Source organism: Cyprinus carpio, chromosome B14 (assembly GCF_018340385.1).
Source record: "Cyprinus carpio isolate SPL01 chromosome B14, ASM1834038v1, whole genome shotgun sequence".
Lineage (NCBI taxonomy): Eukaryota > Metazoa > Chordata > Actinopteri > Cypriniformes > Cyprinidae > Cyprinus > Cyprinus carpio.
In genome coordinates, this window is record NC_056610.1 from 74,119 (window position 1) to 145,170 (window position 71,052).

Sequence of the window (71,052 nt, forward strand, 5' to 3'; positions counted from 1 at the left end):
AAAAGGAAACAAGGAGGAGGGGCTAAAGGAGCACATGGCCGAGAAAACAATCAACAAGGCCATGTGCTGACACAAAACATAGACACAAGAAACAAAACAAAACAAACAGTGTCAGTGCAAAACCCTGACAAATAAGTAAAATTGCAATTAAATAAAGAACAAAATCAATAAATAAAACAATAGTGGCTAAGTGTATAACCAAAATAGGAAGAAAAGCTGTAAAACGCAATAAAATAATGACTAAGTATAAGTCTGAATAGAATTTATTGATGGGGTAATAAAATCACTTAAGAACTTTCAAAGTTCAAGGCTTATTTTTACCTAAAATGATTAGGCCCAAAAGAGAATACTGGAAGTAATGATCATATGAAATGATCTGAGGGGGAAATATGAATGTTTTAATGTTCAATTTAAATTTGAATTTGGCACGATTAATAATTGTGTGTTAAAAATGCACATAAAGTGGTAAGAAGTGAGAAAACGTGATAAATAAGAAAGAAAAGGAGACCAACGGGTGCATTAGTTAATGTGTTCAAAGGGTTAAATCATTTTTGTGTTGCCCAAACAGACACTGCATTCAACCAGTGGATGTTAATGCTAACCGTTAACCTTTGAGGCTAATGGCTTTAGCATTGACTTCAATGTAAACACAACCTTTTCATTAGCTTAGCAACACCGTGGAGTTTGTTTACAATAGCGTCGATGTGCTGCGCGTGCACAGTTCAGAATTGATCTGGAAGTAGGTTAAGACTTCCGTGTTACAATCATAACTATGGCAACCAAAACAAACTCTAGTGGACTAGCATGTGAATCGTTGCATTGCAAGTACAGTTAAGCATGTTACATGAAATGTTGGCATATTTCAACACTGTACAAATAACAACACCGCTTTTGGTTGGTTTTGCAATGTGGCGCTTAAACTCTTAAATCGTTCAGAGTTGGATTAAACTTTATTCAAAATAACAGCTTCGTGCTGCAGTTGGGGGAAACAGTGATAGCGATCTCAGCGGATCTGAAATCTCTGGGCACGTAAACACAACAGGTTTTCTTCGCTGTTGGTACAAAGTTAAAATGTACTTGATCAAGCTTTTAAAACACTCCTATTCAAATCACTCTCGGACACACGCAGTGTTAATTGAGATTGCATTCACTTTGTGAACAGACACAAACAGGCAAGCATTATTCTCTAATGTTTAACCCAGGGAGTCAAAGTTGATTTGGCAATGGGACACGCATTGAAATCAAACTATGAATAATGAGGCTTTGATAAATAGATTGAGGAACCCGCTCAAAACTATTCTTTTATTCACCGATCCACCTTTTCATTACTGCAGTTTTGCTCTGTTCAGCTAACGGTGACTGAGATTCCCTATCGGGAGTATAGCTATTGAATGACACTGGAAAGCGCAATGACATAAATTCAGCTATAAACAAGGCATTACAGAAAATGAGGAACACACTCAATTTCGACCTTATTGTACGATCTCAGATGTTAACTTTAAGTTTACTTACTGCAGTTTAAAGTACAGTCGAGTTACAGCCTTTTCTGCATTCATTCAGTTCATTCATTCAAGCGGTCGTGCGCTGATTACGTCACACACACTAGTCTCGACTCAGAAGGTTCTAATCTTTCATCCGCAGCAATAGAAAAGATGAAATAACTTGGTTTATTCTCACAATTTAGATTAAACTGCCCCCGCATTCTCTCCACCAATATATGTAAAGGAAACAGGTCAGTTTAGCTCAAAGGGAATCATTTAAGATTTTATAGGGAATTTGGAAAGAATCACTGTTTCACGGCTGATCACTGAGACAGCCAGCGATTCATTGAACGAGCCGTATAACATCAAATCTGCAATGGATATTAATATCCAAAGTATAGTGAAAACACTATTAATTAGCACAGTAACAAGAGCGGCAGTTCAAGAAATTAACTTGTAAGCACAAAACACAAGATACTTCTCTTTACAATATAAATAAGGCTTTATTAGATAAATCTAAGACATATTAACTAATCTAACACATAAGCACACGCACTCACACATTCACACAAGTTGCAGGAAGAGAGAAAGTGAGGAAAGAATGAGTTTAACGATAGCAAAAAGCATGGCTGATGAAAAAGAAAAAAAAAGAACTGGCAAAAAAGCAAAAGCTAAAAAGCATAATTTGATGGTGTCCTGAGTATTTAAACTGGGTTGTTGGACACGTCCCAAATGTTGTCTTGACCAATTAGATATTGTCTTTGCTTATGGTGTGGCAATGTTTCTCCTCCCAATACATAAATCAAATATTATCTTATCAGCCACATGGTCCGAATTTTCCCACTCTTGCAGAGTATAATTTTGGATATAATTTCTATAACAAGAATATGATACATTTGACAAAGTATTGATTGATGGAAACGTTTAAAGCATGAATTTTCAAACTCATACATAGCCAACATGAATATAATCCTATAAACTATTAAATAGTTATTCAACATACACAGTAAGTGATTAGAACATGATAGTCGAATGTGTGGGTTACATACATAATATGGAATAATGCATAGAAATTATTAGTTGCTCATGAGTCCTTTTAGCGTCATTTAAGAGCATATATACATGGAAAGGCAGTTTCTGTGCCATTCTGTGGACTTAAGGACATGTTCTGTGAAGACCATAGAGGTTAAAAGGTCTTCTAAGGAATCTCAGTCTGGTCTTTGTCTTCTAGGTGGGGGAAACCACCCAACGCAGTTTCTACTAATGATTTTGCTCATGTGATGGTCATGATATGCTGTGTCTTGGACCATTAATCTTGGTTACTTGCCCCAAATTTGACAATCTCCTTTCTGAGTTGGAATTGTCAATAAGTGAGAATTCTGATTTATGAACATCCTATGTCTTTTCTGTGGAATTTGGCTCTTTGGGTTGTTCAACAATGTTCTTAAAAGAATCTTAAATTGTCTGATTCGAGGTCTGATACCCTACATATATATTATATAAATATTAATAATAATAAATGTGAAATCATACTTTGCTTTTTATAAAGATGAAATGAAATCTTGCTGTAACATTTTTAAACATGCCTTATTGTGTAAAAACAGAAATCCACAAGAATTGTATGGCATGTAAATAATTTTATTAATCGAAGCTCTGTAAAATACACTCACAATTTTCATTGCATCATCAATGTCATAGATAGACTCGTGGCAGTCATAGATAGACTGTTGTACTATCATTAAAAGTGAAAACATGGGAGTGTAGTAGTAAAAGATGTTGTTGCATATACTGACATATGGGATTATAATGTGTATGTTAATGAATTCTCATCTAAAATTTAATATTTGTTTGGTGGTCATAGCAACATTGACCAAACAGATTGACGAGATATTACACCTGAATCTAATGACTGCATTTTGGTGGCAAATGTTAGGCATTCTTATTATACAGGACACACAGGTCATGAAACATGGAACAAGCATTTGTTGCTGCAATTCTTCTGGGGGTCTTTTTTATATTAAATGAAACAGAAAGAGAACAAAGAAGGAGGAGACGTTCACGGAACAGATGGGCATTGGCACATGCAGCTGGATTTCATCAAGTAATATTTCAGTATCTTCAAAAATTAATCAGAAAAATAGTTAGAAAAATGCCATCATTTTAAACTTACATGTACACTAACAGTACATTTGTTATTTTAATAGGACAGTACAGATATGCTCAGATCAACAGAACTGTACCTGTTACACGTGCTTTCTTTGATGTGGAAAATGACACAAAAAGACATTCCCCTCTTAGGAGACAGTCCCTCAATGCACTGCTCCAGCTGCTGCATGAAGACAGGCATCATGGCTGAGGAAGGACTATAGAAATTCTAATATTTCTGTTCTGGCTAGTGAGTGGGGCATCTTATAGGGTTGTGCCCTGTGCCTTTGGAGTGCCAAAAACCACAAGTTTATAGAGCTGTGAAACTCACTTGCCATCATCTGCTCCAGCATTTGCAAAAATACATTAATTTACCAAGGGCCACTGTGTTAGATGATATCTCAGAAGGGTTCCAAAGGCTTGGGCAACATGCAGCAATGGGAAAAGCTGCTGGAGCAATAGATGGGTGCCATATCCGAATAAAAGCACCAGGAAAGGGGTTGGCACCATGCTATTACAATCGGAAGTTGTACCCATCTATAATACTACAAGCGATCTGTGATCACACTGGAAGGTTTCTGAATGTTTTTGTGGGTTACCCCGGTTCTGTCCATGACTCCAGGGTATTAAAAAATTGCGATGTGTATAGAAGAGCCCTTTACCCACCACCAACGCATTTTCTTCTTGGGGATGGAGGCTATCCATGCACCCTAGAACCCATTTCCATCTTAACACCTTACAAAGAGCCAGTGAGAAATCCTGTTGAGGCAAGATTTTTAATAGCACCATACCAGGGCACACTGCATCACTGAAAGGGCATTTGGCATGGCTAAAGACCAGATGGAGATCAGTTTTCCTGCAACCACTTCCAGTGGATCACAGATTTGGACCCAAGGTTGTGGCTGCATGCACCATGTTGCATAATCTCTGCATGGGTGTAGAAGACAGTTACTCCACATGAGGAACCCGAAGAAGCCCCACAAGGTTGTGTGCTGATCAGCAGAAGACTACTGCCATGAGACTCCATGATGCACTTGCTGCCCAGATGTCTGTACCTGTACATATCCCCACACATTTAGAAGTATGTGATTATTTTTAATTTAAAGGGTTAGTTCACCTAAAAATTCTGTCATTAATTACTCACCCTCATGTTGTTTCAAACCCGTAAGACCTTTGTTTATCTTCGGAACACAAATTAAGATATTTTTGGAATGTGAATATTTATAGAATAAGAATAATTTATAGAACAATTAGATTACTTTTTGTGCGCAAAGAAAACAAAAATAATGACTTTATTCATGCCGACTTTATTTACGCTTATTACATTCATGCGCGCTCCCCCCCACACACCCAACCACTCACCCAGATGTAAACAATGCTGAAAATGTTGATTATGTTCTTGGGTACTCTCCAAAATGACGGAAGACGTAACTCGGGGGAGAAGAATTGTTAAATAAATTATGTTATTTTTGTTTTCTTTGTGGTGCACAAAATGTATTCTTATAGCTTTGCAAAATTGAAGTGGAACTCCTGATGTCACATGGACTATTTTACCGATGTCCTTGCTACATTTCTGTGCGTTGATCTTGTAAGGACCCTTGCTGTCTATGGCAGGTCAGAGAGCTCTCAAATTTCATCAAAAATATCTTAATCTATGTTCCAAAGGGTCTTAGGGTTTGAACGACATGAGGGTGAGTAATTAATGACAGAATTTACGTTTTGGGGTGAACTAACCCTTTAATACTTTTCTCTAATTTCAAACCATCACAAACATAAATACAGTACATGTTTCTCCTGGTTCAGCATGAAACTTTCATTTAGCTTTAACTCTTTATACTTTAAAAAAATACCTACATTTCACTGCTTGCTTGCATGAAAAAGTCTTATTTTTTACAAAAATAAATTGTCGGTAATCCATCAAAACTGCTGTGTTATTAGAATTATCAATGTTCTTGTTGGTTTATATTGTAATTTACTTTCTGGCTGGTTTTATGTATGTGTTTACACAAAAACTTACTGCCTACTGAAATTGGCATACCTCACAGAGATAATAAAACATACATAAAAAGTACAAATTAGTACATACAAAAAAAAGTATATATTAGTACATATAGGCTTCACATACAAGACTTAGCTTAAGCCAGGACTATGCTTTAGTTTAAATTAGGATATTTAAGGCACTTTTTTATAAGAATGCATTAGAAAAACATTATAATAATATGTACCTGCTGCAGCATTTTATAAGTATTTTCTGTATAGGTTTTTTTTCTCCATTCTGTCACCGATGGAGATTTTGGTTCCTTGCCGCTGTCGCCTCTGGCTTGCTTTAGTTTGGGGACACTTCATTTACAGCAATATCGTTGACTTGATTGCAAATGATTGGCACAGATACCATTTAAACTGAACTGAGCTGCATGATGACATCACTGAATTCAAATGATGAACTGCCTTTAACTGTCATTTTGCATTATTGACACACTGTTTTTCCTAATTAATGTTTGTTCAGTTGCTTTGACAAAATCTGTTTTGTATAAAGCGCTATATAAATAAAGGTGCCTTGCCTTGCCCTTGCCTTGCCTGTAAAACTCAATTTAAAACAATCCAACCAAAGACACACAGTACTTTAGATTTATATTAGATGAGCAAAACTTGTCTGAGAGCACAGCAGATTTTTTTTACTGAGGCAGGAATGTCAGTAACAGATTTAAAGTGGGGATTAGCTTCGGATGGCTAATACGAAACTGACATTTCGACACGGCGTCGAGATCCTGAAGTGCAGATGTTCAAAACACAGCTCCGAAGTGTGATTCGAAAACACCCATGTCACGTGGACTAAGGCGAATCAAAAAAAAAGCATCGGGGCATTTCACAAGTGTTTCAAGACCCGAATCTGCTTTTGATCAGCAGGGTCGGGAACAAACCACACAAACTCCCGCAAAGTATAAAAGTGTTAATGCAGCAGAACAATTAATATATTTAAATAATAACTTTATATGTAAAGAATGCCAGGTGTTGTGGCTTGATGACTTTTATTAATGTCAAATTTTTTTATGACCAAAATGAACATATTCAAGAGTTCATTCAGTTATCAGAGAGATGTTACAACACATTACAAGAACAGAACAATAAAAACACAACTTTCAAATATACATACCTCTCCCGGGATTTGAGCCTAAAGTGACAGATTCTGACAGCATGCCAGTGGTGCACACTAACCACTCCTCCAACCGACATGATAGACTGACGGGCGCACAAACATATATGTTATAATTCGTCAATTCACTGAACTGATTCATTGTAAATGCTGTTTCAGAGCAATACTTGAAAATGACTACTAGGTGTCACCGTAGAGATGGGTGTCGAATATTTTCGAAGCCTCTGCACATTTGCTTCGACTGTTTCAGTGTTTTACGAAACCTTGCTCTGCCCACCACTAGGATTAGCAAGTGTCAGCTACCAATTTAACAAAAAACAGAACATTTTAGAGATTTCTGTAATGCACAGGCATGTGTTCAGCTAGAGCAGGGCAATAGTGATGTTACGTTCTGTGCCGAGGCTTCGGAGCGTGTGTCGAGAAATCCCGGCAGCTTTCAGTGAAGCGCGTATCGAGGCTTGTATCGCTTTACTGTGCGTTCACCACCAGACGCGACTTGCGCGAATAAATCGGTCGATTTTGTGTTTCGTCGATTTTGGAGACGATCAGCTCCACGCGATCAGGCGGGAGCTCAGTTCTCATGTTACTGACGAGAGCACTCTCAACTCGGCTAGTCCTTCTGAACATTTGCCGCTGGCTCTGCTGTGTCAGTGGTTAAACATAAAATATAATTAGTTTTAGGTAAATCTAAGGTAATCTTTTGGTCTTTATTCAATTAATCTATTAATATGTTAAAATGAAAATAAAAACAATAAAAAGATGGGCAATACTGTTTTGATATAATATTTGATATAATGTTTAAATGAAAACTAAAGGAGGCAGTACTGTTTTTTGTTCAAGTTTAGATTGTTATAGTTTTCAAATGATAAATGGAGCCACTGTTTCTATAAAAGTATGAAGATGTATCGTACAGCTCCGGGTATCCACATACAGGGACGATGATTTTGTCCCCCATTGTTGTTTCGGATTTCTGCCTGCTTGCTACGTCATAATCATGTCACTACTAGAGCAAGCTCCTGATTAACACGGCCGCGAATTTTCGCCAAAGTTCAGATTTTTTCAACTCGCCCGAAACGCTTAATTCGCGTCTTTCGCGCCGCCTCATTCGTGCGAATCGCACCGCAGGATGTCTACTTCGCGTCTTTGCATTGACTTAACATGTAAATCACTCGCGCTGAACGCTTCATTCACGTCTGGTGTGAACGCACCATTATGCTGCGTTCACACCAAACGTGAATAGAGCGTCAAATTCGCGTCTACCGCGTCTAGTTTGCCGCTTAAAACATTTTGAATGCATTCGCCTCTTCTAGAGCGAAATAGATGCGCATAAAAAGCAAGCGTTTGAAGTAAAATTGACGTGCGTCCGAGGCGAAATCCGCTTCTTGTGGGAGGGGCAAGTGCTAGGCGGTTATCTGTTTGCAAGATGGCTGATGTTGATCGAGCATTCATCATATTAGGGGGAAAATAGTTGTAAAAAATGGCTGGAAGGCCGCGGGTCGATAAAATGTGTACATGACTCAAAAGTGAAATGTGTATTTACAACTAACCAGGTTGCCCAATCTCCTCACCGACACTCTTCCAAGCGAGGTCCTTTTTATTCCTGTCTCTATAGAAATATGAACTTGTGTCATATAGCTCCGGGTGACTGCTCACTGGCAATATCAGCGTAACGCGCGTATCGTGCCAGACGCTCAATTCGCGTCATTCGCGCGAATGAGGCGAATTTGCGTCTACCGCGCCGCGCGCTAAACGCCTCATTCGCGCCCCGAGACCTCCAGACGCGCGTAAACGCGTCTTTACATTGACTTAACATTGAAATCATTCGCGCCAGACGCTCTAAATTCGCGTTTGGTGTGAACGCAGCATTAAGAGCAGTGACATCTTTGATGACGTCCGAAGCCTCGCTTGTCCATAGTGGTTCAGGAAGGGGTCCGAATTTTGTAAATTCACAGTCCTCTGGCCTTTTAAACTCAGCAACTTTCCAGTTTTACACTATAATATTGCCCCTCCTGCCCCTATTATGAGCAAAGTCTTGATTTACATACAACATTTGATAGCCCCATTAATTTCAAGCCAATACGTTTATTACACAATTATGTTGTATTGTGTTATACAATCATTATAAAATACACATTATATTCATATAAATAGATTAGTCTATGTGGAAATTGATTTTTTTCTTCACCATAATTTCTAAGCCTTAACTGGCGCAAACCAGTGTATCATAGATCACACCAGGTCATCTGTAATGGTATCTGCTTGTTTTTAACACTTTTTGACCACCCAGGTGGTATTATGAGCAAATGAAGCCTAAAAAAATGAACCCTTTTGTGACATCACTTGGGATGGAAGGCTTCAAATGTTTTTTACTTCATAAGCTTCAGTTTTCACCGCCATCACTATGCACAACCCTGTTGCTGCAGATCTACCTTCCTGCAGAGTTCAGTTCCAACCCCTGGGATCAAACACACCTGTCTGTAATTATCAGTGCTCCTATCAGATCCTAATTAGTTGGTTCAGTTGTTGTTTGATCAGGGTTGGAGCCAGAACTTTGTAGGAAGGTAGGATCTCCAGGAACAGGGTTTGGCACCCCCTGAGCTAGAGACACATTTAAAAGAATGTTATATTGTAATTTTACATACATTATTGTTCTGTAAAAATAAAAAAAAAGGACCATTTAATAATCAGGATAATAATATATATTTGACATAAGTATCACTTCTCCTCATCAATGCTGGCAATTCATTTGATCAAAATACAGTAAAAACAGCAATATTGTGAAATACATTATTACAAATTTAAAAAAAAAGTCATGTAGAGTCATTCAGGTTCCTGGGCAACGATCATATATATTTGATATATTGGTGTTTTGGTATTTCACACTATTTGAAGTTAATATTTGTCAATACTGGCATGGATCAGCTCTGCAACAGTTAAAAAACGAAGCAGTTTTTCTTTCCTATTGAGAATAGTTATTGTTGTCAGCCACTTTAAACATTGTAAAGACATCAGTTTTGAACATTAACACTGCACTGTGCTTACATACAACTTACAATAAAAAACTTGAATGAATGATTAACTCAAAATGTGTTTGTACCTAAAAATTAAATATCAAAGCTGTGCTGTACTATATATATATATATAATATATAATATATATTAGTATATATATATATATCTATATTATATCTATATGAGTATATAACCTTTACCGCTCAAATAAAGATTAATTGACAATGTATTGTGTTTTTAACATTTAATAGATTTATATTTACTTTAGTGATTCCTCTGCTTACCACTCGAGGGAGCCTGAAGTAACCCACCCTTTGAGAACCACTGGTTCCACACAAATTAACGCGACCGGTTCTCACTTGGTTTTTGCCTTGGGACACCCACATTTATGACTAGTGAAAAGATACTGCGCGAAACTTGACGCTCCTTTCTGACTCGTAAAGGAATCACTTAATAGATTCCACTGCGTCGGCGTCAACAATCTGTACTACAGAAGATACATAAACCTAGACACATTTACTAAAAAAAACATCACTAAAAATTTAGATAATATCTTACTCAAATTAATTCAAAAAGTTTTAACTGGGCCAACTGGCTGTTAATACAAACGAATCAAACGATTTCCCAAAGGAAACGTAAGCCTAATCTTGCCTTACAAACAAAGATCATTCGGTTTTACGGGAATTATACTTGCATTACAGCACTTTTCCTTAAGTTGTATTTAAATAGTTTTGTATGATTAAGGCCTAAAAAAATAACGCTGGCGCAGAATTGCTTACCACGTATGTTTTTGATTAAACCTGTTTTAACAATCCCGGCTTTTCAAAAAAACGTTTTCCGCATGGAGGTTTCAGACGCTCCCTTAAGGGGGTCAAACAACAATGATTAAAGGACAATCCTCCTTGGTCTGTAATTATCTGTGGTTTCGTATTTGACGTGTTTTTCATTAGTTAGCTATATTATTTGTTTTATCAGGTTTAGGAACCGTGAAGTGTAATGCAGGGAGCACCGTGACTAGTCACCGGGTTCAGCACGCAGAATCAGAGGATTCATTGCGCAATGTTAAATAAAAAACAGTGAACGTTTTATCATTTGTACTTCAAATCGATTTTTAAAACAGCACAAGAAGAGTGCACAAGAGCCAACAGAACAGAACAAAGACACAGTTTTAAGATTAGCCAAGACATAGATTAAATCAATATTACTTTATACAGTGAACAACCTCAGAAGAATTGTAGAAACTGATGATGAGTTTCAACATCTTCTGGAAAAAGAGCTCTTGGAAATTGAGAAGCATCCGGGCAGCAATGTTAAAAAACAAACAAAACACTCTTCAAAAACATTTCCTCACTAAAGCCTCTCATCTTTGCCAAAGGCCCTCTTTTATTTAATTATTTTTTATTGGAATTTATGACTGAACATGGCTTGTTTAGAGTACAGGAAGCGCATGAGCTAATTGAACAGAATATCTTTGTCACTGTACAATTACAATAAGATTTATGTTGCAACTGCCCAAATGGCATAGGTACATCTTAGAATACAAATGATTTTTTTAACGTGACAATCTAACATTATCCACTTATAAATAGTTTGCAGCAGTATTACAATAGTGGCATAGAGCTCAGATTTGTCCATGCAGCAGTAACAAACTAAAACGTACAATACAGAAAGCATACTGTAATAAAAGGGTTAGAGGTGCATTTATTATTCCATGTACCTTTGATTTAATTTGTGGACTGGTCTACTTCTATTTACAGCAGCTAATGCTGTGTTGTTATGAAGACAATTTTGGAGGCAGAGACAGATTGTGGGGGACACTAATAGGACAACAACTTAAACTGCTGGAATAAAGAGTTTAAAAGGGTTAGTGATGAAAAACTTGCAGGTCCAATGGCATCAATTTTTAAAGGTTGGTATCACATTGTACAAAAAAAACCTCCCCTTTGGGGAATTCATATACTACTACCCGCTCTGGACAGTGGCAGGGTGTTATTGCATGAGTCAAAGTTGTGCAGAATTGAAGGAAGAAGAACGTCTCAGGTTACGTATGTAACCATCGGTTCCTCGAAGGACCGAGGAGCTGTGTTCGGGAAACAGCTTCGGGGATGCACCCAGCGTGAACCCAGCTTCTGAATCCCGGTGTGTACTCAGTCTAACTGGATGGCGGAGAAGTCATAGGCGGGTGACGTTCAGAGACCAGCGGAAGCTTAAAAGCGATGTGCGGCGAAGCCGGCATTAGCCTCAAGTGGATGAAGCAAGTCTGGCAGAGATGCCGGAAGTGTGGCACTGCTACGCAGTGTCTCGTTCCTTCGAGGAACCATGGTTACATACGTAACCTGAGACGTTCCTCTTTCCAGGAATTCGAGCTGCGTCGTAAAAACTTCGGGGTAACGAGAATGCCCACACGCCCGACTTACAAATCTCTGCCTAGTGTGGGATTGAACTGCCACAGCTAGGCAAGATGAACGAAGAGCCTGGAGTGGCTGCATATCCAGTCCACGTAAAACCTCTCACAAGGTCGAAGGGCGTGGACCAACCCGCAGCATCGCAGATGACTGGACACAAAGGCACTGTAGGAAAGGCCTTGATAGAGGCCGCCCACACCCTCTAGTGGAGTGAGCCTTGACCCCCAGGGGAGAGGGGAGGCCAGAGGACTCATAAGCTATAGTCAAACGGCATCTAATATCCACCGACTGAGGGTCTGTTTTTCGTAGCTGGAAGGACCTCTCTTAGGGGGGACCATAGCAAACAAACAACTGGTCCACCCCTCTCCACAGGCCAGCTCTGTGGACGTAGTGTCATGTGTCCAGGTGGCCCCTGAAGGGAGGACTGAAAGCCTGGAGTACGACAGGCCGTGGTGTAGATGCGGGGACATTAGGGCCCGTACCCCCACGTCGAGGTGTAGAGAAAATCTTTGGCCAGATCCTGGCGGGCGCAAAAATTAGGTAGGATGGGGACACGGAAAGGAGCTGTAGGTTCCCCAAACTCTGCGTGAGGGAAGATATGGCCAACCAGGGAAACAGTGCTTTATACGTTAGAAGCGATCGGAAGATCTCTCGATAGGCTCAAAAGGAGGCCTACCGAGTAGGTCTCTAACAACACAGGCCAGGCCCCACGTTTGGGACACGGAGCATGTACGCGAGGCCTCAGCCTCAGGCAGCACCATGGATGAAAGTGTAACCCGGGGTTTCGGCCCACTGACATGCCCACCCCCGAAAAAAGGTGCCGTGGGTAGGGCACAAATGTGCCGCCATGTAGACATTCACGCTGTGAAGTGGGTCAACCATGCGCGCGTGAGAACGGGTCCCATGCAGGAAATCCAAGTCTGTTACCAATTTTTCTGGGCCAGTGACTCTGGGTTCGAGCTTGGCTTTTTTGGTTGTCCGCACCAAGTGACAAGCTTCCACTTCAAGGCGTAACTAAAGAAAGTTTTCCCTCCTTGAGGGGACGCACTGGCTTGGAGGATGGACTCAACCAACTCGGTCTGCGAGAGCCCGTAGATACGAGGTGGAGCCGCCCTCAGCGGCCACACCCATAACATCCACAGCTCGGGCGGGGATGGATATAGTGTCCCCAACCTGTGAGAGGAGAACCCTCCTGACGGAAATCTCCCGATGGATATAGCCGTCGCGGGATCGGGAACTCAGGTCGAAGGACCCATACTCGGCACCGGCCAGAAACGGGGGGGTAACCAAGCAGCAGTGTGGACCCAAGCCCCGTCGCACTCGCTCCAGAACTCACGGGATCAGAGCGAGGGGGAGGGAAAAGCGTACAGACGCCGCATCCTTGCCACGTCCTGTAGCCCATGGCGTCCAGCCCCAGTGGCGCTGGAGGAGTCAAGAGAGAACCAGAGGGGACAGTGCGGATGTACGCTCAATCGCAATACAGGTCCACCTGACGCTCTGGCCAAAAACAAACTCCCAAATCTGCTTCACTATTCCCTCTGTGTGAAGCCCGGTATTCTCCCCCGAGCCTCGTGCCCCTGCCTCGACAGGCTTGTCTGCTCCCAAGATTAGATGCCCAGGAATGTGAACTGCTCTCTCAGCGCGCGGAGTTCATCCCGCGACCACGACATCGGATCTGGAACGCTAGTTTGTACAAATGTGGTGCGCGCCGGCTCGTGTGCGTTGATGTACGAGGACCCAACGCTGTGCTGGTGGGTGTGGCAAAATATTGAAAAATATTGACGTGCTCGAAGCACGGCATGCATATCCAGTCAGTTTATATGCCATGTCCGATTGGCGACCACTCCACAGACCTGCGGGCAGAAGGGTTGCCAATCATGACCGCCCCCCAGACGGTTAGGGGGAACCGTCCTGCGCGCTTCGCTATTTACCCTACGGCGACCAATGAGCGTAAGTCCCTTTCCGCACTCGGCCTGAGACCAGCACCAAGGCTTTCTCCACATGTCCCAAGAAGGGCACGTAGGCAAACGCCCGCGTGACCTTGATCATGCACAGGTGGGTTTTCTCCTAGGGGAGAACCCGTTGGTCTTGCGCCACCAACTGTAGTGGGTCTATTCGTACAGCAGGCCAAGAGGTATTACGGTTGACGCAGGCTGGCCCGCAGGCACCCAGCAGTTTTTGAAACTGCGTGACCGTGAGTGACCGGCCCATCTATCACTCATCGCAAGTGCTTCGGAGTACGGACCTCGATACGAGCAGGTGACATACGTTTCCTGCACCGTGGTCGAATCCCACACCCTGGCCTCGATAGGTGAGTCCCTCTGATAAATGGAGAAAGCACCTTTTCTCTCTGGGTTTAATCTTAACCCCGGCTCTTTCCCATGAATGGAGCGGAGACACGACATCTCGATGCAGAACCGCCACCTGCTCTGACTGAGCTCAAAATCCCAATCGTCGATATAGTTCAGTACGCGGAGGCCTGGATCGCAGTGATCCAGGGCTTACACACACTTCGTGAAAGTGCAAGGTGAGAGTGCAAGGCCGAAGGCAAGGACCTGATATTGTCGCTTTTGCCCCCACAAGCGAACCTCAGGACTTTCCTGTGATTGGGAATGATGGAGACATGGAAGTAATGCGTCTTTTAGATCCATCGTGACAACCAGTCCGGACCTGATCTGAGCACGACCTGTTTGAGAGTGAGCATCCTGAACTTCAAACGCTTGACTGAGCGGTTCAATAGAACGCAGATCTAAAATGGGACGCAAACCTCCATCCTTCTTTGGAACTATGAAGTACCGGCTGTAGAACCCGGACTCTCCATCATGAGGAGGGTCCACCTCGATGGCCTCCTTCCTTCAGGAGAGTGTGCACTTCCTGTTCAATAACCAGAGCCTGCTCGGGACCCACCAGGGTGGGAGTAACCCTGTTGAACCGAGGCGGAGGGAACCAAAGCTGGATTCTGTAGCCTCTTTCTACAAGTGTCCAGGACGAGAACGAGACGCTGCTCTCAGCGAGAGGAGTTCGTCCTGGGACCACACAAGGATCTGGTATGCTAGTTTGTACAAATGGAGTGAGCGCAGGCCTCCTTGGTGGTTGATCCTGTAGAAGAGACCACCGCTGTGTTGTCGGTGTTGCACCAACACATGGTGGCCCTCTTAGGTCTGGGAGAAAATATTGAAGTGCTCGAAGCACGGCCGCATCTCCAGGCAGTTTATATGCCATGTCCAGATGGCGACCACTCCACGGACCGCGGGCAGAGTGGCCACTCATGACCGCACCCCAGCCGGTGAGGGACGCGTCCGTCGCTAGCATTACGCGGCGACAAGGAGTTTCTCCTAGCACCGGGCCCTGAGACAAGAACCAAGGCTTTCTCCACATGTCCAAGGCACGTAGGCAGCGCCGCGTGACCTTGATCATGCAAAAGTGGGTTTCCCCTCGGGGAGAACCCGTTGGTCTTGAGGCAACCAAACTGGATTCTGTAGCCTCTCTCTACAGTGTGCAGGACCCATTGAGACACATTTGGCAGTTGTTTCTACGCTGCTAAATGGTAAGGGGATCTGCCTCTCGAGACTGAACTCTGGTGTCATCAGAACAGCTAGTTTGGTGCCCTGTAATGGCGGCACCGGCAAAAGACAAACCGAACTAACCGTTCTAGAGACCTCCAGCGGAGGTGGCGAGCCTCTCAGCACCGCTACGTTTCCGGCGGTAAACTGAGAGTGGTGCTCGCGGGAGACCGCTGCACCCTGTAACTCTCGGCAGGGTTTTAAATAAAAAAAAAAAAAACAGAACCGAGTATCTCCTGAGGGCATTGAGGTGAGACGGACCAACCATGTAATGCGGTGTAACCCCCTGCACCCCAGAGGGGGTGTACTGCCCTCATAACTGCCCTCTAGCCCTGGGCCAGTGGCGTCAGGGCTTTTTGGCCGAGGACCTCTTAGCCTTAACCCTCTGAGGTCTAAGGGTATTTTGGGGCCTGGAGAAGTTCTGTCATGCCCTGTCATTTGTGCATTTTTCAGTTTCTTATAAATATCTAAATGGCTAAAGTCTAATCTCACTATAATCAGCACAAACTGGGCTATAATAATATGTGAGCAGCATGTATGTACATGATTGTGTTTTTGAGAAAAAAAATGTTATGCGTGGTTAGTGAAAAACTAAAAATGTTAAATCACTTGAATAAGGCAATAAAACACATACAGAACATTGGTTCCCGGACTTTTTGAGAACTGGAGCTTGTAGCCTAGAATTGTTCTTTCTAAATTATGTTAAAATCATCTTGTTTACTCACTTACAGAAAAACAATATATTGATTTAAATTTTCTAAGACACTTTTTGTTTGTAAAAGTCATATGCGAGTAGCATGCAACTATCATGAATTACATTGTGATTTACACCTGAGAAGACAAAGGCCCGCATAATGAGCTGCATAATGAGCCTTTCAGTCAGCTGTGTGAGACTGAGAGGGATGAGTTACAAGAAATAATGTGAGGACAAAATAAATGATTATAATTATATGTTTGTAGTTTATTTAGAATATATTTAATTATCCCACAACATAATTTAATATTCACTTGTGAGTGCAGTTAAACAGTTTATTAGGAACAATCAAGCTGACTTTCAAACTGAATTTTTTGAATCATTACTCCAGTCACACAATCCTTCAGAAATCCTTTTAACAATCTTATTTTTCTACAAAAAAAAACATTTATTGTTATTATTATCATTATTATTATTATTATTATTATTATAATTATTAATGTTGAAAAGAGCTGAGAATATTTTTTTTCAGGTTTTTTAAGGGGGATAAATTGAAAGAACAGCATTGTTTGTTACATTTGTTAAAGTTACATTTATTTGTTACATTTATATTATTTACATCAAGCTTTTGAATGGGGAAAAATTGTATATTGTTATTGAAACTTCATAATATTTCACTTGATTATACATTTAGTCAGGAATTATAGTTTGGAAAAAGTCTTTGGAAAAAGTCTAACTAGTAAAATGTTTACACGTTTATGTGAAAACTAGTACAAGTATATAAAAAAAAAAAAAAAAAAAAAGACTTACTCATGTTTATGATCTCTGCTGAATAAAGTGCTTCATTCTTTTTTTCTGAGGAAATCCAAATCTCAAATCCTCAACCACATCACATCTTTTTGGGGTGAATTATGTCTTATTCCTCTCACCGCAGATCCGGCTTAGGCTTAGAGGCCCCCGACCCAGTGCGCCGCTTGGACCCACGGACCCGCTTAGACGGGGAGCACGTGAGGCGACGCTCTGCTTTTGTGCCTCTCTGTATGAGGAGCTGGTACTCGGTGGAGGCTGCCCCCGCCCGGCAGCCTCCGGAATTAGAGAGTGATGCGGGAGGAACCGCTGGAACGCTGCCGCTTGCTTGCGAGCCTCCTGGTACCTGTCGACGACGGAATTAACTGCGTCGCCAAACAGGCCCGAGGACACAAGCGGGGCGTCCATGAGGCAGACCCTGTCTTTATCCCTCATATCAGACAGGGTCAGCCACAAATGTCTCTCCGCCACCACCATGGCTGCCATAGATCGCCCAATGGCACGGGCGGTTCTCCTTGGTAGCACGGAGAGACAAATCAGTGTTCCTTCTGAGCTCTGTGATATCCTCAGATCTCACGTGCTCTTGCTCGTCCAATTCCTTCAGCAGGTCGGCTTAGTACGCCTGTAACACCGCCATGGTGTGCAGACACGCACCAGCCTGACCCGCTGCCGAGTACCCCCTTTGCCCACCAGCGCTGAGGTTGTACGCAGCGGCTTGGGAGGGCAGCGCCGGAGCCTTTTAAGAACGATGCCGCGCCGGGAGACAGATAGCTCGTGAGCATCTGCTCCACACACACTGCGGCATCGCCTTATAACCGCGCTCACTCACCCCCGCTATGTTGCCGTAGTGATCAGAAGCGGGAATGAAGAGGCGGGCCGAGAATGGTTTTGCCCACGATTTACACACCCTCGGTGTGCAAATCGGGGAAAAACGGCAGGCTCCGGCGTGGAGGTGGCGGCTTAGTTCGAAGAAAATGCTCATCTAATTTGCTCTTCTGCGGTTCTGCCTTTTTCTTGCCCAATCGATATTTAACTTGGCCATGGCGCGAGTAACCACCTCCAACAGCTCCTCATACTGGGGCGATTGAGGGGGCATGTCCTCATCAACACCCACCACGTCAACCTCCTCGGAGGAAGACAGGTGAAGTGTCAAGCCCGCTCCCCGGGGGAAGTAGCGCCGGAGCGCGCTTCCGATCCCTGAGAACGGGCACTGGGATCTGGCAGGTGAGGAAGAAGATAGGGACTATCTTGAGACTGCCAAATAAATAACAGTGTCAAGGTCCATAAAAGGTATGAGAGTCGTTGTCAGAATACTCCATCTGCCATGAGATGTGCAATCTGGGTTATATGAAGTGACAGGAACACTTTTTGTAAGCGGAGAAAACTAAATAATGACTTTATTCAGTAATTCCTTTGGTCAACGGTCTCCTCTGTTGTCCTCTCCATATCACCGGTGTGCTGCGTATGCTCTTCTGTAATCATCCGCGCCACAAGGATGCGCTGTTTTATTTCGAATGAAAGCTAAATACACGAAAAAACAAAGCATACCTAAAGTACAGTAATTTTGTTGACTATTAGATGTATGTATGTAGGCATTCATTAGCTGTCTATTTAAAGACTAGTCTATTCTTGGGCTATGATTAGACGTCTATTAAATTTTCACTGACAGCCCAAAATTTTAGCCTTGTTTAAGCCTAGACGTCTGTGCTGTGTTTAGACGGCTAATAGACGTCTTTTAAATGCAAAATTGCTTATTCCCAAAGGTGGACAGAACCATTGTGTTGGCTTTTAAAAGGCTATTTTGATAATGATTTTTTAGTCAAATGCATGTTAGAATTTCATGTATATTTTTTAACATAATGTATGTAGTGAAGGACAGCACATAATGTGTTAAATTATACATGTTTACACATCTTTGTGATAACCTTTCTGACATATTTACTGTGTTAAAATCATCAACACAACGAATGAGTAAAAATTAACACAAAAACCGTTGTCACAGAACTCACCCATTAATGTGTATAAATTTAACAAAGATTGTGTCATTTTTAACACATCTTTTCTAAGAGGGTGGGCTACACTCCAGGGGGTTCTGCAGCGCCCCTACTTCCCGCAGTAATGCCTGCATCATGTCTCTATTCCATTTGATTCTGTCTTCACCTTCACCATCCATAAAATGACAAAAAAGCCAAAAGCCATAAAAATCTGCATTTAGACCCTTTACTTTCTGGTTTATTTTCCTCTAGGTTGGATACAGTGTTTGTAATGTGAACAGACATATGCAGTTTCCTCAGATCTTGGATCTTGCATCATTCTGATCATCAAACTGCAAAGTAAAGAAAAAAAAAAAGATTTTGAATTTGTTTCCCTGCATCCATCCATTCTAACATCATTCTTTCAGTATACTCTAGTAGAACAAAGGTACAAAAATCTGTCACTGGGGTGGTAAACATTCATGTAGCCTACTATGCAGACTTTAAATATTAATGTGTATCTTTAATGTCCAATATGCACCCTTTAGGGCTAAATAAGATGTCTGGGTGAGTTTTTATTGAACCCAGAACAAAATGAATAAAGGTAAGGATGCATGGATGGATGCAGTGAAATTAATACTTTTTTTTTTTTTTTTTTTTAATTCCCAACCTTTTTTTTTTTTTTTTTTATAGGGTGAAACTCGAGAGGTAATGAAAAAATCTCTAGCAGCCTACCTGTAAAAAAACTAGAATCTCGCTGTGTGAGCCTAATAAAACCTTTAGAAAGACGTAGAAATGCAGATGTGTTTTTTTAAATGATTTTGTATAATTTGACATCGTTAACGTTTTTTTTCTCACTCTGTGTGGAGTTTTAAAGACGCTCCCTTGCGCTCATTGCTCCTGCGACACAAATAAAAAAATGGAAAGTAAAAGTACATTTAAAGTTTCGCCATTTTAAACAGCCAGGATCGATTTTACACGGAATTTTATACGGATTCTAAAAGTGTTTCATAGGAAGCTTTATAAAAGATAAGCCAAGATTTACGCGTAGAAGCCGGTGGAGTTTGTGAATCGGTAGTGTAGGTTTAATTAAATGTTGATGAAGGGTGCAGGTCTCTGCTTTAAAGGGTTGACTTCCACTTTCATGTTTTCTCTAAAGGACGAGTGTAGTTCTGTGATATGTGTTTGATATTTTATTTAAGCAAATAAACATGGTTTTCATTGGTGTTTGGTGCTGTCTGTGGTTTATTTTATCAGTTGTTTAACACGACTAACACTATTGTGTATACTGAGTGAACTCCGCGTCTCATGAACCTGTTTCTCTCAGGATCCGTTCAGCTGAATTATATGTGTTTGTTCGTCATTTTATTTCAGAGTCAGTGCTGGACATCAATACAGCTTCTGGTTCATCATGGATGACACACACAAACATCCAGAGATGAAGATTTTTCTCCAGGATGCAGGGACTTTGAATAAACACTGAATTAAAATCACTATTTTAATGATAGAAAATGGGAGTCTCCATTGTGTTTTTTTATGTCTCTATATTTTTAAAATAAAAGATGTTATTTAAAACAAAAAAGACCATAAAGCCTCATCATGAAGTTCTCTTTGATGAAACAATACCTAATTTATTATTATCATCCTAAAGGGATTAAAAAAATGTTGTGTTTGTTATAGTTCAGTTGATCAGAAGAGATCAGAAGCAGAAGTCCAGCTGTGTGTCTCTGAGGAGTGACTGGTCTATGGATCCTCCATTAGATTATAAGAGTGAAGAGATACAAAGACTGATCTCAGTATGATATTTCTATAAAAATATTATGGCATTTTATAGTATCAGAATAGTGTTCATTCATAGCAAGTTTGAAAAATTATTTTTGTGTATAGTGTTTATAGACATTTCTTCACCTTGTAATGTAATGTTGGTCACACATGTTTGTGAAAGAACTCAGTTCAATAAAACATTTTTGGAAAAAATGAAAAGATCATGAAGTGCTCTTGATTGTTTGAATAATGTATGTACTTTGTTAAATATGGTAATTCAGATTATTCACTTTAATCTCTCTGTTATAGTTTAGTTGATCAGAAGAGATCAGAAGCAGAGTCCAGCTGTGTGTCTCTGAGGAGTGACTGGTCTATGGATCCTCCATTAGATTATAAGAGTGAAGATACAAAGACTGATCTCATAATGTAATGTTGGTCAAATATTATGGCATTTTATAGTATCAGAATAGTGTTCATAGCAAGTTTGAAAAATTATTTTTGTATAGTGTTTATAGACATTTCTTCACCTTGTAATGTAATGTTGGTCACACATGTTTTGTGAAAGAACTCAAGTTCAATAAAACATTTTTGGAATAAATGAAAAGATCATGAAGTGCTCTTGATTGTTTGATAATGTATGTACTTTGTTAAATATGGTAATTTCAGATTATTCACCTTTTAATCTCTCTGTTATAGTCAGTTCATCAGAAGAGATCAGAGTCCAGCTGTGTGTCTATGAGGAGTGACACATCTATGGATCAGCCATTAGATTATAAGAGTCAAGATACAAAGACTGATCCCAGGTCTAATATTTCTGTAAAAGATTATTTGATTATGATACAGAATACAGAAAAGACATTGTTATCATTAGCTTATTTAATAATGCAGTATTCTAATTTTCCAGCCATGAAGTACTGCACACATTTAGATCAAATCTACTGGAAGAAGTTTGAGCGTCTGTATGAGGGAACACCGACGCAGAGAAACCCAACACTCCTGACTGAGATCTACACAGATCTCTACATCACACAGAGTGAGAGTGGAGAGATCAATTATGTGAGCATGAGGTGAGACAGATTTGAGACACAATCCAGGAGAAGCAGCAACAGAGGACACAGCCATCAAATGCAGCGACCATCTTTATCCCTTTACCTGGACAAGACAAAGCCATCAGAACTGTGCTGACAAAGGGAGTCGCTGGCATTGGAAAAAACTGTCTCTGTGCAGAATTTCATCCTGGACTGGGCTGAAGGGAAAGAGAATCAGGACGTCCAAGCTCATATATTCCACTTCCTTTCAGAGAAATCAACTTGATGAAGGACAAAACACTCAGTCTTTCAGATCTTCTTCATGTCTTCTTCCCTGAAACTAAAGAAATTGAGATATCCAATGATGAATATAAAGTGTTGTTCATCTTTGATGGTCTGGATGAGTGTCGTCTGTCTCTGAACCTTTAAGAGCAAAGTGAAACTGTGTAATATATCTGAATCAGCCCTCAGTGGATGTGCTTCTGATGAAACCTCATTGTGGGGAATCTGCTTCCCTCTGCTCTCATCTGGGATCACCTCCAGACCAGCAGCAGCTGATCTCGTCCCCTCTGAGTGTGTCCATCGAGTGACAGAGGTACGAGGCTTCAATGAGCCACAGAAGGAGGAATACTTCAGGAAGAGAATCAGTGATCAGAGTCTGGCCAACAGGATCATCTCACACCTGAAGTCATCAAGGAGCCTCTACATCATGTGCCACATCCCAGTGTTCTGCTGGATCTCAGCCGCTGTTCTGGAGAAGATGTTGAGTCCAGCAGAGAGTGGAGAGATTCCCAAGACTCTCACTCAAATGTACACACACTTCCTGATCCTTCAGACCAACATCAAACATGAGAAGGACTATGAGAATAAGGTGACAGATGAAGACATGATCCTCAAACTGGGGAAAGTGGCTTTTCAGCAGCTTGTGAAAGGAAACCTGATCTTCTATGAGGAAGACCTGAGAGAGTGTGGCATCGATGTGACAGAAGCATCAGTGGTACTCAGGATTGTGCACTCAGATCTACAGAGAGGAATTGGGCTTGTATCAGGGGAAAGTCTTCTGCTTTGCTCATCTGAGCATTCAGGAACATCTAGCAGCTCTATATGTGCATCTCTCCTTGACAAACCACAACAGAAATGTGTTTGAGCCAATCACCGAACAGTCTAAAGTAAAAGACTCATTTCCACTTGTTTCATTATCTGATCTGGATCAGAGAGCTGTGAATGAGGCTCTACAGAGTAAAAATGGACATCTGGATCTTTTCCTGCGGTTCCTTCTGGGTCTGTCAGTGGAGTCTCATCAGGTTCTTCTACAAGGACTAATGAAACAGACAAGAAGCAGATCTGACAGAAATCAGAAAACCGTTAAGTACATAAAGAAAAAGATCAGGACCATTGACTCTAAAGAGAAATCCATCAATTTGTTCCACTGTCTGAATGAACTGGGTGATCATTCACTAGTGGAGGAAATACAACAGTATCTGAAATCTGGAACAATAAAGGAAGCCAAACTCTCTTCATCTCAGTGGTCAGCTGTAGGTTTTGTGTTGTTGACATCAGAGGAAAAGCTGGACGTGTTTGATATTAATAAATTTGTTGGAGAAAACAATAAAGATGAAAAACTGAATGTTCTTCAGTATCTGCTGCCTGTGATTAAAGTTCAGTAAGTATCTCTGAGAACAATCACTTCACTGTTAAAGAAAAGAACATCTAAATCTCATAATAATATTATCAGTTAATGGAGCAATATGGATGCATACTTGAAACACATACTTTAATGACAACATTATAAATCTTCCCTGATTATTATTATTTTGAATTTCTGAAATTAATTCATTTCTAGTATTTAGCAGTTTTTTAGATACACGCTGGACTCTAAAGCACCTGCCAGTCAATATCTATAATGTGGATTAGTTTGTAACCAACAAGTTTAATATTATAAATGAGTTAGTTCTTAAATTATGTGGATTTGATCCACGGTAAAGCTCTTTAAAGGAAATTTGATTATTACCTTTTTTATTATTAATAAAATGAATGTTTTCTCTGTTGCACACTAAAAGTTTTCTATCCTGAGTCCATATCATGTCCCACTTGTCTTTTTCACCTTTTTTATTTAAGTTTTTGTTTAATAAGTGTGTTTTCATCTCTCTACAGTTTGGGTGATTGTGGTGTCACAGATAAAGATTGTGCTGCTCTGACTTCAGTTCTGAGATCAAACCCCTCACAGCTGAAAGATCTGAATCTGATTAATAAAGCAATCAGAGATTCAGGAGTGAAGCTTCTCTCTGTTGTACTGGAGGATCCTCAATGTAAACTGGAGAAACTGTGGTAAGATCATCTCTCTGATAGTCACACGTTATTGACTATATCTCAGCACAAAAAAATATTCTGATAACTGAAGATGAAGCATGAATAAGGCATGTGACAATATAACATCATACAATTACATTTTTATGACAAAAACTGATAAAAACCAAACAGAAAATGAGGGCTTTAAAAATAGCTAAATTCTGGTAATTAAATTTATAGGATTTTAGGATTAATACTCCTTTCCTGGCTGCTCTTTTTACTTATTTTTGTACTTGTTCTGAAATCAATATCAGCATGTTTTTATCATTATTATTATTATTATTACTACTACTACTATTATTAAAGGTGATTTTGTTTCCTCCTGTACCACACTGTCAGTTTATCATACAGTGATTAACAAACATGACTAATGAAGATCATCTTTCCTCTGTGCCTCTGTTATTATTAAACTTCCAATATAAATAGAGATTTTTGAAGCACAGATGTTGAAAGCTTTTTGATATTTTTTATTTTTTTTGTATCATTTTCATTACTGTGATAAAACTCCAATGGAAATGTAGACATATCTACTAGTCTGTTTAGGATTGTGATTTGTACCTGTTGATCTGATCTGATCTGAGAGAGTGAAGAGTGTGTCATTGTTCTCTACAGGTTGAGAGATTGTGGCGTCACAGATGAAGGTTGTGCTGCTCTGACTTCAGCTCTGAGATCAAACCCCTCACACCTGAGAGAACTGAATCTGTCTCTGAATAAACTAAAAGATCCTGGAGTCATGCTGCTGTCTGCTGTACTGGAGGATCATCAATGTAAACTGGAGAAACTGTGGTAAGATCATCTCTCTCATAGTGACACGTTATTGACTATATCTGAGCACAAAAAATTACTCTAATAACTGAAGATGAAGCATGAATAAGGCATGTGACAATATTACATCATACAATTTAATTTAATGACAAAAACTGATAAAAAACAAACAAACAAAGAGATAATGAGGGCTTTAAAAATAGCTAAATTCTGGTAATTAAATTAATAGGGTTTTAGGATTAATACTCCTTTCCTGGCTGCTCTTTTTACTTATTTTTGTACTTGTTCTGAAATCAAAATCAGCATGTTTTTATCACTATTATTATTATAATTATTATTATTACTACTACTACTATTATTAAAGGTGATTTTGTTTCCTCCTGTAACACACTATCAGTTTACGGGGGCGCGGGAAGATGTTTTAGGTTGGGGTGCTGTACGCGCGGGGGGGGGTTGCTATTTACACTAAGTGAAAATACACTAAATGAAAATAGCAGTTTTACTATGATTAGAGCAGCAGCAAGCGCGTGAGGTTGCCATGGTACATTGCACGCGAATTACTTGTAAAGGCTGCGCTGTCTATTTCTGCTGCACTAGCAATAAACACGTTGAATAGAATGTACCATAAACATGTTCGCCAACAGAATCGCAAAGTAGATTTTAAGCAAATCAACGAGTGAATTACCCACTGCTTTAAAACAGATATCATTTGGACATTATTCAAGTTAAACGCACAGGCACACAAACACATTTAGTAACGTTAAATCTTACTGAATGATGGCCCGAATACCCCCGATTAAGCAGTTTATATTCTGAAATATATTTCTAGGTTGTGTTCTGTGTGCATTAAATTACATTTGGATGTAAATGGTCCTTTTACTGACATAAATGTAAAACACTGAGCTGCTAAGGGAGCGTCTAGGCGTAAAGGATCACCTTTATGACGCTGTCGGGGTCTGGAGTCGGGCATCTAGCTTCATCTGTCTTCATTTTGGTTAGGTACAGATTCCTCTGCAGTTGTTTTATGTTGTAAAAAAAACACTAAATATCCATTCATGTCATGCAACAGCATGCAACAAGCAAACATAGGCTATTATCCGCCAAAATGCAGATTCGTCACGCGCCAACTTCTTACGCAAATAAGATAGGGAAAGCCTGTTAGTAAGTTTGATTTTATTTATTAATTTACTTACAATAAATAACAGTTAAATATATTAAAAAATAACTACATTATGTGCATACTGAAAATAGCAGGATATTTAGCTAATTACTTATTGCAAATAGTTGCAATTATGTGCACCTCAGCATTGTAATAAACCAGTATGAGTTGAGTGTAAATTGAGTGTAAATTTTAATTCAAATTATTAAATGCATGCCACCTTATTGGGAAAAAAGCCCTCCCTGCACCTACCCTATCCCTACCCAATACTTTATTTTCAACTTTTTGATGATTTTCTTCAATTTTATTAAAAATAAATGCTTTTCTGATGTGATTAGAAATTTGAAAAGGAAGAAAAAAAAGTTCGCCAAAGGGCAGATTCGAACCCAACTCGATTGCGTCAAAAGGAATAGAATGACACACGCTTTACCCTCTACACAACTGAATTTGATGATTGGTTGCTGTCTTTTGTAATATTACCTAGCACAATCACAATCCGTCAACAAAACCAGCTACTTGCACTTTTTTTTTTAGTGTAAAATAGACGCCAATTTCAATTTCTTTTTCCTATTCTATTTTTCCAACCAACAGTTAAACAGTTGCCCACAGGAAAAAATCAGGGGGTGCTGCAGCACCCTCAGCACCCCCACTTCCCACGCCTATGTCAGTTTATCATACAGTGATTAACAAACATGACTAATGAAGATCATCTTTCCTTTGAGCCTCTGTTATTATTAAACTTCCAATATAAATAGAGATTTTTGAAGCACAGATGTTGAAAGCTTTTTGATTTTTTTTTTCTTTCATTTTCACTACTGTGATAAAACTCCAATGGAAATGTAGACATATCTACTAGTCTGTTTAGGATTGTGATCTGATCTGATCTGAGAGAGTGAAGAGTGTGTCATTGTTCTCTACAGGTTGAGAGAGTGTGGCGTCACAGATGAAGGTTGTGCTGCTCTGTCTTTAGCTCTGAGATCAAACCCCTCACACCTGAGAGAACTGAATCTGTCTCTGAATAAACTAGAAGATCCTGGAGTCACACTGCTGTCTGCTGTACTGGAGGATCCTCGATGTAAACTGGAGAAACTGTGGTAAGATCATCTCTCTGATAGTCATGTGTCTTTATTCTCAGTAAGTTGTATAGTTAGAAGTAAAATTGTTTAAAATCAGCTTGTAAAATAAAATGTAATAAATACACAATGACTGGTATACATATAAATGTGATCTGGTACCAGTGTTCATTATTACAGTTTTTTTTTATATCCTTTAATATAACAATATTTCAATTCATATATATATTCAATAATTTTAGTTTGTTTGACTCTGACTGATGATAATAAATATATAAAGCATAATAATGTCATGTCCAGCTGCTGGTAGTCTTCATCCCTCTTGGCTGATGTTTTAGACATGATTGTGTTTACAGTACTCAACATAAATGAATAAATTCCCTCTGAAGAAATGGAAAAGATTTGATTTCATAATGATCAGTAATACAGTTCATCCAAAGATGGCAAAACTAAAATGCATTAAGCATATTCATATAACTAGTCCCTGATCATGTGATTTTAACAATAACAACATGGTCTCCTTGCAGAAGACAACAGGCAGAGGACCTTCATACTGTCCTGATTTGGTGTGTTATATATTTTCTAACTGATCCGATTTATGGTTTTTGTATAAATTGCTATCAAAAATCTGATAGATTTAGCTGTTATACTAATGCTGTCCTATAGAGGGGGCCACAGTATAAGAAATCCACTTTTACACTCAAAAGTTTGGAGTGAGATTACATCTGTTATTGAAGGAGCCACTCAGATATTTGCAGCAGCGGCCCTCGGCCCCACACGCTTTTGTTAGCAGTTCAATTTCACGTATTGTTCATAATTCACCAGCACGAATAGAAATGATAATAATTGGTAATTCTGATAAAAGACAAATTCATCCAAATAAAATAATTTGTTTTATATATTTCAAAAATATGAATGTCAAAAAATAAATAACTTCATTTGGCCCCAAACAAGTCAACTGAACAGCAGAGCTGAATGTACATACTGTACAGTAGGACTGCAGAACTTTCCCTGAGCATGTCTGTCAATGGATTAATACTATTTTGTTTAATCTTTGAAATGCAATGATTAATGTATGCATTGCCAGGATATAAAACATTACTGAAATGATAGCCAGAGCGCTTTGCTTTAAGAGATGTTGTCTCTAGTCCTTTACTTCAGGTAGCCAAAGCTAAGAAGTCGACTGCATCAATAACAGTTTAGCACAAATTTGGCTATATTCTTCAACATCAGCTCTCACTATCTTTGATCACAAGTGATTTTGCCCAGGAACCGTAAAATCAAAATGCTAAAAAAATAATAATAAATGAAGAGGTTACCTATCTTGCTCTCCAACTTACACTCTGTGGGTCCTATTTTAACAACCTGAGAGCAAGGTCTAAAGCGCACGGCGCAGGTGCACTTAGGGTGAATAGACGGGAAATATTTCTGTTATAAACCATAAAGGTGAGCCAATGGATATCACGATATGCCAGTGAGCATCTTAAAGGGATAGTTCACCCAAAAATGAAAATTCTGTCATCATTTACTCATCCTCATGTCCTTCCAAACCTGTATTAGTTGCTTTCTTATGTTGAACATAAAAGAAGATATTTTGAAGATCAAACAGTTGGTGGTTCCCATTGACTTTCATAGTACGAAAAGAAATACTATGGAAGTCAATGGGAACCACCAACTGTTTAAATACCAGCAATCTTCAAAACATCTTCTTTTATATTCAACATAAGAAAGCAACTCGTACAGGTTTGGAACGACATGAGGGTGAGAAAATGATGACAGAATTTTCATTTTTGGGTGAACTATCCCTGTAACCTCAGTCAGTTCACTATAATTGAAAGTGAAAAAGTAAAAACTGACGGCACTTTAGGCATCTGACACTGCATTAACGGCATATTCTCTCAGAGACGATGATAAACAAATCTACTTCAACATATGCTGATAATGGTATATAACTAATCTATAATTTATTAATTTATTCTCTTAATATTTGTCTTGTGGCCCGTGCATTGTGAAAAAAATGAGAAGAAAGGTATTTCAGGTTAAACAGGTTGTTTTTGAAAGTTGCTTGAAATAAAGCATTTTCAATGATGACTGCAGTGTTAATAATTTTTAATTAACTGTAAATTAGACCTGTTTAAAAAAAAAAAAAAAAACCTTCTTAAACAATACATTTACAGTTTGTAAAACACACACAGATGTCTGTGGAAGCAGCAATAACATGCCATTCAAATATAATTTGCCTACATGTTTTATTCATATCAGATACACATAGTTAAGTAAGTATAAATAACTATAAAGTTCACCAGCCACTTACTTACATGTATTTCAAGAGAAAATGATGAACTGAAGTGCAGTAAATCTGACTGTCAGGACTCTCTGAACTGCGGCGTGAACAAACATGGCAGCATCCGTCTCACGTTATAGATCATGATCAAGATCATTTATAAAGGTTTTTAAACAACAAAATGCACTCACTTACATGTATTTGTGAATCAGAATATCAGATGGTTGATGACATGGTAAGCAAGTGTGTGAATATTTTGAATAAAAAAGGAAAAAACGTAATAAAAACGATACATCTGTCATGCGGTGTTTCCGTGGCTGCGGTGTGTCACGTGACAAGCATGACCAGTCCCTCCAGGATTTCACAGAACTTTTTTCTGATTTTTGCGGCCTAAAATGACTGATTTTGCTGCGGCTTTTCTCAAAATTTACGGTGATATTTGTGGCATTTCTTATTGTTTTGCAGTGAAAATATACCACAGACAACATTCTTCTAACATTATGACTTTTCTGACTTTGAGAACCACTGTAAGTCTCCAGACTAACGTTTGAGGACACCAGCACTAGTGCCATTAAGTTCTACAGAAGGTGTCTCCAGCACCTGACAGTAAAGCACTCACCCTAATCACACATGTACATCTCGAAGACAACTAATGTCTGCATTTACATATGCAAGATGTATTTTTAAGAGTGCTTGTTCATCTGCAATACGTCTCTAAGATGTTTCCTGTCAGATATCAAATAGACATTTATTAGAACGCATGTACAACTGCTTCTGAGACGTTTATCAGAGTACACAGCAGATGATTCCCAGATCTTTAGCAGACGTCTTACAGATGTACTTGTGCTGTCTAGGTAGTTGAGATGCAGATAAAATTAACTTATTACTGTCATTCATAATGTCTAAATATAATTGAATAAATACAAAAAAATATATATATTAGGGAGTGGATTTATTTTTAAATAAGTCTTTGCTTTCCTACATCATGAAACTTTTAGCTTTATAAATGGGGGCAACCTATGAAGGATGTACAAATAATTTCATCACATTAAAAATAACTTTCAAATTCGGTAATACTTAAAGCTTTGAAGAGCTGGGAAAAGTTGTGTGAAGCATTTAAAAACACTCGAAAACATTAGACCATTTCTGCCACAAGTTGTTCCTGTAGTTTTACTGTTAAATCCATGGTGAATGGTGGTGGTGATTTGTGTTTACTGAACAATGTTCTTCCTGGTTTCCACATCAGTGGCGTTTGTTCTGATATCTGTAGCTTTAACAGAATTCTGTGCTGAATTTGAATGCTTCTCACAAGATTTCACAGAGATGTTATTAATTCTGTGGTGAATTCGACTGCTTTCTTCACACTGTATCTCCCAGCACTGTTTATATCAGTGTCACGTGATCGAGATCAGCCCACGGCTCCGGCTCGAGCAGATAAATGGTCTGCGCTACGCTTTCAGTTTGTTTGTCAAATGTAGCTCTTGTAAATCGGTCATGAAGAGAACGCAAGGCTGTTCATTCCATTTTTGGAAACTTTCTTTGACTAAATGCTCATTGCGATGACGTCACGGGATGCATCTAAGCCCAAAATTTGTGGAAAATCTGCGGCAATTATGAAAATTTGCGAGCTCTTGTGAAAATTGCGGAGTTTGCTTGATTTTTAGATAAATTCAGCGATCGCAGAATTGCAAAATCCTGGAGGAACTGCATGACTATAAGAGGAATAAGGAATAAGAGGAAACTCAAAAAAAAACTCGCTCTGGGGGTCAGATAGAATATTTTCAACTCACCAGTGAAAGGGTTAAAGAACTGCATAAATGAAGATCATCTTTTCTCTTATTATTAAAGATCCGATGTAAATTGGGATTTTTGAAGCACGTGTTGAAAGCTCTTTGAATTTCCTATTATTATTTTTATGTCCTGTGAGAAATATTTAATAGTCTGTATAGAATTATGACTTCTGAATCAAAGTTAGACTTTTTTTTAACCCGTTAAACTGATCTGATCTGATCTGATCTGAGAGAGTGAAGAGTGTGTCATTGTTCTCTACAGGTTGAGATATTGTGGCGTCACAGATGAAGGTTGTGCTGCTCTGTCTTCAGCTCTGAGATCAAACCCCTCACACCTGAGAGAACTGAATCTGTCTGAGAATAAACTAGAAGACTCTGGAGTCACACTGCTGTCTGCTGTACTGGAGGATCCTCGATGTAAACTGGAGAAACTGAGGTAAGATCATATTTGACTCTCACACATGAAACACAGTGTAAAGTACAGTATGTTTGGAGTGTTGAGTCTCTTTCTGCTGCTGTGAGTTCAGCTGATTGAGCTGTAAATGATTGAACACATGATCTGCTCTTCAGTAACATGATGCTGCAGGACTGAGAGTCACACTGAAATACACACTTTCACACACCATCAACACTTCAATCTCTTGACTTTAAACGCTCAACATGCTGGATTCATTCTTACACTGTGTCTACACTCGACACTCGTGACACTGCACAGTTCATCACATTCATTTTTCTGTAGTGACTTCTCTATTTAAATTGGGACATTCTATAGATGTCTATTCTTATATACAGCGAGTTTTAATACTATAACCAAACCTAAACCCCCAAAGAAAACTTATTACATTTTTAATTTTCTCATTCTTTTTTTTTTTTTTTTTTTTTTTAAAAAGCTTCAATTTCCTTATTTTGATATCAGGTTTTGTCAGGTTTATCTCCCTTCTAGGTTGAAAAAAATCTCTCAAAATATGGTTAAGTAGGCACACACACGCAGAAAACACACACACACACACACACACACACACACACTCCCTAAAACTCCCAATTATACTAAATACAATATTCACAAAGAAAACAAGAAAAGATCAGCGTTGACAACTACTTCACAAAGTCAAAAACAAGAATAAATGACATCCTAATAGGGCTGCCCTCGACTAAAGATTTTTCTGTTAGACTAGTATTCCTTTATTTTAAGCATTAGACGATTAATTGCACATTTATTAATAAACCATTTAAATCTTTATAATGAGTCTTTAATTGCCTACATGGCCTAATAAGTGCACAAGCATAAATCGTGCCGCGGCAGAAGTAATGATTATGAATGTGTTGGGAAAAACAGTAAGGAGACTGCATTAACATTTTAAAGTCCCCCTGTATTTTGCATACCTTAAAACTCATCTTTGATCATCAAAATTACATATTTAAATGTTTCTTTTCTGTGAGAAATTTTTTCTCATGCCTTAAAATAGCTTGAATGTAAATCTACACCCTTGCTTCAGTCACAGCAGCCAGCGCCTCCTGATCCACGGATAATGACTGATAAAACTGTTTTTACTAGCGCACAACTATAGTGGATACTGTAACATTCATTAAAGTTAGTTACTTGACGATGTTGTGTCCTAAAATGCTTTGAAGACTCGAATGCAGTCAAGTTTGTGATTCTCAGTTTGCGTGAGCAATGCGTGTGAAGAGCGTCCGTCGATGCGCGAGAGGTGGGTCTGACTCCAGGATACTTTTACACTGTTGCCGCGGGTTATTATTCCAGTTAGCGGTTCTGAATTCATGTTAAACTACGTCTTCATGGGATTTTTGCTCTATTTTATTTTTGGTTTTGTGCTGGTAATTGGTATATTTTGCATGTGATCTCTATGCTATGATCTCCATGTGCACCGCGTTTATATAAATGGAGAGAGCGATATGCTAATGATAAGAATCTATCCCTTGACGTGATTGGTTATTGAATGTTGCGACGTAGCAAAACGAGGGCTTTCAATTAATAAACAATTATATATAAAAACAACTAGGGAATTCAAAAGCCTCTCTATAGATTCATATACAGGCATCTAGTGGTTACAGCATGAAATTACATGTTTTTCTTTCTTTGCTCTCACCAGGACGTGCTAATCTGCCTTTAACAAAATGATTTTAAAGGCCTAGTCTCTATTTTAATCAGAGATACTGCATTGATTGAAAAATTGTTTTTAAAAATTAGATACTTTTTTTGTACTATTTTCAATGGAAAAAATTGATAATAATTATTGCATAAATATTAATTATTACCATAAAATTCTCTCAAAATACAAAATAAAAAATTTTATTGAACAAAAATATATTAGATTGATTTTACTGAAGAAAAAAAAAAAGTTAATTTTCAGGTGTCCGGTCACTTTTGACCGTGAAGACCATGAGTGTGTCTCCCAAATGAGGAACGCACAAGGGTTAAGAAGAAAATACTCAGCAATGGTGTTAATTAATGGATTGGCAGATGGTTTGTCTAAAAGCAAATTAAAAACACCAAATAAACAACATTAAAAACTTGATTTTCACTACAGGGGGACTTTAATCATTTATATGAAAAAAAAAAAAAAAAAAACTAGTGCTTTCTTTGTTTTCGGTTTAAGAGATGAAGTCTGTGACACTGACTCGTCATCTCCGCAGTAGTGTATGCACATGTTTGGATTAGATAATCTGAGAATATTTGTTTTTCATTTGAATTGGTTCATTTGAAAGTAGACATTTCGCTTTCTATGGATTTGTTTTTTCATTTTTTTTTTCATATAAGTCAACTATACACTGAGTTTCGGAGTTTCTTGCTCAAGTTCACAAAGACCGAGACGGCAGAAAACACATTTTGTTTTCATTATTTTACAAAAGCTTAACATTTCATTGTTATTCTGAGTGCACACAAATAAACATAGGGTCTTTACAGATTTGATGTATTACTCTTATCTGTATGACCAGAAATGAAATGAAATGACTGATTATTTTAAGAGTAAGTGAGTGCTCCAGCGTCTCCATCTGTCCTGCAGTGAGCTACTGTTCAGCTTACTCCACACAGACTATTTCTAAGTTGACATTAGATTGAGTGGCCATGTAAAGTTGCTAATACTTACATATTTCAGATGATAAGCCATATTTGAGGTTGATGAATGATAGACAAGCATTTGGATGTCCCGCCCGATGTACTGTATTACCACAAAGACCAGCCGTTAACGATCTGTCTGTCATGGACTGCATGACATCGCCTGTGGATTTTATTTTCTGCGACTAATAAAATTTTGGTCGACCAAGCCTCTTCTTGTCAAATAACAGTTAGTTGACTATTAGAGGGCAGCCCTACATCCTAGAACGAAACACTCCCACCCTTACATTACGAACCAGCAATCAATATTTCAGTCATAAGAGTGTTTTTAGTGCATCAGTGTGTATTTTATCCAACCATCTGTGAATGAAGTGCTGGATAATATATGGAGATTTAGGAAAGAGGAGGTGTTAATATCCAGATTGAGACATTCAGCTTTTAATGATGCATTATTGTTTCTGATGGGTAAACACAACTCATCATAAGCTCAGTGCTGTTAGTGTGGAGTGATGGAAACAGCTGAACACATTATTATGCAGTGCAGGAAAGGGAAGGAATGATAAATATTAATGAAGGTCCAAACGTTGGTTCAGGAGGAGGCTAATCATCCAGTTCTGTCAATCATCATTACGAGCCTATATAAGCAGCAGTCAGTGCACCGTCCCTGCAACAATTCTTCCGGCATCCCTCCACCTCCCCAGCTCCTCCTCTGGTTTTGTGTGTAAAGTGCTTATTGTGTGTAAGCAATTTTAAAATACTGTAGTAATGGATTCACTGTTAAACTGATCTGATCTGATCTGATCTGAGAGAGTGAAGAGTGTGTTATTGTTCTCTACAGGTTGAGAGAGTGTGGCGTCACAGATGAAGGTTGTGCTGCTCTGTCTTTAGCTCTGAGATCAAACCCCTCACACCTGAGAGAACTGAATCTGTCTCTGAATAAACTAGAAGATCCTGGAGTCACACTGCTGTCTGCTGTACTGGAGGATCATCGATGTAAACTGGAGAAACTGTGGTAAGATCATCTCTCTGATAGTCACGTGTCTTTGTCCTTTAATATAAATCTAAGTCTAAAATCAGCTTGTAAAATAAATTCACAAAAAACACAACAAAAAACATCACAAAAAACTAAGATGAATTAAAATTAAGTTAATTTCATTCATCTTCATCACATCACATGACCTGCTGCTACTGTTTTTGACCCTCCAAACATTTACTGGATCTTCAGTTGCTTCTGCTAGCTTCAAATGAACATTAATGTGTAAAATAGTGAGTCAAAGACTCTGTGATTTACTGCAGAGGATGAATATCACAGAGGTTTAGAGTTCATCAGAGTCTGAATGTGTTTAGTTTGAACTCACTACAGTGATCAATGAGAGAATGAAGGTTATAATCACTTTAGCTTTAACATTATCAGACCCTCAGAATGTTTAAAACGTGAAAGTTGTTTATTAATTTACACTCTTAAACATAATAAAATGAACCTACATACTGTATAGAATCAGCACTGGTTTGCAGGAGCAGCAGAGTTTCAGTCTTTCTCCTCCATCAGCAGTTTCCTTTTCCTCTGATATCCTGAGCAAAGCTTTACTGAAGACAGGAAAATTGATCAAGATTAAATACAAACAGCTAACACTATCTCGATTTGTTTCTTCACATCTCTATTCAGTGTATAAGCTGCCAGATGAGACCAAACATGACACAGTGATGTGTTTGATCACAAGAGTTAATAACTGATATGTAACGGGGAACACGTGGCTCCTGTGAAGCAGATGTCCTCCTGTAGGTGTTTATTAGATGAGCAAGTGACTGTTTCTGCAGACAGATCCATCATTATATTATTATGAAATAATATCTCACATTCAGCTCTGTGTCTGTTCAGTCCTGAAGCACATGACAGTTTCAAACAGAACCATTGAGCATCAACATCTAAATCTCTTTCTGTCAGCAGCAGTTTGTGGCAATGCATGTCATTATATCTCCTCTCCTGCTCTGAGACCAGAGTCAACAACAAACTACACACACTTCAACTACAATTAACACTGTGTTATTGTTCTCTACAGGTTGAGAGAGTGTGGCGTCACAGATGAAGGTTGTGCTGCTCTGTCTTCAGCTCTGAGATCAAACCCCTCACACCTGAGAGAACTGAATCTGTCTGGGAATAATCTAGAAGATCCTGGAGTCACACTGCTGTCTGCTGTACTGGAGGATCCTCACTGTAAACTGGAGACACTGTGGTAAGATCATATTTGACTCTCACACATGAAACACAGTGTAAAGTACAGTATGTTTGAAGTGTTGGGTCTCTTTCTGCTGCTGTGAGTTCAGCTGTAAATGATTGAACACATGATCTGCTCTTCAGTAACATGATGCTGCAGGACTGAGAGTCACACTGAAATACACACTTTCACACACCATCAACACTTCAATCTCTTGACTTTAAACAGACTCAAGCTCAACACAATCAGAACTGAGAAATGAAGATGCTGGATTCATTCTTACAGTTCATCACATTCATTTTTCTGCAGTGACTTCTCTATTTAAATTGGGACATTCTATAGATGTCTATTCTTATATACAGCGAGTTATAATACTATAACCAAACCTAAACCCCCAAAGAAAACTTATTACATTTTCTTCTCCTTCTTCTTCTTCCTCTTTTTTTTTTTTTACAAAAAAAAAAATCTTCAATTTCCTTATTTTGATATCAGGTTTTGTCAGGTTTACATCCCTTCTAGGTTTAAATAAATCTCTCAAAAATCTCTTAAAATATGATTAAGTAGACACACACACACACACACACTCTCTCTAAAACTCCCAGTTATACTATATACAATATTCACAAAGAAAACAAGAAAAGATCAGACTTTTCAACAAACGAAACACTCCCACCCTTACATTACGAACCAGCAATCAATATTTCAGTCATAAGAGTGTTTTTAGTCCATCAGTCTGCATTTTATTCAACCATCTGTGAATGAATTGCTGGATAATATATGGAGATTTAGGAAAGAGGAGGTGTTAATATCCAGATTGAGACATTCAGCTCTTAATGATGCATTATTGTTTCTGATGGGTAAACACAACTCATCATAAGCTCAGTGCTGTTAGTGTGGAGTGATGGAAACAGCTGAACACATTATTATGCAGTGCAGGAAAGGGAAGGAATGATAAATATTAACGAAGGTCCAAACGTTGGTTCAGGAGGAGGCTAATCATCCAGTTCTGTCAATCATCATTACGAGCCTATATAAGCTCAGCAGTCAGTGCACCGTCCCTGCAACAATTCTTCCAGCATCCCTCCTCCTCCCCAGCTCCTCCTCTGGTTTTGTGTGTAAAGTGATTATTGTGTGTAAGCAATTTTAAAATACTGTAGTAATGGATTCACTGTTAAACTGATCTGATCTGATCTGATCTGAGAGAGTGAAGAGTGTGTTATTGTTCTCTACAGGTTGAGTGATTGTGGCATCACAGATGAAGGTCTTCATCCCCTATATCAAACCCCTAACACCTGAGACTGAAAGTACTGTATCTGACTCTGAATAAACTAGGAGACTCTGGAGTGAAGTTACTCTCTGATCTGAAGAATGATCCACATTATAAACTGGAGACATTATTATATTGTGAGTGTATTTTTACTTGAATTTTTAAAGTTCAGTAACAGGCCTCATATGTGTGTAATTGGAGAATATAAGATAATAATTCAGCTCCACTTTAGTTTCTGTTAAACTGTTTAATAAGAGTTTAATTCTGTAATGTAACTGATCTATGAATATATGCATATCTTCATCTCTTCCAGTGTCTCTGTGTGTAAGTGATAAAGAGAGAGTTGTTGATCATTTACGGTTATTAATCTATGATCAGTTGTTCATTCATATCTCCGGCTGTAATATGAATATACTGTGTATTTTCTGAGCTGGATCTGCTGATGTGATGTGACAGCAGTAATGTCTCATACTCATATGTGTCTGTCTGTGTGTTTTATTGTAGGACTCTCAGTACTGAGACGTCAGCTGATGGTGAATAAGAGCCGCTACAGAGACGTCACAGTAGGGCTGGGCGATGTATCGAATATTAGCGATAATATCGGAATAATTTTGACGACGATGTAAAATTTGAAAATATCAGGAATATCGAATATTTCAAATTCAAGCACACTTTCCCAAAAGAACGCGCTGAACGTTCAAAAAAGGAACATGTAACTGTGGACTGCTCTACATGAGAGCGGTTGCCAGATAACAAGAGTTTAAATCCCCGAACCAGAGCTTCGCTGTTACAAGGATACATTTTCTGCCCAGTGTTTGCTTATTTTAAGAAATCTGGCAACCATGCGCACATGCTCACTCCTCATTGCAGAAGGCGCCGCCGATGATGATCTGAAAACACTAACAAGCTGGAGTTTATGATCTAATGAAAGCGACGTTCAGCCGGTCTGTGTTCTGTCATGAGATCTCGACTGTATTGTTTGTGATTGTGATCGCTGAATAAATGCACTTACTCGACCGCTGATTTTTGAATAGAGAAACATAGACTATGGCCATTTGGAATTACTATTAGGGAATTTCACTGTTATATTTACCAGTTTTCATAATATAGACAGAGAGAGTGCAAAAGTCTTTGGTATTCATTCATATATATATATATATATATATATATGTGTGTGTGTGTGTGTGTGTGTGTGTGTGTGTGTGTGTGTGTGTGTGTGTGTGTGCTTCAGCAACTAGCTCCCCATCTAAGAGTGTTTTTAGTGTCAATGGGAACATAATTTCATGCCACAGAGCTCCTCTTAAAACCGCAGACAGTTGACAGACTTGTGTTCTTAGCTAAAAACCTGTAAAAAGTTGACAATGTACTTTCTGTACTTGTTTTGCACTACTTCAGTTACATATGTTTTCATTTAATAAAAAGCAGTAAGTGATTACTTGGTCTAGATTTTTTTTAACTGCTTAAATTAGCTGTTCAATCTAAATTGTTTTTTTTATTTTTTATTTTTAATGGGCAAAAGAAAATCATGTTTTTTTTTTTATTATTTAAATGCAAATGCAAACATATCGAGATATATATCGAATATCGTAAAAATTTTGACAATATCGAGATATAATTTTTTTTTACATATCGCCCATCCCTACGTCACAGTCACACAATCAGCAGAGACTGAAGACACAGAGACACACAGCATCACACTGTCATGTGTGACGTCTTTCACTCTCTTGGTTTATAGGTAATGACTCTGAAACTGAGTGATTCACTAGATATTGACTACAATGGAGATGCTGTAACACTCAATACACACTGCAAACAAGTAATGCTGAGTGACCAAACTAAAACCTCTCATTTTAATCAACATAAACATGGTGTAAATAAGAGATTTATTGTGCAATACGGACAGCTTTGATTATAACGGGAGAATGAGATTCATTTATCAATATAACCTTTGTTAACCTTGAATATAAAGTTTTCTTTAAACGTTTTTACAAGTTTTAGTTTGAGAATCAAGAGTCTGACAGCTGATGAGACTGATATTGTAAATGTATCAACCAGAAAATCACTGTAAAGATTTCAATGTTAAATAATTATATTATTTACATATTAGGATGATTATTAAACTTTCCACCTAAATCTTCACTTTTTTTATTTGTTTTTTGCTTTTTCCTCCTGCACACAGTTATTTACTAACGGCTGTGTCGACACATATTTATTTATTTTATGGAGAGGTTATAACTTTCGGTGTGATTATAAACAATCTGACAAAGTTCTTAAATGTTTTCCAAACTCTGTTATTCTAATGATCAAAAATTCAGTGTCTCATGAATAATGTTCCTCATTCACCATCATTAACAATGAGTGAGATTTTGTTAAGATGATAAATTTACAACAAAATGATACACAATTTACTGACAAATAATACATTTACAAAACAACGTAGTAGGAATGGAGTGTGAAGGTTTTGTATCTAAAGGACATTAAGAAATTAGATCATATGTTTATACACCACCGACAACTAAGGAAAATCAATGTAAGATTTTCAGTGATCGGCTTCTCAATCATAAATTTAAAATAGATCACCATAATTGTGTATTTTGAAATTCAAAACTAGAAACATATTGCTTGTACATTTCCTTTTTCTGTTAAGACATTTATAATTGACTAAAAATCTAATAATTTAACTCTGTGTACTAGAAATAATACAAGCTCTAACATTTGGTAAAATATTGAAAAATGGCTGTATTCAATATTATATTAAATATTATTTTTATTTCAGGATTTTGTTTAAATTCATAAATACAATACAAGTGACTGAAAATTTGTGCTTCATTTCATTTAATAGAACAAAACTTTAGTCTCTTCTGACAAAACTAGTTTACTTTCAGTTTCCTTTAGGACAAACTCTAGACATATATATATATATATATATATATATATATATATATATATATATATATATATATATATATATATATATATATATATATATATATATATATAAAATGTTAAAATGCTCCAGAGTAAAATTACAGTATACTGTCTGACAGTTTGACCAGAATTAACAAACAAAGAACATATTTCAGTATTTTTACACAGCAACAACAGAACAAAGTGAACTTTGAAATTCTTAGAAATAAGACATGCTTCTATTTTACAGTTCCTAGTTATTAATTATCCAAACCAATAGGAACAAATTCTACAGCAAAGAACATCAAATATTTTCTGTAATACAATCTATCTTGTAACAATGTACAGTGTTCACAAACTGTACACCAAATACTCCAGACTATGAAATCTGCATAGTTACAGTAGATAGTGTGAAGTGTGTATAAGGTTATGATGTAATGATGAATGACAAAAGTTTTCTGATCACTGAACATTATTCTCTGTTGTGACTGTAACAGGAGATCAGATACTTCTCCCACTGTAACGACTGCTGTCTGGTTTGTTCTGGGACATCACCTGAGAAATCACATCATACATGTTACTATAAAGAATTACTGTCCATTGTGTTATTATCTAATTATGCTTCACTCACTTCTCTTCAGACCCCTGGGTTTGTTACATTCATGAATGGCAAATCTATTCTGAGCAAGTCTCACAGACAGAGAGTCTCCTCTCCGGAGAGAATCAAACACAAAGCACAGACATTATGATGAAAAACTGCTGAGACTGTGAATGTGAATCCAGACAAACACACATCACAGTCAAATCTAAAGAGAAAAGCCTCACTTTATACAGACCATGACTTGAAAGTGACACTAACATCATTACAACATGCTCCTGTAAGTTATAATCATCTCTGCTATGACCTGACAGTAAGCAAATTAATTAATGTTAAGTGATAAACAGTTTACATTGTAGCATTTCTATTTGCCCACTGCAAAATAAAGGCGGCACATAGAATCTAATGCACAGCATGCACTTCAGGATTTATTTAAAGATTTGGAAATGTGAAAATAATATGTATCTGCTGCAGTATTTTATAAGCATTTCTGTAAAACTCAGTTTAAAGGGGTCATATGATGCTCCTAAAAAGAACATTATTTTGTGTATTAGGTGTAATGCAATGTATTTATGCGGTTTAAGGTTCAAATAACACATTATTTTCCACATACTGTACATTATTGTTTCTCCTCTATGCCCCGCCTTCTGGAACGCGTCGATTTTTTACAAAGCTCATCGCTCTGAAAAGCGAGGTAAACTCAAATCACTCAGCTATCCAGTGCGTTGTGATTGGCCGAATGCCTCAAGTGTGTGACGGAAATGTTACGCCCCTTAACATACTATCCCGTCTCCCAGGCCAGCAGCACGAGACTCAGTCCAGCTGCTCTGCTCGAGCACATCCCATCATCGCTTTCTTTTAGCAGTTCAGTCAATGTACTGTTAGGAGTAACTGAATAACTCGGGATATTGGTTTATTTCGCATCAGAGGGAGTGTAAGGCACATTTATAAACTGAATAACTGAAGTAATTTGTGGATTAGTGCGTACTGGAGACGCAAACCGTTTCAAACGATTCAGATATATTATGTGAACTGGTTCGACTGGTTCACTAAGAAGAAAGGTTCAATAGAAAGATTTGTTCGCGATCCAGACATCACTAGACAAGACAAAACCAATAAAACCCATTACAAATGAGGCATTTGTTCCATCCAGTGGGGACATAATTACTGATTATAATGACTTATACTGTCTTTTTACGCATTGCGTATCGCGTTGCGTAAACACAAAACCATGTCTGCATTTGTGATCTGAGAAACAACAAACAACAAGCCTACTCTACTGCTCAAAACTCGTGTTTGAATCATCATTGGCAAATTATTAAATATAAAAAACATACTAACAGACTGTCCTTGCAAAGTTTGAACTGCCCAACTTTATAGAAACAGCCGTTGTGCCACAGACGCATTGCAGGCTACTGGTTCAAGAAACAGTCCTCACCCTCCATAAAATGCGCAGCACACATCTGAATATTTGGGTTGAACTGTTCTGGAACAGTGTTGAAATACAACTTAACCACTGATTTGTGTCCTCTTTTGGAAGCTTTCGACTCGACAACATGGCAGATGCGGCAACAGAGAGAATAAAAGTTACGGCTTCTTTCTTTGCGTGAACATTTGGGAGGCGTTATGCAAATCTTCCCACACAGTGACGTAGAGATGTGGGGGCGTGTTAGAACGAACCGTTTTAGGAGGGTGTGGCTGACCCTTAACTTTTATAAAGAATATCTCTTTGGATTTGAGACTTTAGTCTTTGCAACTTCACAGATCTTCTTTATGCACCAAGATCTTGTAATTCAATTCAATTCAATTCAAGTTTATTTGTATAGCGCTTTTTACGATACAAATCATTGCAAAGCAACTTTACAGAAAATTAAGTTTCTACAATATTTAGTAGTAGCTTGCATACGGCAGAAATGTTCGGAAAAATCAATAAAAAACGTAAACAAACAGACGAATAACACTATTAACAGCAATTATGCAATCAAACTTATAGCAAAATATGTGGTAGTTCTGTATGTTGTCTCTGGGTTAGCATCATCTGAGGTCCTCTAAGGGGTTGGCATCATCTCTTCTCAGGTGTCCTGGATCCAGACTGGAGCTTGTGTAAATCCTAGTTACCACGGGATGTAAATCCCGTGGCAAAGCAGAGAAACAAATAGAGACATAATTAGCGTAGCTGCTGTTCCAGCCAAGTAAAATTAATTAGTTTAGCCCAAGCTAAAGAATAATAATGCGCATTTGATCAGATATAACTGCAATCCAAAATTATGAGATGCATTATTTGAATGCTTGGCCAAAGAGATGTGTTTTTAATCTAGATTTAAACAGAGAAAGTGTGTCTGAACCCCGAACATTATCAGGAAGGCTATTCCAGAGTTTGGGAGCCGAATGCGAAAAAGCTCTACCTCCTTTAGTGGACTTTGCTATCCTAGGTACTATCAAAAGTCCAGCGTTTTGTGACCTTAGGGAGCGTGATGGATTGTAGCGTGGTAGAAGACTAGTTAGGTACGCAGGAGCTAAACCATTAAGGGCCTTATAAGCAAGTAATAATATTTTGTAACTGATACGGAACTTAATAGGTAGACTGAGATTGTAAAATTGGGGTAATATGATCATATTTTCTTGACCTGGTAAGGACTCTAGCCGCTGCATTTTGGACTACCTGTAGCTTGTTTATTAAGGATGCAGGACAACCAGCTAGCAGTGCATTACAACAGTCCAGTCTAGAGGTCATGAATGCAACAACTAGCTTTTCTGCATCAGAAACAGGTAACATGTTTCGTAGCTTGGCAATGTTTCTAAGACGGAAGAATGCTGTTTTTGTAACATGGAAAATATGATTTTCAAAAGACAAGTTACTGTCTAATACAACACCCAGATTTTTGACTGTAGAGGAAGTAACAGTACATCCATATAGTTGCAAATTGTAATCTATGAGATTCTGTGTACTGCTGTTTGGTCCAATAAGTAATATCTCTGTCTTATCCGAATTAAATAGGAGAAATTTATTGGTCATCAAATCTTTTACATTTTTAACACACTCTGTTAGCTTAGATAATTTAGAAGTTTCATCTGGTCTCGTTGAGATATATAATTGAGTATCATCAGCATAACAGTGGAAACTAATCCTGTATTTTCTAATGATATTACCAAGGGGCAACATGTATATTGAAAATAGCAGAGGACCTAGGACAGATCCTTGTGGCACTCCATATTTTACTGGTGATAAATGAGATGACTCCCCCTTTTAAATAACAAAGTGGTAGTGATCGGACAGGTAGGATCTAAACCATCTTAAAGCCTGCCCTTGGATACCTGGATAGTTTTGTAATCTATCTATGAGTATGTCATGATCTATGGTGTCGAACGCAGCACTAAGATCAAGTAAAACTAGCAATGAGATGCAGCTTTGGTCTGACGCAAGAAGCAAGTCATTTGTAATTTTAACAAGAGCAGTTTCTGTGCTATGGTGGGGCCTGAAACCCGACTGAAATTCTTCATAGAGATCATTTTTTGCAGGAAGGAGCACAATTGAGCAGACACAACTTTTTCTAAAATTTTAGACATAAATGGAAGATTTGAAATGGATCTGTAATTTGCTAGTTCACTAGGATCTAGTTATGGTTTCTTAATAAGAGGCCTAATAACCACTAGCTTGAATGGTTTTGGGACGTGACCTAAAGATAACGACGAGTTAATAATATTGAGAAGCGGTTCTTCTGCTACAGGTAACAACTCTTTTAGTAATTTAGTGGGTACAGGATCTAATAAACATGTTGTTGGTTTAGATGCAGTGATAAGTTTATTTAGCTCTTCCTGTCCTATAGTTGTAAAGCACTGAAGTTTATCTTTGTGTGCGATGGATAAAACTGAAGTATTAGACACTGTAGAATCTACATTTGTTATTGTATTTCTGATGTTATCTATTTTATCAGTGAAGAAATTCATAAAGTCATTACTATTTAACTGTGAGGGAATATTTAGATCGGGTGGCGTCTGGTTATTTGTTAATCTAGCCACTGTGCTAAATAAAACCCTGGATTGTTTTGGTTGTTTTCTATGAGTTTGTGGATATGCTCGTCCCTGGCAGTTTTTAGAGCCTGTCTATAGGTAGACATACTGTTTTTTTCCACGCAATTCTAAAAACTTCCAAGTTAGTTTTTCTCCATTTGCGCTCAAGACTACGATTTTCTTTCTTAAGAGAGTGGGTATTACTGTTGTACCATGGCACAGTACGTTTTTCTCTAACCTTTTTCAATTTGATGGGGGCAACAGCTTCTAATGTATTAGAGAAGATATTGCCCATGTTGCCAGTCATTTCGTCTAGTTCATGTGTATTTATGGGTACACAGAGCAGTTGAGATAAATCAGGCAGGGTTATTTGCGAATCTGTCTTTGGTGGCTGGAAAAATAGTTCTGCCCGGACGATAACGCAAAGCCATATAGTTATTATCATCAATACGCAGAATGCACGATACAAGGAAATGGTCAGTAACATCATCACTTTGAGGTACGATATCTATATCAGTAAGATCGATTCCATGCGATATAATTTAATCTAGCGTATGATTAAAATGATGAGTGGGCCCGGTGACATTTTGCTTTACTCCAAAACAGTTTAATAAGTCAGTAAACGCAAGTCCTAATGCATCATTTGTATTATCAACATGAATGTTAAAATCTCCGAAAATTAGCGCTTTATCAGCGGTAACCAATAGGTCTGAGAGGAAATCTCCAAATTCTTTTATGAATTCTGTATATGGCCCTGGTGGTCTGTACACAGTAGCCAGAGCAAGAGATACGATAGATTTCCTTTGCATATCTGACAGTGTAACATTAAGCAGAAGTATTTCGAATGATTTAAACCTGTATCCTGTTTTCTGGGTAACATTGAGAATATCACTATATATTGTTGCAACACCTCCCCCACGACCAGTCTGACGGGGCTCATGTTTAAACAGTAGTTTGGTGGAGTAGACTCATTTAGACCAATATAATCATTTGGTTTTAGCCAGGTTTCAGTCAAGCAGAGTACATCAAAACTATTATCTGTGATCATTTCATTTACAATAACTGCTTTTTTAGTGATCTAATGTTTATGAGCCCAAACTTTAAAAATTGTTTTTGTTTATTTATTTTATGTTTTTCTGGTTTAATCACGATAAGATTTTTTCTAGATCCTACATTAAATTTATGTTTTGACCTCACTATTCGGGGAACAGACACAGTCTTAATAGATTGGACAGCACAAGTACTTCTAACATTTAAGCGGGTAGAACAAAAGCCATCATAGCAGTTATTTGAGAATTGGCTTACTAGTCAAATGGAGTGTAGAGTCCTGGAGATGTTGTCCGACAGGAGTTTCTGCTCCGACTCTGCTGGGGTGCAGGCCATCAGCGCGAAAAAAGCCTAGGACGCTCCCAGAAAAGATTCCAATTATTAACAAAGAGCAGTTTCTGTTCTTTACACCATGACAATAACCATTCATTTAGAGCAAAAAAGTCTACTGAACCTTTCGTGTCCTCGTCGATACGTGGGCAGTGGTCCTGACACGGTGATCGTCGCCGCGGGCGTCGTGCTTCGAACAGTCTCGATCAGGCTCCTGAAGTCCCTCTTCAGCGTCTCCGTCTGCCGCTGCGTGGTGTCGTTAACCCCGGCGTGAAGCACGACCGCTCTGGGGCTCTCGTCGGCCTTCAGGATCGCGGGTATCTGCACAGAAACATCGAGAACACGAGCACCAGGGAAACAGTGAGTGTGCACTTTACCTTCGGCTAACGTAGCGCGGATGTGTCGGACGATGGAGTCTCCGACGATCACTGCGTCGCGTTCCGTCTCGCGGAGGGGAGAGAAGCGGTTCCGTGTGGAGATCTCAAAGACCGGAGGGGGAGAGGTCATCGCCCGTGGCCTGGCTCGCGTCGTCCGCTGCGGATGCACCCAGGGTCCGTGGTGTCCCGGCGCCGGAGTGAAGGACATCTGGGCAGATCGCGTCCTGGGTGCACCGGGCCTGTGCAGAGAAACACACGGAGTAGAGGTGGTGGGACTGTTAGTAGCGCACTGCATTCTTACCCTGGACTTGTGAGCGTCAGCCCGGGAGGTTTCCAGCGCGGCTCTCCGCTCTCTCAGCTGGGCCTGCCTCTGCTCCAGGACCCGAATCTGCTTCTCCACGGCCTCTAGCACCGAATGCAGCTCGAACGTGTCGTCACCTGCACTCAAAGGTAGACAAACATCCGCCATTAAAGCAAGTAACAGTGAGTAAAGCAATTGTAATGTCTGTGAATAGAGTATTAGCAATGCACGCGGGTTTAGCGACAACCACGCTGGCTATGCTAATGGACTATAAGCTACTAGCGGACTCGGGAAATCAAAATAAAACTAGTGATAACAAGGCGCTCTGATTGTTTTTGTTGTAGAATACGATAGAGGATATATTCACACGTTATAGAAACGAAAATGTTGGTGTATAAAGTAAATTTCAATAATAAAAAATAGACAAAAAAGAAATAACGTGACGGAGCTCAAACTAGAAGCATACGGCAGCAACAAACAGGAAGTGACGAATGATGTGTGCGTCAAGTCTGTTGTCTGTGTGACACTCCAAAAAGAAAGGAAAACTTGAAATCGCATCATATGACCCCTTTAAAACAACTAACCAAACACACACAGGACTTTAGATTTATACTAGATGAGCAAAACTTGTCTGAGAGCACAGCAGATTGCTGAGGCAGGAACATCAGTAACAGTTTTAAAGTGGGAGTAGCGAGAGTCAGCTACCAATTTAACAAAAAACAGAACATTTTACATCGAACATGCATTGTAATACTCAGGCCTCACAGACATGTCTCTCCAAATCAGCGTAGCGCCATTTTGGCAAATCTGAGCAGTACGCAGGTGGCGTACGCTCTTCTGTGTCAGCCGCGTTGTGCTGTTTACTTTCAAACCAAAGCGTAAATACACGTAAAGAACGTATCCTTGTGGCGCGGCTGACACAGAAGAGCGTACGCCACCTGCGTACTGCTCAGATTCTCCAAAATGGCACTACGCTGATATGGAGAGACACAGAGGAGAGGAATTGTTGAATAAAGTCGTTATTTTTGTTTTCTTCGTGTACAAAAAGTATTCTCGTCGCTTCATAACGTTACGGTTGAATCACTGATGGCAGATGGAGTATTCTGACGATGCTTTTCATACTTTCCTGGACCTTGACACTGTTATTTACAAACCCGATTCCAAAAAAGTTGGGACACTGTACAAATTGTGAATAAAAACAGAATGCAATGATGTGGAAGTTTCAAATTTCAATATTTTATTCAGAATACAACATAGATGACATATCAAATGTTTAAACTGAGAAAATGTATCATTTTAAGGGAAAAAAGTTGATTTTAAATTTCATGGCATTAACACATCTCAAAAAAATTGGGACAAGGCCATGTTTACCACTGTGTGGCATCCCCTCTTCTTTTTATAACAGTCTGCAAACGTCTGGGGACTGAGGAGACAAGTTACAAGAAACAGTCGAGCAACAGATAAGGACAGCAGTTTGTAAGTGTTTTGCCTCGTTTTCTCATTAGACTACTGCGTGATCGTCGTTGCAAGGAGAACTTTGCTTTATTTACTGTGTGTCTTACCCTGGTAAATACGTGCTGAAGTGGCGCTTGGTTTTGCGTTTGCCTATCGCGGGACTGGCCGTTTTTGGTCTGCTAAATAGGGAGGCGTGACCAAAGCCAGTGAAAGTACTTAACGAGCTGTTTTGGAAGCGCTTGTCAGAAGAAACAGTCGAGCAACAGATAAGGACAGCAGTTTGTAAGTGTTTTGCCTCGTTTTCTCATTAGACTACTGCGTGATCGTCGTTGCAAGGAGAACTTTGCTTTATTTACTGTGTGTCTTACCCTGGTAAATACGTGCTGAAGTGGCACTTGGCTTTGCGTTTGCCTATCGCGGGACTGGCCAGTTTCGGTCTGCTGAATAGGGAGGCGTGACCAGCTGACTTCAATCACAGGTAATCAGGCAAATATATAAGTGGTAGGTGTCACCGCGGCAGCGGTCGCGGCAGCCCTTGTGTGAAGCCTCCTCGCGTGAAGACCGACGAGTGTAAAGACCATCGACTCTACCTGCGCGACTCCACCGAGCAAGGACACCGACAGGGCACTTGAGTATTGCTTTTCTCCCCTGCAATTTTTGTACAGCTTGTCCTCAAATACTTATTTTGGACACTTGTAGTCACTATGTGCTTTCAGATCTCTACTATCACTACTAACACTCGGAGAGCACACTATGTACGTCGAAGGAAGACCTGCCCGACAAATCTACGGCCTGTCCCTCTGACCTCTACTACTACGCTCTCTATTCCAGTTGGTCTCTGGAACTGCCAGTCTGCTGTTTACAAAGCAGACTTCATTTCTTCTATTGCTACTCATTCCGGTCTCAGCCTCATGGCACTGACTGAGACTTGGATCAAACCTGAGGACACTGCCACTCCCGCAGCCCTCTCCACTGGTTTCACTTGTTCCCACACCCCTCGTACGACTGGGAGAGGTGAAGGTACTGGTCTCCTTATATCGAAAGATTGGAAATTTGATCTTCAACCATCACCTACAGGTAACGGTTCATTTGAATCACATGCTATTACTGTAACCCACCCTGTTAAAATCAAAAGTCATTTATCGTCCCCCAGGTCAATTGGGAAACTTCTTGGAGGAATTGGATGTCCTGCTATCAAACTATCCTGAGGATGGTACTCCTCTGGTACTGCTTGGTGACTTCAACATCCACCTAGATAAACCCCAGGCTGCTGACTTCAACACTCTGCTCGCCTCATTTGATCTCAAGCGAGTGTCTACTACAGCGACTCACAAATCGGGCAACCAACTGGACCTCATCTACACGCGCTGTTGCTCCGCGGACAACTCTTTAGTTGCTCCACTGCACACGTCAGATCACTTCCTCATTACTGCTAACCTAGCGCTTACTCCTGAAGCGGCACACGCTCCAACGCAGGTCACCTTTCGACGAAACCTACGCTCACTCTCTCCATCTCGCCTATCCTCTGTGGTTTCATCCTCACTTCCTTCACTCTCGCAGTTTTCAGCTCTGGACACGAACAGTGCTTGCTCCACTCTAACCTCTTGCTTGGACAACTTTTGCCCACTGTCGTCTAGACCAGCACGCACCACCCCATCTGCCCCCTGGCTGTCTGATGTTCTCCGTGAACATCGTTCTAAACTCAGGGCTGCAGAGAGGAAATGGTATAAATCAAGAAACTCTACTGACCTCAGTGTGTATCAGTCTCTCCTCTCTTCCTTCTCTGCAAATGTCTTCACTGCTAAAACATCATACTACCACAACAAAATTAACAACTGTTGTGAAGCTCGGACACTCTTCAAAACTTTCTCTTCTCTTCTTAATCCGCCTCCACCTCCTCCTCCATCGATTCTTACAGCTGACGACTTTGATGGTTCTTGTCTTATTTGTGAAGAAAACTGCAGTTACCAATTCTCCACACCGCAGACTGAGAATAACTTCACAACGACTAATGCACACTCTCTCTCCTCCTTCTCTCCACTCTCAGAGACGGACGTTTCCAAACTTATCCTGTCCAGTCATCCTACTACTTGCCCACTTGATCCGATCCCCACTCACCTCCTTCAAGCGATTTCTTCTTCAGTCATACCTTCACTTACTCACATTATCAACTCCTCTTTTCACTCTGGAACATTTCCCTCAGCATTTAAGCAGGCTCGGGTAAGCCCACTGCTGAAGAAACCATCTCTAAATCCAGCACTTATAGAAAACTACAGACCGGTATCCCTTCTTCCATTCATTGCAAAGACACTTGAACGAGCTGTGTTCAACCAGCTCTCTATGTTCCTTGTACAGAACAACCTCCTGGACAGCAACCAATTTGGCTTCAAAAGCGGCCACTCAACTGAGACTGCCCTGCTCTCGGTTACTGAAGCCCTGCGACTGGCAAGAGCAGCTTCAAAATCCTCAGTACTCATTTTGCTGGACCTGTCTGCTGCTTTTGAACACCGTTAATCACCAGATTCTCCTGTCCACCCTCAGAAAGATGGGCATCTCAGGAACTGCACTCTAGTGGTTTAAGTCCTACCTTTCTGATAGATCCTTCATGGTGTCTTGGAGGGGTGAAGTTTCTAAGTCACAACAACTTGCTACTGGGGTTCCTCAAGGCTCAGTACTTGGACCACTTCTCTTCTCCATCTACATGACGTCATTAGGATCTGTCATTCAGAAGCATGGCTTTTCCTATCACTGCTACGCTGATGACACTCAACTCTACTTATCATTCCAACCAGATGACCCGACGGTAGTTGCTCGCATTTCAGCCTGTCTGAGTGACATTTCTAGCTGGATGAATGACCATCACCTTCAGCTCAACCTTACTAAGACTGAACTGCTGGTGGTTCCAGACTAACCAAACCTAGAATTACAAAGGAATCTAAACTAAAGCTTACAAAACCAAATTCCTAAAAAAACCCAAACCCCAAACCTAGGAGTTGTGATGGATCATCAGTTAAGCTTCACAGACCATATTGCTACAATGACCCGATCCTGCAGATTTGCCTTGTACAACATTAGGAAGATTAGACCCTTCCTGTCAGAGCAAGCCACCCAACTTCTTGTCCAAGCTCTTGTTCTCTCCAGACTGGACTATTGTAATGCTCTCCTGGCGGGCCTTCCTGCATGTACCATCAAGCCTATGCAACGGATCCAGAATGCAGAAGCGAGGGTTGTCTTCAATGAGCCAAAAACTGCTCACGTTACTCCTCTCCTCATCAGGTTACACTGGCTACCAGTAGCCGCTCGCATCAAATTCAAGGTACTGATGCTTGCCTACAAGACGAGCACTGGCACGGCACCAACATACCTAAGCTCATTAATTCAATCTTATGCGCCCTCCAGAAGTTTTCGCTCTGCAAGTGAACGACGCCTTGTGGTGCCATCCCAAAGAGGTTCAAAATCACTCTCACGGACCTTTTCCTGGACTGCTCCCAGCTGGTGGAATGACCTCCCCATCTCAATTCGAACAGCTGAGTCTTTACTCATTTTCAAAAAAACATCTAAAGACTCATCTTTTTCGCCTGCACTTAACCAACTAATACTAGTACTTACCTTTTCTTTTCTTTTTTTTTGTCTATCATATTCTAAAAAAAAAAAACCTGGCAACGTGTTCTGTACTAGACTAACTGAGACTTGTCATAGCACTTGTATACCGTTGTTGTTCTCTTGTTGATCTGATTGCTTCTATTGTTCTCATTTGTAAGTCGCTTTGGATAAAAGCGTCTGCTAAATGATTAAATGTAAATTAAATGTAAGTTGCTCAAGTTTAGGAATAGGAATGTTGTCCCATTCTTGTCTAATACAGGCTTCTAGTTGCTCAACTGTCTTAGGTCTTCTTTGTTGCATCTTCCTCTTTATGATGCGGCAAATGTTTTCCTATGGGTGAAAGATCTGGACTGCAGGCTGGCCATTTCAGTACCCCGGGATCCTTCTTTTTACGCAGGCATGATGTTGTAATTGATGCAGTATGTGGTCTGGCATTGTCATGTTGGAAAATGCAAGGTCTTCCCTGAAAGAGACGACGTCTGGATGGGAGCATATGTTGTTCTAGAACTTGGATATACCTTTCAGCATTGATGGTGCCTTTCCAGATGTGTAAGCTGCCCATGCCACACGCACTCATGCAACCCCATACCATCAGAGATGCAGGCTTTCTGAACTTAGCGCTGATAACAACTTGGGTTGTCCTTGTCCTCTTTAGTCCAGATGACATGGCGTCCCAGTTTTCCAAAAAGAACTTCAAGTTTTGATTCATCTGACCACAGAACAGTTTTCCACTTTGCCACAGTTCATTTTAAATGGCCCAGAGAAAACTGGCACAGAATGGCACGGTGGATTGTGTTCACCGACAATGTTTTCTGGAAGTATTCCTGAGCCCATGTTGTGATTTCCATTACAGTAGCATTCCTGTATGTGATGCAGTGCCGTCTAAGGGCCCGAAGATCACGGGCATCCAGTATTTTTTTCCGGCCTTGACCCTTACGCACAGAGATTGTTCCAGATTCTCTGAATCTTTGGATGATATTATGCACTGTAGATTATGATAACTTCAAACTCTTTGCAATTTTTCTCTGAGAAACTCCTTTCTGATATTGCTCCACTATTTTTCACAGCAGCATTGGGGGAATTGGTGATCCTCTGCCCATCTTGACTTCTGAGAGACACTGCCACTCTGAGAGGCTCTTTTTATACCCAATCATGTTGCCAATTGACCTAATAAGTTGCAAATTGGTCCTCCAGCTGTTCCTTATATGTACATTTAACTTTTCCGGCCTCTTAGTGCTACAATACCCAACATTAAGAATGTGTAGCTCTCATGAAATCCAAAATGAGCCAATATTTGGCATGACATTTCAAAATGTCTCACTTTCAACATTTGATATGTTATCTATATTCTATTGTGAATAAAATATAAGTTTATGAGATTTGTAAATTATTCCATTCCATTCCTTTTTTACTCACAATTTGTACAGTGTCACAACTCTTTTGGAATCGGGTTTGTATTTGGCAGCCTATGGGACAGTCTCAAGCCTCCCTGTTTTCATCCAAACTATCTTAAATTGTGTTTCGAAGACAAACGAAGCTTTTACGGGTTTGGAACGACATAGGGGGTAAGTGATTAATGACAAAATTTTCATTTTGGATGGAGTATCCCTTTAACATCCCAAAGATAGACGCAAACAACATCTCCATAGTCAATCCTCCTGACCTCCACCTTAATGTCTGTACAATCTCTGCTGATGTGCCCTAAGAAATTACTGAATAAAATTACAAATGAACAGTTCACCTAAAAATGAAAATTCAGTTCCCTTTCAGTCGGTCACTCTCGACGTCATGTCAGTATTGACAGACGAATTGGGATCTCGCTTCGAGAGACCAATCTACTTTGAGTGTAAACTAAACAAGCAATGCACATCATCGCTGATCGCTGCCGCCGAGAGGTCGGGCTTGACTAGAAAGCCCCACCGAGTCCCGAACACTCAAGGTTTGGATGATTGGTTTTTCTCGGGATGGCTCAAGTGGTCAAGTGCAAAGACCACAAGCATGGATATTTGGACAAGGGGAATCTTTGCACGCTGGCTTTGTAAACAGTGGGTCGATATTTCCGCCTACGTCACGAGTGACCTTTCCAACATGACTATGTAATGCGTGAAGTCGACTAGTGCAAGACGAGCATTTGTGGATAAAAAGATATACATATATTTCATTTTTTCTTAGAAAATGACCAATTGTTTCTGTAGATAAGACCCTTATTCCCTCTGCTGGGATCATGTAGAGCCCTTTGAAGCTGCAATTTGGACCTTCAACCTGTTGATCCCCCACTGAAGTCCATTATATGGAGAGAAATCCTGGAACGTTGTCCTCAAAACCTTAATTTCTTTTCAACTGCAGAAGGAAAGACATGAACATCTTGGATGCCATAGAGGTGAGTAAATTATCAGGAAATTTTTATTCTGGAAGTGAACTAATCCTTTAAGACCATCTAATATAAAGTGGGGCCAGTTTCCTTATGTTACCTTTCAGCACCTGCTTGACTCTCAATCCTTATACACTGCACAGATAAATTGTAGTTTTATACTTTATAAAATGTGTTTGTCTAATTTGTACAATTTCTAAAACTGTTTCAGGTCCCCCGTGTCACGTTTGGTTTTGGAATTTGTATCATGTTTAGATTTTCATTTCTTTTATTTTGACGTTTAGTCATAATCATGTTTCCTGTTTGTCCATGTGATCCTGTCATGTGTATCCCCTGTTCATGTGTTTGTTGTTTTATGTACCACATTCTGATTGGTTTTATCATTTTTATTATCCACAGGTGTACCTTGTTGGTCATTAGTCTTTGAAAGAAAATCTGCCTGGCGGACATCTGGGCATGGATGAAAGAACATCACCTACAGCTCGATCTGGCAAAGACTGAGCTTCTTGTCTTCCCTACCACTCCAACTCTACAGTATGATTTCTCCATCCAGCTAGGTTCTTCTACAATTACCCCATCAACTTTGGTCAGAAATCTTGGTGTAATCTTTTATGACCAGCTGATCTTCAAAGACCACATTGCAAAGACTGCTTGATCTTGCAGGTTTGCATTGCACAACAACAGAAAAATCAGGCCCTTTCTAACGGAGCATGCTACACAATTTCTTGTCCAGGCCCTGGTCATTTCTAGGTTGGACTACTGCAATGCTCTTCTGGCTGGACTTCCATCAAGCACAATCAAACCTCTACAACTGATTCAGAATGCAGATGCGGCACAACTGATCTTCAACAAGCCCAAAAGAGCCCATGTTACACCTCTCTTTATCTCCTTGCACTGGATACTGGTTGCGGCTTGCATCAAGTTCAAGACATTGATGCTTGCATTATAGAACAGCCACAGGCTCAGCACCCACCTACTACTACGATTCTACATCCCCTCCAGAAGTCTGAGATCCATTAGTGAGTGACGCCTCGTGGGGAGTACCATCACAGAGAGGCTCAAATTCCCTTTCCAGAACATTCTAGTTCACCGTTCCTGGCTGGTGGAATGATCTTCCCACCACTATACGGAATGCTGAATCCCGGACAATTTTCAAGCGACAGCTGAAAACTCATCTCTTTCAACACTACTTGACTTCATCCTAAATTTACTAAAAATGTATTTCTTTCTCTGAAACTTGGTATTATGAGCACTTCCTGTTTGCCTCTTTAAGAATAATCACTTTATGTATTCCCCAGTTATAAGTCGCTTTGGATAAAAGCGTTAACGGTGAGTTAATATTTGTTTAAGTTCATTTCATGGTTCCAGACAAGTCTTTGATTTGTTTGTTTTGATCAAGTTTTGTTAATAAACTGCACCTCTTGGATCTCCATCAAGGCAGCTGAGACATGGACGAGTTTTTAAACTTTTTTGGAAGTTTTGTAAACCACAACTTAATACTACAGAATTAGTATATAAACCTTTTAAATCTCCCGTTTCTGTCAAAGATACTAAAGGCAGCATCCTCACAACAATGTTCCTACTAAGAGAGAAATAGCATCTGTGAGGATTTGTAGTAAGGATTAAGACCGTAGCATATACTGAGACGGCTCTCATCAAAGTTACAAATTACCTGCTCTTATTATCTGATCGTGGTTGTAACTCACTTTGTATTACTGTTACTGGATCTTAGCGCTGCATTTGACACTATCAACCACAACTTTCTTTTGAATAGGCTGGCATACGTTGGCATTAGTGGAATCAAATCATATTTAGCTGACCATTATCAGTTTGTGGCAGTAAATGAAAAGGTATTATATCGTTTTCACAAGGTCATTATGGAGTACCACAAGGCTCAGTACTAGGACTGTTGCTTTTCACTCTGTACATACTACTTGGAGCTTGGTTGAACATTGAATTCAGCAACCATGACTCTTGTGGTTCCACATTCATTGATCTCAAGTCCAAGTCTGGGTGTCCCTGAGATCAGCCCTCTGTCCACAGTGCTTCTTGTGATTTATTTAACAGTTTTAATACTGTTTATCTTTTGTCCATTCATTACAATGGGTAGGATACATCCAGGTATGTTTTGTTGCAAAGATGAAATTCAGCCAATCAAGTTAATTTGGGTTCTGTGAACAGAATCCAGTGATGAACAGAATCCAGTGATCTCAATCATTTTGACAATGATGAGCACTGGTAGACTGCAGAGGCTTACCTGCCTAAAAATAAATTTCTGAACTTTTTGTCATCCTAACAACATATAGATCAGTGCAGTGCAGCATTATTAATATCATATATTGGTAACATATCCTCAATTTCAATAGATATTGTTTTCATGCAAACAGCGTGCAAGCTTTTCAAAACCAGATAATTCATTGTTTTTATTCGGGAATAAAACGTCCCTCTAGCACAAAAAAAAAAAAAAAATCATATTTAACAATTGTCTTTCCTATTTCATTCAAATAAAGGAACATCAAACACAGCTGAACAACATGCTTCATAAGACAAATCATATAGCTAATTTATCATTGCATTGTCTTATATACACACATGCTTCATAATGTCTTATATACACCACTATCATAAGACAATGGGGCAGCTGTGCATTGGTTAGAGACTTTTATACACCACTATCTACCTGAAGGTGCAGGTTCTTGCGAAGGTGGGAGGAAGTGAATGAACAGCGCTCTACCCGCTTCCATGGCTGAAGTTGCCTTTTTTTCAAATAGTGCCTCACTTTGTTATTGGAGGTGTTAAATGCAGAGCACCAATTCGAGTATGGGTTACCATACTGACAAAGGTCACGACTTTCACTTTCACTTTCATCTACAGCTGCCTTTTTTTCAACACAATAAAAGTAAACTGCTTTAAATTACTTTTTTTTTCACATCAATCTACACTCCATACACAATAAAAGTAAAGCAAAAAACAGTTTTTTAACATATTTGCAAATTTATATAAAAAAAATAAATAAATAAATTATATGATTCCATTGCATAAGTATTCATACCTTTATATGGGACAGTTGAAATTTAACTCAGGAGCATTCATATTGCTTGTAGATGTTACTAAACTTTGAGTGAAGTTATCCTGTGGCAAATTCCATTGAATGGGTATGATTTGGAAAGGCACACACGTCTTAATAAAAAGTCCAACAGCTGATAATGCATATCAGAGCAAAAACCAAGCACTGAGGTCAAAAGAACTGCCAGTAGAGCTCAGACACAGGATTGTGTCAAGCCACAAATCTGGGAAAGAGTTCAGAAAAAATCACCCTCGTTGAAGGGTCACAGAAGCATGTAGTTTTTGTTACCATTAATGGAAGAAGTTTGAACAACCAGGACTCTTCCTAGGGCTTGTCTCCTGTCCAAACTGAGCAATTGATGGAGAAGAGCTTTGGTCTGAGTGGTGACCAAGAACCTGATGGTCACTCTAGTTGAGCTCCATGATCATATGTGGAGATAGGAGAAATCTACAGAAGGACAAATATCACTGCAACACTCCACCGATCTGGGCTTTATGGCGGTGTGACAAGACTCAATCCTCTCTTCAGTTAAGACGCATGAAAACACAATTGGAACTTGCAAAAAAGCACCTAAAGGACCTTTAGACTCTGAGAAATAAGATTCTCTGGTCTGATGAACCTCAATTCCAAACATCATGTTTGAAGGAAAGCAGCTCTGCTCATCACCTGCAGAGTAGCATCCCAAAAGTAAAGTGTGCTGATAGCAGCCTCATGCTGTGAAGCTGTTTTTTCAGCAGCAGAGACTGAGGGACTCATCAGAGTAGAAGAAAAGCTCAGTGCACCAAAATATTGAGATGCCTTAATGAAAACCCAGTCCAGACTCCAGAGCATTCAGAAGCTCAGACTGGACAGAAGGTTCACCTTCCAACAAGACAATAAACCTAAACACACAGCAAGAGTGGCTTATAGGCAACACTGTGAATGTCCTTGAGTGGCCCAGAAACAGCCTGGGATTGAACCCAATCAAATATTTCTGGAGAAATCTGAAAATGTGCATCTGCCCCCATCCAACCTGACAGAGCTTGAGAGAGAAGAGATGAGGAGAAGGATGGCAGATAATAGCCAAATGTAGATGAGCAAATCTTGTCGCATCGAACAAAAATAGACTTTGAGACTGTAAAGGTGTTTCAGCTAAATATTTAGTTAAGGGTATGAATACTTATGCAGTGTACTTATTTCAGTGCTTTTTTATTTTTTATAAATTTATGAGGTTGTGACAATTCTGTTTTTGCTTAGTCTATATGGTGTACGGAGTGTAGATTGATATGGGAAAAAAAGTAATTTTAAGCAGTTTTACATAAGGCAGGAACATAACATAACATGAAGAAAATGAAGGGGTATGAAAAGGATACTTTTGCAAGGCACAGTAGATACCCTCATTCTTTTACATGGCTGGGAGGGCAAAATAGCATTAGTCCCCTCATTAGTATCAGTACTCTGGAATCATCACAACCAATATACTGTCTATTCTGATTTTAAAATACAGAGTTTGTAAGTAATTTGTCATCCTTTTTGACCTCTCCTTCACTACTTTTTACATTTTCGCTTTGGGCTACCTGACAAGTCCCTCTTTCCATTCATCATGTTCTGTGCTTTGTTTAACATCAGGCGCTCTGTATTTTGAAGTGACAGACCATGTTTAATCGCCTTGTATAATTTATTTCACTACATTATTAATGGGAAAGCATGTTTGTGTACACAAGCTAAAATTAAAAATAAACTAAAAATTATTCCACATTGGTGATTAGGGCACCCTCTGGTGTCCTGGTGGAACCATATGTCTGGTATAATGTGTACATAATAGCAACACTGCAAAAAAAGGCTCTAAATACAAGAATATGTCCCCAAATCATATTTTTCAGTGAAAAGTTTTATATCACATTCTATTTAGAGTGATAGACAACAGCTTTATGAAAACAGCTTAAAAACACACACAATTCAAATGATGAAGAATTCACTGCACAGTCATTTCTGAAATGTACAGTTAGGTCTGTATATATTTGGAAACTGACACAACTTTCATAATTTTGGCTCTGTGTGCCGCCAGAGTAGAAATATAATGAAACAATCAAGATGAAATTGAAGTGTAGACTTTAGTTGAATAAAAATTTAACATTTTTCGGTAACAGTTTATTTTAGGGTCTCTTAACTAGTGTCACCGAAACGCACACAGACAGGTAGATCCATTTGCAGTGTTTTTATTGGGGCAATCCAAAAATCATAAACTTAGCCAGGCAATGGTCAACATCCAGGTAAACTCCGTCCAAAACAAGAAACATAGACAAACATCCAGAAACACACGAAAAACCAGGGAACCAGGAAAACGCAGGGTGACATTCAACAAGGACTCCGTAACAATGACAGAAACAACCAGGGTATTTAAAGACAGGTGCAAACAAGGTAAGTGGTGACAGCTGAAATACAATGAACAGTGATGAGCAGCTAAGGCTAGTGGGAAATGAAGTTCTGACGAAGGTGACAATAAGGGGGAAGTGAGACCCTCTAGTGGCCACCCAGGGAGACACAGAACAGACACCGTGACACTACCCCCCCTCTAAGGAGCAGCTTCCAGATGCTCCTCAGAACAGAATAAACACAAACAAAGAGACCAGGAGGGAGGTGGACTGGTGGAGGCAGAACAGGGGGAGGGATGGCGGGCCAGGCCCGTGTAGGGGAACTGGGACCGGCAGCGATGGCTCCGCTGGTAGCCCAGGTGGCTTGATCAGATCAGGGGGCCACGGTGGACCCGAAAGTTCAGGGGACCACGAGGGACCAGGCAGTTCAGGTGGCCACGGTGGACCCGAAAGTTCAGGGGACCACGAGGGACCAGGCAGTTCAGGTGGCCACGGTGGACCCGAAAGTTCAGGGGACCACGAGGGACCAGGCAGTTCAGGTGGCCACGGTGGACCCGAAAGTTCAGGGGACCACGAGGGGCCAGGCAGTTCAGGTGGCCACGGTGGATCAGTCCATTCTCGTTGTGCAGACGGCCAGGGAGGAATTCGCCATTTGAGTGGCCCCCCTAACGGAACCTGCCAATCGGGGAGCCAGTAAGGAGCAGGCTGTGGCGATGGCCAGGTCACGGCATTGGGAACGGCATCGGGAAACGGCCTCAGACAAGGGGCACCGCCTCGGGAACGGGCCTTGGACACGGGTATCGCCTCCGGAACCATCTCGGGGCCCCGCATCGGCCTCCGGAACAGCATCGGGCACCGCCTCGGGAACGGCCTCAGGAACGGCCTCAGGAACGGCCTCAGGAACGGCCTCAGGAACGGCCTCAGGAACGGCCTCGGGCACCGCCTCGGGAACCGGCCTCGGGAACGGCCTCAGGAACGGCCCTCCAGGAACGGCCTCGGGCTCGGCCTCGGGCACCGCCTCGGGAACGGCCTCGGCATCGGGCACCGCCTCAGGAACGGCCTCGGCCTCGGGCACCGCCTCGGGAACGGCCTCGGCCTCGGGCACCGCCTCGGGAACGGCCTCAGGAACGGCCTCGGGCTCGGCCTCGGGCTCGGCCTCGGCTCGGCCTCGAGCACCGCCTCGAGAACGGCCTCGGCATCGGGCACCGCCTCGAGAACGGCCTCGGCCTCGGGCACCGCCTCGGGAACGGCCTTGGACAAGGACACCGCCTCGGGACCGACTCTCTGCATCGGGCACCAGCACCTCAGGAACGACCTCGGCCTGCGCATCGGCCACCGCCTCGGGAACGACCTCGGCCTGCGCATCGGCCACCGCCTCGGGAACGACCTCGGCTCCGGAAACCAACTCGGGCACCGCCTCGGTCTCTGGAACAACATCGGGCACCGCCTCGACCTGCGGAACGGCATCGGGCACCGCCCTCGACCTCCAGAACAGCCTCAGTCATCGGGCATTACATCTCTGAAACCGTCTCTGGCACCGCATCGGGCACCGCCTCAGCATCGGGCACTGTCTCGGCATCGGGCACCGTCTCGGCATCGGCCACGCCTCGACCTCCGGCAACAGCCTCAGTCTCGGCATTACATCGGGAACCGTCTCTGGCACCGGTCTCTGGCAACCTCCTCGGGCCACCGCCTCGGCATCGGGCACCGCCTCGGCATCGGGCACCGCCTCGGGATCGGGCGCATCGCACGGGCACCGCCTCGGCATCGGGCACCGCCTCGGCCATTGCCTCGGGAACCGCCTCGGCACCCGCCTCGGCACCGCCTCGGGGCACCGCCTCGGCATCGGGACATTGCCCCTCGGAACCACCTCGGCCACCCGCATCAGGCACCGCCTCGGCATCGGGCACCCGCATCGGGCACCGGGCCACCGCATCGGCACCACCTCGGCCATCGGCACCGCCTCGGCAACGGACATTGCATCGAGAACCACCTCGGCCACCGCATCAGGCACCGCCTCGGCATCGGGCACCGCCTCGGCATCGGACATTGCATCGGGAACCACCTCGGCCACCGCATCAGGCACCGCCTTGGGCACCGCCTCGGCCTCCGGAACAGCATCGGGCACCGCCTCGGCATCGGGAACCGTCTCGGCATCGGACACAGCCTCGGGCACCGTCTCGGCATCGGGCACAGCCTCGGGCACCGCCTCGGCCTCCAGAACCACCTCGAGCCCCGCCTCGGGAAACCTCGGGCACTCCACCTGGACTGGACAGCGGCCCTGCTCGGGAACGTCCTCCTGGACGGCAGCGGCCCGCTCGGGAACGTCGTCCTGGACGGCAGCGGCCCGCTCGGGAACGTCCTCCTGGACGGCAGCGGGCCCGCTCGGGAACGTCCTCCTGGACGGCAGCGGCCCGCTCGGGAACGTCCTCCGGGCTTTGAGGAACGGCTGACGCCTGTCTCCTCCTCCTGCGGCCTCTATGATGGCGTGCCGGTGGCTCCTTGACGGAAGACTCAGGCGTTGAGTCAACCATCTTGTCTGCCAACACAGGTGTAGATTCGACCATCCTGTGGCAGTGTGCTGGGCTGGCGGCCATCTTGTGCTGTGGTGCGGGGCTGGCGGCCATCTTGTGCTGTGGCGCTGGGCTGGCGGCCATCTTGTGCTGTGGTGCTGCACTGGTGGCCATCTTGGCCATTGGCGCTGGCTCAGCGGCCGTGATGTGAACACTCCCGGGAAACTCTGGGATCTGGCACATCCTGAAAAAATAACTTAATACTGTCTCCGCGGCCATCTTGGGCTGTGACGCTTGGCTGGCCATCTTGTGCTGGCCGCTGCTGCTGGCGGCCATCTTGTGTGCTGTGGCGCTAGGCTGGCGGCCATCTTGTGCTGTGGCGCTGGTCTGGCGGCCATCTTGTGCTGTGGCGCTGGGCTGGCGGCCATCTTGTGCTGTGGCGCTGGGCTGGCGGCCATCTTGTGCTGTGGCGCTGGCCTGGCGGCCATCTTGTGCTGTGGCGCTGGATCAGCCGATGTATCCCACCGAGCACGATGGTGCAGGTAATTAGTTAAAACCCCAAAAGTCCAGGATTCTCCAGCCCCATCATCTCCCATTGAGGCAAAGGGATCATCTAGGCAATTGTTAAATAAAGTCTTTTCAGTGCTGCATCATTATAACCTAGCCCGACTGCCATGGTCCAAAACCCCTTGCGCCAGGCCACCCACCTCACTCCCCCTTGACGAAGGGTGGTTAAGTCCCGGAATCTCCCCCTCCGTTCCTCCATGGTGGCTGGGGAACAGATTCGAAATCCCACACCGCTGGATCTAGGCAATGACGGAGTCCTTCTGTCACGAAACGCACACATTACAGGTAGATCCATTTGCAGTGTTTTATTGGGGCAATCCAAAAATCCATAAACTTAGCCAGGCAACAAGGTCAACATCCAGGTAATCCGTCCAAAACAAAAAACATACACAAAATCCAGAACACGAAAAGGGTGGACCAGGGAACCATGAAACACGAACATCACTAGGGGTGAAAGCATTCAACAAGGACCCGTACAATGACAGAAACAACCAGGGTATTTAAAGACAGTGCAAACAAGGTAAGTGTTGACGCTGAATGAATAACAAATAGAAACAGTGGAGCAGGATAGGCTAGGGAAAATGAATTCGGACGAAGGTGACAATAAGGGACGTGATGAGACATCTAGTGCCACAAGGGAGACACCGAACAGACACCGTGACAGAATGCCTTTCGCCTCGACACAATACTATTGATATTTCCACAATATTTACACTTGCAGCAGAAATATACATTTTACATTTGACAGAAACAGATGGAAGCAGATCCGGTAGTGTCAATGTGCATTTGGTTCGTTAGTTCAGATGTTCCCGTACACTTAGCCGCGTGTGAGGAGTTTGCACTCTTACCCGGTGTTCAACAGGTTATTTATATATAAGCGATAATTAATATACTTTAAACTGATGATTTTAATTCAGTGATGCAAATCAGACTTTCATCGATGTTTCTCCAGTTTTCAGAGTCATGCTATGATCTTTCAGCTACATTCTAATATATTAGAATGTCTTACCCAGGTGTGGGAAACAGTTTTGATGCTTTGGGAACTGTTGACAGTTTGTTTAGGATTACTTGATGAATAGAAAGCTAAAAGAAAATCAGTGAAATAGTCAATACTCACACATATTTGAGATGGTTCTGACGGGATTATGTGACACTGGAAGACTGGGCGCGTAAAGGTGATGAAAAAAAAAAATGTAAAATTTTTTTTATCCAATACTTTTATTACTCTTATCAAGTAACTATTCAGACATTACTTTTATTGAGTGTAAGTATTTCCATAAGTATTTTACATTTACTTGAGTACTGTTTTTGGTACTCTACCAACCTCTGGTTGGTGTCCTGGGAGGGGCAGCAAAGGGGGACAGAATCGAGCCGAAGCAGCAGGTGTGAAGCAGGATTTAAGACGGGAAAAAAAGATTGAAGCGAGGTGATTCCCTTCATTTTGTCTGCCTTGTAATGATTCATCACACAGGGACACCAATGAGTTACTCGCACCACAGAGATGGAGAGACTGGCCTCCAGCTATGCAGGTTCACACGCGACTGTCATCCACCCCTCACCACCCACACACTTGTAAAGGACGTGTTTGTGTGAGCAGGTGAGAATGAGAGCGTGTGAGAGTGATTGGGGATCATCACCGAATCTCAGGTGTCAGAAAAGGAAGGAACCAAAGGCTCACCATTTATAACCTACAATGGCATTGTCGCTGGGGAGGGACAATACCATATTGAACGAATAATTCCAAAGTAGCTCCATGTATAAATATAGGCTGGGTTACACTGTCAGTGTTGGGAAAGTTTTTTTTTTTTTTTTTTTGTTTTTTCAAATTATAATAGTATAGTATTATAATTACATTATTATAATATATATTATAGATATATACTATATATATATCTATGATATAATATCTATATATATATTATATTATCATATGAATACGTGGGAAAACAAACGAAATGCAATTATTATTTGGGAAAAGTAACATATTTTCTCGTAAATGTAAGAGGGTTAGCTTTACTAGTACAATGAAAAAGTAATCTGATTTATGTAACTCAAGATAACTTGTATGTGATTATTCCCATAACCACCTTTGTAGCATGTTTTCTTTCCAAAATTATCCAAATCTTTTGAAAAAAATAGAAGCCTAAAATAACGTCTCTCTTGTAATTTTGTAACTTGTTGCTAATGACAGAGGCGTACAGCAGTGTATCACAGAAACTGTGTCTTCAGCTTGTTTTCAGCCACAAAAACGATGCACTAGTATCAGATCTGCACTTATATAATGAAAGTGAAAAGAGAACATGTAGATAATGGACTTATTTTTAGAGAATTTATGTCTTAATAAGATTATTTTCATAAACCTCACAAAACTCATGTTGGATTAAATTCTCCGCAACGAAGAGAATTATCTTGCCCAAATAGGGAATAACATTACAGGGGAATAACAGAACAAGGAACAGATGCTCCTGATATCTTACATAATTTTAAATCTTACTGTTTTAAAAGGATGTTTTAGATATGTCTGACTATAAAATAATGAAAATAATTAATTACGAAACATAGATTTGCAAATAGGAAAGGGAACGAGAAAGAAAGGCAAAAAGACAGAGAGACAAAGTAAGAAGAAAGTATTAAAAAAGAAAGGCGAGAGCATTGCGGCAGAGAATTAGGCAAATAGAGAGACTAAAGAGAGGAAGAAGAGGGAAGAAAAAATGGGGGGGGGGATGGAGTGGCAAGGGGAAAAAAAGACCTAGAAAAATAAAGTCCACAGAGGTTTGTGGACAGTAGGGGGGATTAAGGCAATCCAAAGGCTGCAGGCAATCACTCAATTTCGACACGCTCAAGCCCTTCGGTGCAGAGGGGAGCAAAGGCACACATAAAGAAATTAACACTTAATGTTATGGCGACGGAAATGAGCTCCTTACGGGGCAGCACAGGGCGGGGGATGGAGGCTGCCAGAGAGTCTCTCGCAAATAATTCGCTAACATTATCCATTATGGAACCGCCCGCGACATACATATTCAAATGTATATGGGTCAGTCATATTTATATGGGAAGAATTCTCGTCCTTCTTATTCTCATTTACCAACTCTTCCCCTCGGTTTTATGCTGTATCTCGAGGCAAGACTTGCTCAACAGCAGGAGACACACTGGTTGTATTGAAATAGGCCAATGTGCACCATTGTCTGCGCAGGGGAGATGAATACGGAAAGTGCTGCTGAATGGGGCCGGTTAGACAAAGTCATAGTGCAAGACATCTTCTAAATCTGATCCTTGAAATGTATCTCCGTTGTTTGGTACAGTGAACAAAGCACGAGATTTGAAAAGAAAAGAAAGCTTTCCCATTACAATCCATCTCTTTCTCACGCTCACGATTCATCAAAGTTTCTTTTTTACTGGTTAAGCAATTATAATACTTGCATGCCTCAAATGTCTCTTGTTTTGGTACGCACTAACATATTTGAGGAATCAGGAGGAGTAATCTACAGAACGTTAGCTGTGTTTGAACCTTACTGAGCCTAGCATATGTTTGAGGGAATAAAGTCGCTGCGATGTTGCAAAAACAACAGAATAATACAATTTAAGATGTCGCTTATCCGCTGTCAGGATTACAGGCGACAAAGGTAATTGTTCTGTACGTTCTGTACAGGTTTTGATAAGAACACTCCGTTCAGGAAGGATATCATGCTTGGTTGTAATTGACAGTGGGTGGTGTAATTTTTAGACTCTCCAAACTTCAGAAAAATCAAGAGATTGCTTTAATCATACATTATGACACACAGAAAAAGGGAGGGAGAGCGCAGATAACTGGACAGAAAACAGCGGAGAAACGGAGATTATGAAATGGACTGGTGGTGGATGGCAATGATAAGAGATGTTAAAGGCCACATAATCGGTCCACGCTGATAGACCTGATGTGTCTTCAAATCAATCTCCGCCAAAGAGCTCCACAAAAAAAGAGCAGGCATTCTGGCTGGCTTCAGACACGGAGCTATACAAAAGGGGTCGTCATGCGAGCATGTGAACATGACAAGATATCTGAATTGCAAATATTGTTGGCGTGCAAGATAAGTTATTTACATTGGATTCACATTTTTGCTCGCAAAAAAAAGCCTCATCCAGAAATGAAAATTCCAAGCCAAACTAATGCACGTAAATAACACTTGTGGCTGCGTACTTTAAAACAGCTGCTGGTGTTGTAACAATACGCCGATGATTGGGTTGAGAGAAAGGGAATGGGAAGAAACCCAAATTAACTGCAGCACTTTGGGGACTCGAGTTTGTAGCGCTGGATGAATAATGTGGGTTTGATTTAAACACAGATTGATGCATGGCAGGCCTTCCTGACCGCTTTGCCATAATAAGTACCAATCCGGTTCTCCGCGTCCACTGTGAACGAACCAGTGACTGCATTGAAAAAGCCAGTTCAACTGATGGAGGAAACTGCAATTACAAACCAAGTTAGAATCTTGCTGATGATAACGTCGCAATTTTCGATAGTTGGACTTTCAAAAGGACAGTTGTAATCAAGTTTTGGTTAACCGATGGACACAAACCACTGAAGGTCAGCATGTGAACTCACTCAACACTGGGGTGCCTAAGCGATATGATATTGCTTATAGTAAGCAACAATAAACAGGCAAAAAAATAAATAAAATAAAGAAACCTTGAGAAGACTGGAGGTACAGTAAATCGCAATTACTACATAACATTCTAGAGCATCAACATTACGCAACGCACTGGCGATCACCCACAACAACAGGGCAAATGCAAAAATAAATGCTAAAAAAACTCTGAAAAACATTAGCAACTGATACTACAGCAAGTCCGGAAAATGCACCTACAACACCCTAACAACTGCACCGCAAACATTGTAGTTAAACAACCACATAGCAACCAATGGAAACCATTCACAATGCCTTACAACAATCTGCACAGCATCATTTCAAATCTTATTGTTGTAATTAAATGCAACCCCTTGCACACAACATTTTATCTTAGCACTGCATGCACCCAACTGCATACTACAGCGAAAACAAAAAACAACAAATGCATACTACAGACAATTGTCCTGGCAACCAAAACAAATCTGGCAACTGCCACAAGCAACATTATCACTAGCAACTGCAAACACCACCATGGCAAGACCCTCACAACACCCTAGAAACTGCTCCCAGCAACATTCACTTAGCAACCACCCTGGCAACCACCCACAACACCATAGATAACACCACAACACCATAGCAAACTGACACAGCTACCTTTTACCTATAGCAATCCCATAGCACAACCTTAAATCACAATTCAACACCCAAGGCGACAACTGCCACAGCAAACATTCTACCCTAGCAACTGCAAAAACCACCATAGGACACACTCTCACACACACTAGAAACTGCACAGCAACATTCCAACTTAGCAACACCCTGGCAACACCCACAAACACCTAGCAACTACACAACCCAATTTTACCTTAGCAATCACATCGCAACAAACCTTTAAAATCAAAATTCAACACCCAAGCAACTGCGCAACCTTCTCCCTAGCAACACAAAGTGCATCGACAACACCCAAGGAAACCACTCACAGAACCTAGCTACTGCACATCTACTCTGAACATCTCTAATCTAATTCATTTGCAAAAACTCTTCCTCAAGCTACAAACTAGTTAAATATGAATAGATGCTCTGAACAACAACACGCAACTAGATGATTTGCTTCATAATAATAAGAGAAACCATACTTTATAATAGTGGACCATGTATGCTAGGATCGTCGTATGCCAGCAGGAGTCCATCCTGTTCTGTTTTAGATTATCATACAGTGAGTTAGCGGCAGAGAGATCAAGCAGCCAGTCGAACTTCCTTTCACAGGGGGGACGAGACTGTGTCAGTGAGGAAGTTATCAGTACACTGTTCTTTCCTGCCTCGGTGAGTGGGAATATCCGCTTTCAAACCAGAGTTAGAAAAGTTCCTTTTAAAGTGTCAGAGATTTTGCGTTGGGATTCAACCTTGACACAGAAGGGGCTGGCGGCTGTGAGTGGGCCTTTTATTTTGTTGTTGTTGTGTATTGTGCCTGTCGCCCGTCTCGCGGAGGCCAGTTAAATTAGCGGAAGAAAAATTACATCAATTGCGAGTGAGTCGAAACAACAGCTGGGGCAAGAGAACATGAAACCAGGGGACAGAGTACAAACAGGGGGGGTTCCCCCCCCCCCCATTTAAAAAAACAAACAAGCTCCACAGGCTTTTTGTCATTAAGCGAGGAGTCAACACGCTGAGGACGTGCTCCATTCGGCAGACTTTCTAAATTTTATTCTCCGTCAAGGGCTACCTGAAGAGAGAATACACAGACTCATTCTGCAGCAGAAAAAGGTTGGATCGGAACGAGCATCTGTAAGAACGAGCCCTGCCTAATCACTGCAAAACCTCAGTGTGTAGCGCAGGTGCGTATCTAAGAACGGGCTTGTTTAAGTAGCACCTGTGCTTATCCTACACCCCCAAATAAACACTTCTCCTCTGTATCCCTCTCCTGTCTGCAGTGTTGGGAGTTCATAGACCAACTCTTTCCTTAGTTTCGGGGACCTGGAAATCCCCTGCGAATTACAGTGTGTCTATATCTTGTACGGTTCTGCGACTTCTAAATACCAGCTCTAGCCTATCGGGAAAAAATATAAATAATGTTCTGTAGAAGGCCACTAAATAAATAAAAAAATGTCTCACATTCAGATTTTTTTTCGTCACATTTTCTTTTTTTTAGAATTGCCGAGTATAAATACCATGAAAAAAAAAAAAAAAAACAGAATTGTGAGATAAAGTCGCAATTACATTTTATTAACTTTTTTATACATATTATCTTTTGTTATTAGTATCAGTGGCATAAACAGGCCTTACACTGATTCTACTGTGATCTCTGTTTTCTTTTGTTGTTAGTTTATTTATTTACTTTGATTTGTTTGTTTGTTGTTTATATATATTATATATATATAATATAGTAATATATATATATTATAATATATATTATATACAGGAGTATATATAGTAGTAGTAGTTGTTGTATAAGCATTAGTATTTATTCATTTATTTATTTTTTTATTGGCCATGCTTCTGTCTATGACCATTGGCCATAGAAACATGCTGGCTGGATTTCAGTTGAAATACTTTTAGCCACCGGAGGTTTAGGGCAAAAAAATTGAATATCAATATCATCTCCAACCATTTGTATCACAATTAAAACGATTCTATTTGATCAAGTAGTTATCAAGGTATCAATATGAACTCAAATCCACAAATATCAATATGAACTCAAATTCAATTTAAGTCAGAAGAATCATTATAATCCCAATAATTTCTCTTCTATTTGATCAAGTAGTTATCAGTAAGTCCTCAAATATTTCTTATCAAATTAAAGTCAGCAGTAGCAATATAAAATCAAAAATTTCTCATCCCATTATTACAAGTATCAATATGAATTAAAAGTGTTTAATTAAAGTGACAATTTGATCCTAAACATTTCTTACCAGGTTAATCAGAAGTATCAATATGAAC

The 71,052-nt window shown here is 40.5% G+C and overlaps 1 long non-coding RNA gene and 1 pseudogene across 1 annotated transcript; both read left to right on the top strand.

Annotated features, from left to right (window-relative positions):
- Window positions 1-17,735: 17,735 nt before the first annotated feature.
- LOC109045446 lies at window positions 17,736-38,036 on the top strand (annotated as a pseudogene).
- Window positions 38,037-38,044: 8 nt separating this feature from the next.
- Window positions 38,045-39,442, top strand: LOC122139564. Its single transcript, XR_006156386.1, has 2 exons — window positions 38,045-38,144; window positions 38,512-39,442. It is a non-coding gene; the product is annotated as an uncharacterized LOC122139564 (long non-coding RNA).
- Window positions 39,443-71,052: the final 31,610 nt, after the last annotated feature.